The following is a 70,929-nucleotide window of genomic DNA, read 5'->3' as shown; positions in this document are numbered from 1 at the left end:
AAAAGAAAGACATCACAGCACTGTCCTACCCCTTACATGGTGCTCCCATGTGGCTAAGGGTTCAAATGTAGGTTTTCCTGCAGGATAAAATATGCATTCTATGCTGTCACTGGTCATCTCCACCAGGAACAACATAATGGACCCCTCTGCGGGCCCCTCTCAGACCTGGCCCTCAGTGTGGATCAACAATGGTAGGGAATGTTCCATTCTCCAGAGGGAGGTTGGACAGCGTACTCTGCCTATCACCTGAGGAAGATGGGTCCTGAAATTGATGCAGCCTGGAATGTTCCTAGCCATGACCACAGAATGTGAGCTCAGACCTACAGAGGTTACATGGGTCCCAGATCAGATCGCTGGGGATTACAGTTAACAGTACTTAACATACTTTCTCCATATTTGGGAGCTACTCTTTTCTGTGAGCCAGCTTTCTGGTCCTTTTTTCCAACCATGAAACCATCCCAGACAATAGCTTAGGTCACCTGAATATTAGATGTCAGGTGCAGGCAAAAACAAGTTGGGTCATGGGCCCCTTGGAATAGACCTAAAATAGACCTACAAGCTTTTTCCAAGAAGGAGACCCCAAATCTCTATCCGCAATATTCTTGCCTTTAGGTTCATGACTAGTCAACAATTTGCTCTGATTTCTTTTTTTTTTTTAATTTTTAAAAATTTATTTATTTTCCCTTTTGTTGTCCTTGTTGTCTTTTTAAAAAATATTTACTTATTTATTCCCATTTATTGTCCTTGTTGTTTTATTGTTGTAGTTATATTGTTGTTGTTATTGATGTTGTCGTTGTTGGATAGGACAGAGAGAAATGGAGAGAGGAGGGGAAGACAGAGAAGGGAGAGAAAGATAGACACCTGTAAACCTGCTTCACTGCCTGTGAAGTGACTCCCCTGCAGGTGTGGAGCTGCGGGCTCGAACCAGGATGCTTAGGCCGGTCCTTGCGCTTTGAGCCACCTGCGCTTAATCCGCTGTGCTACCGCCTGATTCCTTTGCTCTGATTTCGATCTTAACTCTTTTTCAGTCAACGAGTTCCAGATGCTACCATGATGCCAACCGGATTTCCCAGGGCAATGACCCCACCATATGGGTCCTGGAGCCCCACCTCCCCAGATCCCTATCCCACTAAGGAAAGAGAGAGACAGGCTGGGAGTATGGATCGACCTGCCAATGTTCATGTCCAGCAGAGAAGCAATTACAGAAGCCAGACCTTCCATCTTCTGCATCCCACAATGACCTTGGGTCCATACTCCCAGAAGGATAAAGAATAGGAAAGCTATCAGGGGAGGGCACGGGATACGGAGTACCAGTGGCAGGAATTGTGTGGAATTATACCCCTCTTATCCTATAGTCTTGCCAGAGTTTCCATTTTATAAATAAAAACTTAAAAAACTAAATATGCACTCTGTGAAGTGAACTATCTCCTGGCTCTTGAAAACAAAATGTTATTTGCTTTCAAGGACTTTCAGTTCTTCAAATTTCTCTATTTGGTTTTTTTTTTTTAAACAACCCGCCACCCCCACCTAGGATCAGAGGACTGGGGGACACATCAGTAGGTATGCAAAAGACCTTCCTGTCAGAGGTTCTGAGATCCCAGATTCAGTCCCTGGCACCACCTTATTCCACAGCTGCACAGTGTTTGGGAGGTGGTGCCGTGGACAGTGTTAGACTCTGAAGTGTGAGGTCCCAAATTGACCTCCGGCACTCTGAAGTGTGAGGTCCCAAATTGACCTCCGGCTGTACCTGTGACCAAGAGATGCTCTGCTTCTAATTCTGTCTTCCTCGCTTCCTTGTTTTCATAAATCAATACATAACATCTTTGAAAAATGATCAGAATATTGGAAGATCTTGTATAAATCACTCACTCCTCCCTGAAAGGTGATCTAAATAACATTCTCCTAGTTCTAATCATCGCTGTCCCTTTGGGGTGGGCTGGGGTTAGGGGTTGAAGTTGAAAGTGACATCTCCCATTAGCTCCATCCCTGGGGTAAGGGGGAGTCTGACAGCTGATCACTTCATGCCTTTGATGAGCACCTTTCTTATTCAAATCACACCTTTCAGAAAGTAACTTTTCCAGCACCTCCTGGCTTTACCCCTTGCAGCCCTGGAGCCTGTCAGACAGCTTGTGAACAATGGCACTTTGGGCTGGCTTACTGGGCAAAGGGAAACCTGTAGAGGGTCTGATCTAGGGTGCGTGTCTCAAGCATCCGAGATTATCTCCATGTCACCTGTGACCTATCTTCATGACACCTTTTAATTTTGGTAGCAATTACGGGATATCTGGATAATGCCCATTAGCATATTCATGGTCATCGCTTCATATTTATTGTCTGCACAACTCATTAATCTTCATCTACTTTGTGCGTTTGACAGCTCAATCTATTTTGCAATCTCTGGGAAGCAGCCACAGCCCCCTCCACGGCTTTGTTTTCCAGTAAATAAACTGTGTTGGGGACCCGAGGACAATGGTCCATCCGGTGGTGATTGACACCAGCCGCGGCTACTAATCAGGATGGGACTTCTTTGCCAGCTGAGTCGAGTGCATTATGGGGCCATTGTTCAAACGCTGCCAGGGCAAGAACACACACAGTTAGTCACCTTCGCAAGATGGGTTGATTGTTCTTCAAGATTAGACTGAGTCGCCTTATTATCCTTCCTGGACAACGAGGCATGGCACCCAAACAGAGGCATTTGCAGCCGTGGCTGGTACACTGGCCAGATTTGAATTGCTAATGTCTAATCTGCCTGGCACAGATGTGCAATGAATATTTGGATGTTGTTTTGCCTGTCAGTCGGGGAGGTTGAATTGATGAGGTGATGAGTATTTCTTGATGGGTCCTGGACGTTGGCCAACAGCAGAGTTTGAGCACTTGTGTTGACGGTAATCAGATTACCCTGCGAAGTGCCTCTGCTGTAATGCGGCAGCAAGATTCTGCTCCAGAGACAGCTTGCTGGAAAGTCCCCTTTCCTTTCTTAGGGCACTTTGGGTACACATTTCAAAGTTGGGGAAGTTGCCATTATTGATTTATTTATGTTTTATTTTTTATTAGTGACTTGATATTGATTTCCAAGATTATAAGGGGGATACTTGTAACAGGGGTATAATTCCATACAGCTCCTACCACCAGAGTTCTGTGCCCCATTCCCACCCATTGGAAACTTTTCTATTCTTTTGTTTTTAATTATATTTTATTTATTATTGGATAGAGGCAGAGATAAATTGAGAGGGGTGGAGGAGGTATAGAGGGGGAGAGACAGAGACACCTGCAGCCTTGCTTCACCACTTGTGAAGCTTTTCCCCTGCAGATGGGGACCAGGGGCTTGAACATGGGTCCTTGCACATTGTATTTTTATTTAATTTAAACAAGACTGTAGGATAAGAGGGGCACGATTCCACATGATTCCCACCACCAGAGCTATGCATCCCACCTCCTCCATTGGAAGCTTTCCTGTTCTTTATCCTTCTGGTGGAGGATAAAGAACAGAAGGTGGAAGGTCTGGCTTCTATAATTGCTTCTCCACTGCACATGGGCATTGGCAGTTTGATCCATACCCCTATCTTTCCGTAGTGGAGCAGGGCTCTGGAGAGGTAGGGTTCCAGGACAAATTGGTAATGTCATCTGTCCAGGGAAGTCACCTTGGTGTCATGGTAACATCTGCAATTTGGTGGCTGAAAGGCATTAAGATATAAAGCAGAACAAATTGTCTAATATTCAGGAACCTAAAGGTAAGAATATAGCAGATGAAATTCAGGGTCACCTGAATTCAGGTAGACTAAAGGCATTGTCTGAGGAGGTGGTATCAGAGTTGGAAATAGGATTAAAAGGTGCATCTGGGCAGAGAGTAACTCCCAAATGTGGGAAAAGTATATAAATACCATTAACTGTAAACCCCATCGATTTGATCTGGGGCCCATATTCAGCACAGGAGCCGGTGTAACCTCTACATCCCTGTAGGTATGAGCTGGCATTCTGTGGTCATAGCTAGGGATATTCTAGGCGACACTCATTGCCAGACCCGTCTTCCTCGAGTGGCAGAGTGTATTCACCCAGCCTCCCTTCGGAGAGTGGGCTTGACCCCACAATTGTTGATTCACATTGAGGGCAAGACCCTGTAGAGACCCATAAGAATTTTGGTCTTTTGTCGGACTTTTTGTGAAGAGGCACAAACTTCTAGGAACAAATTCCTGGCACAAACTCCTGGCTTACCCGCTCTGTTGCGCACCAGATGTGGGGGCCTAGGGGAATGTTCCGGGGCAGCAGGGGTGGAGCTGTACAGGTCTCTCTCCTATGCCCGAAGCTAGTATTGGCAGCAAGAGAAGACACGGGCACTTGTCTCATGGGCAATCCGTTTATTGAACAGCAAAGTAGGGCTTATAAGGGGTTGTAGGAGGAAGTAAGTTATCCATGCTACTTTTTCTGAAATGGCACATTTCCCATACTATATAACTATTATAGTATGGGAAATGTGTCATATATATATATATATGAACTAGGGAAAAAAGTGTCTTTTTAAGGTCTTTCTACTTATTTGCTGCACTTATCGAGTCACTGCAAACTATTTTTCACTTTTACATTAAAGTATATATTTTACCATGATTTATGGATACATGTGCACACATGCTCTGTCTCATGGACCCTGGACTACAGCTAGGTTCTGTGGTTTTGTTCGTAAGTGCACCAGTGGAGCTGAAGGGCTGACACTTAACCAAGTATGCCACTGGTTGGCCTCTCCTATTCTTTATCCCTCTGGGAATGTGGACAAAAATTCTTTTGGGGTGCAGAAGGTAGGGAGGTCTGACTTCTGTAATTGCTTCTCTGCTGAATATGGACATTGGTAGGTGGATCCACACCTCCAGCCTGTTTCTATCTTTCCCTAGTGGGGTAGGGCTCTGGAGAGGTGAGACTCCAGGACACAGCAATGAGGTCTTCTTCCCAGGGAAGTCAGGATGGAATCACAGAAGCATCTGGAACTTGGTGGTTGAGGCTGCAGTGCTTCTGCAGATGTCTCGGTTGTAGCTGGTGAGGTTTGTTAAGATCATTAGTGGTAGATATGTGTTGTTTTTTGCCGGACTAGCGTGGGGGTGCCTCTTCTCGGACACGTACTCTCTGGGTTGGAGAGAACAAGACCAGAGCCATCGTAGGCTGCTACTCACTCAGTGACACAGAGAGATGACCCAGGAACAGAGCTAGTGGTGGCACTGCAATTCAATTCTTTATTGATCAGAGAGCCAAGGCTTTTAAGAGTCGGATCTGGTAGTGGCAAGTCGGAAACAGAAATGACTTGACATGGTTTGGAAAGGGGTGGAGAAAGGTAAAAGGGGACTGGGAAAGGTAGGAAATTTCTTAGCAACTGTTGTGAGGGTTTTAACTGGTAGGATTAATAATACCCTGCAGGCAGGGAGGGTCTTGAGGGTAGAAAGAAGAGAGATCAAAGGAATGGAGTGGGTAAGGATCTTTCAGGCAAAGCAATGATTATGTAGGTAATAAGGGAGCAGGCCATAGTATCAGGAATGCAGGGTACTTTGTGAGGCAGGGAGTCTGACAAGATGAGGCAAACCTTGGGGGGTCATGTCCCTCCTCACTTGACTTCTCAGTAGAGAGACAGAGACTGACAGGATGGATGTCCCCTCAAGTCAAGCACTGCCAAGTTCAATCACATCCTCACAATTTCCTTATAGCTTTGGGAGAGAGTCTGGACTGTCTGCCCTTAATCCGTGGCCACACCTCCCGGAAGTCCAGGCGGCTGCTTTTATTGTGACCTTCTGTGTTTTCTCATTTATTAAATTATTGAATAGGTTGAAAATTCTATCAACCATAGAAAGATGTTGGGTGGATAAAGAAAACCCTAAAATAGCCCCCAGAAATGCTGACTATTACTGTATCATAGGCCATTTGTTTTCTCTCAATGTTGTGTGATGAGATAGCTTGCATACACTGGAAATAAAGTTAAACCATTTTTATTTTATTCTCTTTATTTTTATTTTTTATTATTGATTTAATTATGATTCACAGGATTGTAAGATAACAGGGGTATAATTCCACACATTTCCCACCAGTGGAGTTCTGTATCCTATCCCCTCCATTGGAAGCTTCCCTATTCTTTATCCCTCTGGGAATATGGACCAAAGATCTTTATGGAGTGCAAAAGATGGGAGGTCTGGCTTCTGTAATTGTTTCTCCGCTGGACATGGGCATTGGCAGGTGGGTCCAAACCCCCAGACTGTTTCTGCCTTTCCCTAGATTATTACCTCAGGATGTCTCATGGCCTTCCCCATGCTACTTTTCCTGAAATGGCACATTTCCCATACTATATAACCATGGAACTCTTTTAAAAAATTTTTTAAATTAACTTTATTAGATAGAGACAGCCAGAAATTGAGAGGGTAAGGGAGATAGAGAGGGAGAGGGAAAGAGAGACACCTGCATCACTTCCTCATCACTTGCAAAACTTTCCCCCTGCAGGTATGAGCCGGGGGCTTGAACCCGGGTCCTTGAGCACTGTAGCATGTGCGTTCAACCAGGTGCACCACCACCCATCCCCAACCATGGAACGCTTGCCTGAAGCGTCTTGTGCAAATTATTTCCCCCAGAACAAAGAATAGGAAAAGCTACTCTACAGGTCAGCACATTGACAAGGCATTGGAGAAAACACACCTTGTTGAGGCTGGGTGGTAGTGCAGCAGGTTAAGTGTACATGGCACAAAGCTCAAGGACTGGCATAAGGATCCCAGTTCAAGCCACCAGTTCCCCACCTGCAGGGGGGTTCACTTCACAATCAGTGAAGCAGGTCTGCAGGTGTCTTTCTCTCCTCTCTGTCTTCATCTCTTCTCTTGATTTCTCTCTGTCCTATCCAACAACAAAGACAGAAATAACAACAATGATAATAACAATAACGATAAACAACAAGGAGAAAAAAGGAAAAAATGGCAAAAAAGAGAGAGACAAAATACACCTGGTTAAGAATGTTATGTACAACCATGCTATTTACATGTGAAGGGAATAATTCTGCAAATACATATATTATTCCTGGAGAGAGGGGGAAGTCATTCAGAGGTACTTTCACCAGAAGGGAACAATAGCTCAGAAAGGTGAGAAGAATATTAAAAGGAAGGTGAAAAGAATATCTATCTTGTATCTATATGATAAGACTAATATCAGTAGTCTAATAAAGCATAAAAGGCCACTAATCTGTGGCATGAGAGACGAAAACCTTAAAGCCATGTTTCTCTACTTATTAGGCCAACAAAGATGTAATTTAATAAATTAAAATAAGCAAATATGGTCAATCAAACATTAACAAAAAGTCAGTTCTGGGCATATTGATATCAGGCAAGACAGAATGATACAGAACAACTGGTCACATCCTTTGGGAAGGATATCATATACCCTTCTGTGAGCTAGTTCAGGACCATGCCCTCACTGCGAACTAGCAAAGGTAAGGACTGCCCCCATCTCTGAAGGGAGGTGTGTCAGCCTAATCTGCCACCTGAGGAAGACTGGTTCTGAAATGAGTGCAGCCTAGAATGTTTTCAGCTGTGACTATGGACTGTGAGCTGTGGACTCAGAAGTTGTACAGGCTCCTGTGCTAAATATAAATAGACAGGGCCCTTGGCTTAGATCATTGTGGCAAATAGTTAATTGCATTCATATATTTTCTTCAAGTTTGCAAGCCATGATCTTCCCTAATCCTGCTTCTTAGTTCTCCACTCAGTTCTGATATCATCTTCCCAGACAATATTTCTAGTCCACCCCCTTGTCAGTTATCAAGCTCAAACAAAGAAGACACAGGCTCCTAGGCACATTCCTAAAGCAGATTTCCCAGCTTGCTTCCACCCTAAGGCCCCTACTTTCATCTGCTCTATTCCTACCTTCTGGTTCTTGTTTATTTTTTGTCCTCCTTTCCATTTTACTTATTTTCAGCCACCAAGTTGCAAATGCCATCATGATTCCATCCTGAATTCCCTGGGCAAATGACCTTACCCATGCTTCCTGAAACCTCACTTCTCTAGAGTCCCGCCCCACTAGGGAAAGAGAGAAACAGGCTGGGGGTATGGATCCACCTGCCAACACCCATGTCCAGGAGAGAAGCAATGACAGAAGGCAGAACTCCTACCTTCTGCAATCCAAAATGAATTTTGCTCTACACTCCCACAGGGATAAATTATAGGGGAAGTAAACCAGAGTCCGCTGTATCCCCATTCCACCAGGACCCAAGGAATTTTATTTTTATAGCATCAATGAAAGGGAAGTGAATCTGGAAAACACCAGGCATAGTTTCACTTATCCAAGAGAGAAGAGGAAAACAGGAAAGACACTTGAAAGGAATAATAGGTGTGGGAGTGAACTAAAAAGGAAGCAAAGGTAGGACCGCTGAAAAAAATGGGGGGGGTAATATATCTGTATTTATGTAGATATAGACATAGACATAGACATAGACAGATATAGAATCAGCCTGTATTGGTGACCTTGGGAGAACTACTGCAGTTTCCAGTGGCTGGGATGGGATACAGAACTGTGGTGGTAGGAACTGTATGGAACTATACTCACATTACCTTATAATTTTGTAAACATATATTACATCTCTAATAAAAATTTAAAAAAAGGAAAATAGCATTATACAGATCAGAGTATTAAACTGTTAGTACTTGTCTATCTTTGTCCCTTGTCCCCTTGCCTCAGCTGGCTTCCATAGAGGCAGCAGCAAGAATTATTGTGGAAGAGGTTATTATTGTGCAATGGCAAGAGGTTCATGACTTGGAATGGCTTGCTCAACAGAGGCCCTTGGGCATAAGTTTTGAAGGGGGTCTCCATTTTTTTTTTATTGGAAAGGACACATTTATCTGCCCCATACCTTCTTCCAGGCATTGCTTCCTCCTCCTCCTCCTCCTCCTCCTCTTCCTCCTCCTCCTCCTCCTCCTCCTCTTCCTCCTCCTCCTCCTCCTCTTCCTCCTCCTCCTCTTCCTCCTCCTCCTCCTCTTCCTCCTCCTCCTCTTCTTCCTCCTCCTCCTCCTCCTTTTTTCTTCTCTTGCTTCTGTAAGACTGAAGGTCCTTTCTTCCAGCCATGATTCCTGAAATCGTGTGGTCCAGAATGCTGGCTGAGCTGCACAGATAAGAAGAGGCCATCACAGCAGTCCAACCTGTGAAAGAGGGTCAGTTCTTTAGTGATGCAAATAGTACGAGTGAGGAAATGGCTGCTTTTGGAGGCCATGCTTCTTGTTGTGAGGAAGAAACTGTCTACAATGAGAGACAATGAAATCTGACATGATGCAAAGGTGTTCTGGTGGGATTTGAACCTTGGTTCCATTGGAACTTCAAACCCACCTCCATTACTGCTTTCATGGAGGAGTTGTGAGTTGTGCAATTTTCCCTTGAATGATAAGTTGTATCCCTGAAACTTCTGAAAAGTTTCCTTTTGTTGTTCAAACTAGAGTTGGATTTCTATCACTTGTAATAAAAAATTCCTAGATAATGAATGCACCTACCTTGTTAAAACTTTTAAATAGTGTTACATATGCCCTGACATATGATATTGTATTATTTCATTGATGTGTTCAGTTAATTTCCAGCTTTTTATAATATAAAGGGAGCATGTAATTTGACTGAAAGCAAGCTGGTTGACATGATAGTTTGGCTTGAAATTAAACTTCCTAAACCACTATTTTTTTTAATTGCTACTGTTTTTTTAGGTACACTTGCTAGGCTGCTTTGCAAGCTCAATTTTTTCTCTGATTTATTTTTTTTTGGATGATTTTGATTATTAAATTTGCTTTTTTGACAAATTTTAAAACATTACTTTTATTTCTTCCATGTGACTGAATTTCACAAGAGACAGAAAAAATCAGACATATCTGAGTACCACTTGGGGATTGAACCCAAAGCCTCAAGAATGCAACGTTGATGTCCCACTGCTACAGGCCACTACTAGGATGCTCTTTGCTTCATGATCCTGAAACATAAGATGTGTAACTGCATATAAAAAAACTATACTTTCCAAAATTCCTGGTACCAAGCAACAAGGAAATAGCACACCAAAGGAAGAATTTGAGGCAAACAGTTGAACAGCCAAGGACCAATAACCTGATGATTTTTGACTCTGGGCCATAAATACCAAGAGACAAGGGGCCAGGTGGTGGTGCACCTGGTTTAAGTACTCACACTACAGTATGCAGGGACCCAGGGTCAAGCCCCTGGTCCCCACCTGCAGGGGGAAAGCTGGGCTGGCCAGAGGAGAGACAATGGCTGTAGGTGGGGAGGAGAAGCCACCATGGGCATTGCTTTGCTGAGGGCTTTTCACTGTCTTGGGTACAAGGCAATAAAACCCCATTCTCATTTAATTAACTTATGTTTGTCAGGGTTTTTTTTTTTTTTTTTTTTTGAGGGGGCTAATGACTCCACTTTAAAAAGTAGATTCATTGACATATGCATACAATTTCATTGTGTACCAGGCCTCCAAAGTTTTCTCCCTCTCCCCCTCCCTTCCCAGAGTCCTTTGCTTTCGTGCGATCATGTCCAGTGCATGTTTCACTGTGTGCTCTCCCTCCCCATCCCCTACTTCATTAAGTCTCACTCTTAAGTGAGGCCATTGGATATTCGTCCTTCTCTTGTTGGCTTATCTCACTCAACATGGTGTTTTCACATTTCACCCAAGAAGATGCATAGGAGACCACCTCATCGTTTTTAGCCGCTGATTATTATTCTGTCGTGAATATATATAGCACAATACTTTCTAGCCATTGATTTATGTTTGTCAGTTTCACGGCAGCCCCTTCAAAGGCAGCAGCTTTGAATCAGCGGAAGAAGTATTGAATGGGCGCGGGAATAAGACAACAGCGGCAGCTGCCCCTCTCTGCGATCTCAGGCAGGCCTGGCCTCAGTTTCCCATTTTGTTGTCCATCATGTGAGGTGACACTGGGGTCCTAACTGATGATGAAAGGATTTGATCCCGGGAGCTGGAAATATCAGGGGCATCACAGGAGAGTGTCACGTGGATGGAGAAAGAGGGATCATCACTAACAAGAGATGCAGGAAGAGCAGTGAGAGGACGGGAAAGTGCTCAGGTGGCTTTTCTCTGAGAAAGGAAGAGATGCAAGAGGTGAAACAGGCTGCAGACAAGGCGGCAAGGCCTTTACTGCGGAGGCAGCCGGACCACAGTCGAGAAGCCTGGAGTCAGACCGACCTGGGGCTGGATCACAGCTTCAGGACTTCCTCGTGAGAGCCACAGTCTTTCTGCCTTTGTGCAACTGGAAGGAACGATGTCCACCGAAATAAGTCAGAAGGAGAAACACAGGATCTCGCTGGTAGGTGAGATTTAAGAGTCAAAGTAAGGGGAATCTAGAGGGTGAAGCATTAATCAACTGTGTTCTCTTTTTAGCAGAACCAAGAATTCAAACGGGGGAGTCAGGAGGGGAGTGAGAGCAGTTGGGGGCCCAGGGCCCTATGCTGGAGAGAGATGGCATGAGGTGTGGGGCTCGCATCTTGGGGAGCTGAGATTGCATCTATGACCACAGAACTTGTAAAATACCACTTCCTCAATTAAAAACAAAACCCCATATTTACCTGGAAGGCTGCTGTGAAGAGTTAAGTGAGGGGGACGGGAGGTGGTGCACTGGGTTAAGCGCACATAGTACTAAGCAGGATAAGGACACCCATGTAAGGATCTGGGTTCTGACCCCTGGCTACCCACCTTCAGGAGGGTGTTTGTATGCTTTACATTGGGTTCTAGTTCTCCCCCGCCAAGAGAATTGGATCAGTCCTGCTAATTTCGCGGGCCCGCTTGGCCCCGCCCCAAGGAACCCCGAGAGAGGGTTCCTGAGTTCCAGGGTTGAAGACTTTCAGAGTTCCAGAGTGGAAGAGTTGCAGAGTTCCAGAGTTCCTGAGTTCCAGAGTAAGAGAGAGTGCTTGCGCCGCCGCAAAGAGACAGCAGAGTTCTGTTTGGTGATTAGTTTGTCTTAGTTTGTGAATCGTTGTTCCTGAATAAAGAAATACAGCTTCTCTGCCCAGCCGTTGTCTCCGTGTCTCTGTTACATGCCCGTGAAGCTATCCCAGCCAGCAAGAGCCTCCGAAAATTTTTTTTTTTTTTACCCCCTTTGTTGCCCTTGTTGTTGTAGCCTCGTTGTGGTTATTATTATTGCCCTTGTTGACGCTATTCATTGTTGGATAGGACAGAGAGAAATGGAGAGAGGAGGGGAAGACAGAGTGGGGGAGAGAAAGAGAGACACCTGCAGACCTGCTTCACCGCCTGTGAAGCGACCCCCCTGCAGGTGGGGAGCCGGGGGCTCGAACCGGGATCCTTACGCCGTCCTTGCGCTTTGCGCCACCTGCGCTTAACCCGCTGCGCCACCGCCCGACCCCCCGCCTCCGAAAATTTTAACGACAGGAGGGGTCGCTTCACAAGTGGTGAAGCAAGTCTGCAGGTGTCTATCTATCTCTCCCTCTCAATTTCTCTCTGTCCTATCCAATAAAATGGAAAAAAGTGGCCATCAGGATTCATAGTGCAGGCACTGAGTCCCAGCGATAACCCTGGAGGCAAAAAAAAAAAAAGAAAGAGTAAATGAGGCATTAGGAAGAGCAGTCCACAAGGGCCTTCCACAGAGGGTCAGCAGTCACTGGACTATTTTCAGACAGGGCTGACTGGAACATGGCTCCCCAAAACTAACTGGGTATATATCTCTTTTCTGTCTGTATGACCAGAGACACCCCCTACCTCCATCAGCCCCATTTCCAGCCTCCATTCTGTGCACACAAATGTGTATGTGCTTGTGTGGAGAACTGCAGCCAGCAGGGTCCAGGTGGTGGCGCACCTGGTGGTTAAGCGCACACACTACAGTGTGCAAGGACCCAGGTTCAAGCCCCTGGTCTCCACCTGAAGGGGGAAAGCTTCATGAGTGGTGAATCAGGGCTGTCTCTGTCTCTCCCTAACTCCCCTTCACCTCTAAATTCCTGTCTCTACCCAATAATAAAAAAATAGTTTAAGGGGCCGAGTGGTCCCCACCTCCAGGAGGGAAGCTTTGCCAGTGGTGAAGCAGGGCTGCAGATGTCTCTTTCTCACTCTCTATCTCCCCCTACCCTCTCAATTTCTGGATGTCTCTATCCAATAAATAAATTTTAAAAAATTCAGCTAGCTGGAGGAATCTCCATTTCTGCTTGAACAGAAGGTAGTAATAACTCAACTGAAGACAACAGTGGCTCGGGAGTGAAGACTGAAACACACAGGGAAAGAAGAGACAAAAAAAAAAAAAAAAAAACTAGCAGTAACCTTCCTCAGAGTGCACAAGAGAATTTTCACCTCCGGCCCATCCATTCCAGGTGGGCACAACAGCACAACAGGATTTTCTAGCTTGGGTGCTTTCAAACGCCTGCCTGCCTTTTAAAACCTTTTGTTCAAATAGCTCAACTTCTGCCTTTTCTTTTCCTTCTTGTGGATCCAAGGCCTCACGTGTGCACGATCTTACAGCTCTGAGCTGCGCTCTTCATTCAGACAGAGGGACAGAGACAGAGGAGAGACACAGCAAGGGAGCTTCCTTTGGCCTTGCAGCAGCCTCCATGTGGTGCTGGGGCTCAGACTTGGGCAACATTCATGGTAAGGCCCACGGCCTCCCTCCCCAATGAGCTCTCTCTCTCTCTCTCTGGCCCTGAACTTTTGTTTTGTGGAATGGAACTCATGACCCCGCTAACTCCCCGAGGACTGAATGACCCAGTGTCCGCTGCAGCGAGGGCAGTGAGCGTGGCTTCCTCCCTTACTCCAGCAACTCACAGCTGTTGGTCCAGGACAATGAAGGGAGAGGGATGGGGAAGCTTCACAGGCACAGCCTATAAGACAAAGACTGGAGGGCTAAAAAACATTTGTCTTACACTGAGCCAACGTGTACTGAAGCCAGCACAAGCTTAACTCCACTGATGACACAGATGATGTCAAGAAGCAAAACCCACACGGTCCTGGTGGTGGTACAGTGGTAGAGTGCAGGACTTGCTTGTGTGAGGTTCAAGTTTAACCCCTGGCAACATCTGTGGTCAGTGTGATGCACTGGTCCTTTTATTCTCATCAGTTAACTGATGGATCTGACATAAAAGAAGTCCCAAGTGACACACATACACACCCCACATGTGAGATTAACACGTCTTCAACATCCAGTTCATTGCAGCTTCTCACGCGACTGCTCTACTCATGTGTCTAGAAAGTAGCTAACAGAGCACGAGGCGATGTTCTAGCGCTTTATTCTCTTTCCATGAAAAAGCTTTTATTGTCATGTCTCAAGTGTGCAAAAAATACAATGTCATCTCTGTAAAAAACCAAAACATAACAAAAACACTAAACACTGTTTTCATGATGGGCCCAAGCAAAGGAATGACTAACAAAAACCTCCCAACAGAACACAGTGGGTAGTTAGGTGAACCGATGCTGGGAACCATGAGATCTTGTTCTCATTATGCTTTGGAGCTAAAATCAAGCAACTTTAGTTCATAAAACCAATGGGTGGGGGGGCAGGAAACTGGCACATCTGGTTGAGCACACATTATACTGAACAAAGACACAGGTTCAAGTCCCTGGTCCCCACCTGCAGGGGGGGAAGCTTCAGAAGCAGTGAAGCAGTGTTGTGGGTCATTTCTTCTTTCTCCCTTTTTATCTCCCATTCCCACGTCAATTTCTCCGTCCTATCAGATAAAATAAACAAAACACACAAAAAAGATAATGGCACAGTGTGATTGCAATCATATATGCAGAGCATAATAATTGAGAAAATAGAATGAAGGTATTCTGAACATGGAATGTCACCCTAGACTTAACACTGGTGAGACCGACTCAGAATGATTACAGCACAAAAGACAATTTTTCTGACAAAGTCGGTGAGGAGGTATAGTGTACAGGAAGCGAGCTCAGACTGAAGATTCAATAACAGAATTTATTTTTAAGGGTCCAGGTGGTGGCGCACCTGGTTGAGTGCACATATTACAATGCGCAAGGACCCAAGTTTGAGCTCCTGGTCCCCACCTGCAGGGGGAAAGCTTTGCAAGTGCTGGAGTAAGGCTGCAGGTGTCTCTCTTTCTCTCTCCCTCTTTATCTCCCCCTACCCTCTCGATTTCTGACTGTCTCTATCCAATAAATAAAGATAATAAAAAAAAAATTATTTTAAAATCTCTTCTGCTCTAGATTCCTGGCTTCTTTAATGGTTTCAAAACCAGGCCAATTAATAGAAACGACTATTAATGAGCATGATACGAAGGTTTTAATTAGCTGGGGTGCTTATACTAGCAGTTTGGTGACATACTGGTAAAGCTGTTCGGTAAACGCTTCTGAGGAGAACTTCTCCTTCACCCTGGCCCTGCCTGCCCGGCCCATGGTAGCTTTTAGTGAAGGGTCACGGATGAACTTTTCGATCGCTTCTGAGAAGTGTGTGGGGTCGGGCTCACACAGAAACCCTGTGACGGAGTGGACGACTGACTCCAGGGGCCCGCCCGAGTTAACCGCGATCACTGGGCACTGCATATACATGGCCTCCAGAGGTACGATGCCAAAGTGCTCGTTGCTTGGGGTGTACAGCACACACGTGCACCCGTGGAGCAGGGAGATCTTCTGTCTGTCTGAGAACGACCGCAGGAAGGTCACGTACTGGCCCAGGCCAGACCGCTGGACCACTGTCTTCAGCTCCTCGTAGTGCTCCACGTTCTCCAGGACTCTCTCGTCGTAACCCCCTGCCATGATCAGGTGGACTCTGTCCCAGTCTTGGGATGTCAACCTTCCCCGTAGCTCTACCAGGGCTTCTAGTGCCAGAGCCAGATTCTTCTTCCTTTCGTATCTGTTGATGGAGAGCAACAGGAATTTTTTTCCCTCGGGGACTAAGTCATCAAGCTTGTCAGGGACAGCTGAGTCAAAGCTGGTGACGTTTAGCGATGGGTAGAGAACATCCGGGTCTATGTGAGACAGGGACTTGAAAGTCTGCTTAAAGATGGCGGCTGTGAACTGGCTATTGACCAGGATGCAGTCGGCCATGCCTGTGGTGTATTCCTCCACCCAGTCAATCGGGGCTCTGTACAGGCGTTTCAGGAAAGAGTCTCTCCTCGTGAGAAGCAGATCAGGGAAGTGGCAGTAAAACAGGATCTTCTTGCGTCGTCTGGCCAGCTTGAACACTGGGATACAGGCAGAAACCTAGCCAAGGCAGGGAACAACAGCAGGCAGTGACTGGTCAACTCAACCTCACACACATCAAAACACACACGGGCACCACCCACCTGCTGGCCTGTGGTCTTCACATGGGGAACATCTGACTTTGTTTTATGTATTTCCTCCCATGTACAGAGCCCTAGTTGACTTTTTGCTGGATTTGTACTAAATAAAACTGGAAGTCCAGTAGTTTCCTCTATAACAGCACTGCCAAAGAGAAACACAAATCTAGTAGCCGGATTAAAAAAAAAAAAAATTAAGGGTGAGATTACTATTAGTATATTTATCTAAAATGTGTCCTCAGAATACAAGGATTCTTATTCCACAGTAAATATTCAAAATCAGCTATTTTACAAACACAGTTTATCTCATCTCTTATTTCAGATGTTCAAAAGCCACCCCTGGCTAGTGGCCAGGATATGAGATACAGCGGGTCCTCTACCCATTAGCTTCAGAATTACGGAGGCACCACTGAAAATACAGATTTCTAGGCCCCATCTGGGTGCTCCAGGATGCAAACTTGAGAAGGGGGGTGTGTGTGTGGTGTATGTGTGTGTGGTGTGTGATGTGGTGTGTGTGTGATGTGTGTGTGTGATGTGATGTGGTGTGTGATGTGTGTGTGTGGTGTGGTGTGTGTGTGTGTGTGTGTGTGTATGTGTTCAAAGACTTCACAGGAAACTTCCAGAACTGCAGCCTCACCCTGGGGCCTCTCCTGCTCTCTCCAGGTCTGGCGGGGGGATGGGGTGGGGCGTCTCTGTTCTTTCTTTTTAAAAATAAACTAACGACTCTTCTTTAACGTTATTGTTTATTTATTGGCTAGAGACAGCCGGAAACTGAGAGGGGCCAGGTGGTGGCGCACCCGGCTGCGTGCACCTGTTACAATCTACAAGGACTCGGGTCCGAGTCCCCGGTCCCCACCTGCAGGGGGGCAGCTTTGCGAGTGGTGGAGCAGGGCTGCAGGTGTCTGTCCGTCACCCTTTCCCTTTCTGACCGTCTCTATGCAATCAATAAACGAAGATAATAAAAAGAGACAGCGAGACACCTGCAGCCCTGCTTCTCCACTCGCAAAGCTGTCCCCCTGCAGGTGGGGACCGGGGGCTCGAACCCGGGACCCTGCGCACTGTGACAGGGGCGCCACCAACCGGCCCGAGGGGGGGGGTGTCCGCGGGCTCGGGCGTGTGGCCGCCTCACCTGGTCACACACCACCACGTCGAACTCCTCGTCGCCGAGGAAGAGCACGTAGAGGGCGAGGAAGACCATCCGCACGTAGGCGCAGAGCGCGGCGCCGCGGCCGCCCCCGCCCAGCCCGCGCGGCAGCCAGTCCCCCGCGCAGCGCACCGGCACCCGGCGGCTCTCGGAGAAGCAGTGGCCCGGGTCGTAGTGCGCCGTCCAGATCCTCACGCTACACCCGCGCGCCTGCAGTGCCAGCGCCGCGTCCAACACCAGCCGCTCGGCGCCGCCCACGCCCAGATCCGGGTGCAGGAACAGCACCGACGGCTTGGCAGCCGAGTCCCCATTCCCATCCCCGTCCCGCTTCTCCGCCATGGCCCGAGTCCGTAGGCCCTACCGCGCATGCTCCTGCCCCACCACGCCTCCCAGCTGGGCTGGCCACGCCCCCTACGTCGGCCTCTCTTAGGCCACATCAGCGCAAATGTGTAGCTGTTTAGTCGCTGCCCGAGAGAAATGTCTCCTCTGATCACGCTTAGATCTGTGGTCTGAGTAACGCTGGGCCACGTCAATCATGAAAGGGATGCAAAAGAGAGGGAAAGAAGCTTTTATATTTTCCGCACGGCATGGGTTCAAGTCGGTTATGGCAGACTTCTGTGCAGGCATGTACAGGGACAGCCTAGGCGTCATGGGACTCAGCGAGGACCCTTGCCAGCAGGGCCGGTGGGTGGGGCCCGAGCCTGGCCGCCGCCGCCGCCGTCGGAGCTTGGCAGCTTCCGTTCGCTCCCCGCCGCGCGCTCCAGCTTCCTGACACCGTCCAGACTCCAGCATGGTGTGGCTTCCCCCGAGGGCCCCGACTCCTGCCTCCCGGGGCCTGTGATCCCCACGTCTCGCTTTCCTCTTCTTTTCGTGGTCTCCGGGCGGGTGGGGGTGTCGGCCGTCCGGGCCCGGGGGGGGGGGCCTTGTGGGCCCCGGCCGCCGGCGTTCACCGCTCCGTGTCTGTCTGTCTTTCCGCAGCCGGGTCCGACGCCCAGCGGCACCAACGTGGGGTCCTCGGGCCGCTCTCCCAGCAAAGCTGTGGCCGCGCGGGCGGCGGGGTCCACGGTGCGGCAGCGGTGAGTGTCCCCCGGTCCTCGCGGCGGTGGGTTCAGACAGACTGACAGACAGACAGGCAGACCGGCCGGCGGGCTGGTCCTGATCAGGAGACGCTGCAAAGTCGAGGTTCACCAGGGCAAGTTGAGGTCCAGGCGACGGGGCCTCTGGAGGGAAACCGGGCTGGGTGTTTAGCGCCCTCTGGCCCCGCGATGATAATAACAACAACAACAACAATAATAATAAATAATGTCAAATAAAATACAGGCGGGCGACACCGTTAGCGGGTCCGAGAAACTGAGCAAAACGCAGTTAAGGAGCGTTTCCGGACCTCGACTTGCACTCGCGTTTTATGCGATGGCCCCAGACAGGATGTGGTCTGATATTATTATCATTATTATTATTATTATTATTATCATCTTATTGGGTAGAGACAGCCAGAAATGGAGAGCAGAGGGGAGAGAGAGACGCCCGCAGCCCTGCTTCACCACTTGCAAAGCCCTCCCCGTCCCTGCAGGTGGGGACCGGGGGCTCGAACCCGGGTCCTCGCTCACTAATATGTGCGCTCACCCAGGTGCGCCGCCACCCGGCCCCTGATTTGATTTAAAAAAAAAAAATTGTAAATTGTATGTATTTATTTATTGGGCAGAGACGGAACTGGAGAGGGCAGGGGGAGATTATCGTCATCGTTATTATTATCATTATTGTCGTTATTATCTTTCCTAATTGGATAGAGACAGCCAGACATGGAGAGGGCAGGGCAGATCCGGGAGAGAGAGCCCTGCAGGCCTGTTGCTCCGCTCGCAGAGCTTGTCCCCCGCAGGCGGGCACCGGGGGCTCGAACCCGGGCCCTTGCTCTCTGCAGCACACACACTCCACTGGCCCCCCGGCTGGTTTAATGGGGGCTGTGCACGCAGAACCGAGTCTCCCCCGGCCCGCCCGCATGTGCATCGCCGCGGACCCCAAGGAAGCATCGCTCGGCCTCCCTCTCCTGTCTGCGCGACCGGAGTTACACGTCCCGGCCCTCTCATCAGCGCTCTCTCTCTCTCTCTCTCTCTCTCTCTCTCTGATGTCTTTTCTCTTGATCGCTTCCACTCCCCAGTTTCCGTCATTTCATCCTCCGGTCTGTGATCTCTGCCCCACTTCTGTTTATTTTCTCCGCAAGTTTGGTGCCGTCCTAGAGTTCAAGTCCCTTTGCCGCCCCTCCGTCCTCCTGCCGTCCTCCAGCCCCTCGAGCTGCTCGCTGCTGTTTGCTCGGCTCACGCCACCCCCGCCCCGATGGCGCTTGTTCCCCGAGACTGAGCGCAGGCGGCCTTTCTCTGCTTTCTCGGACTTCAAATCAAAGGCTTCCGCCGCTACTAGTCTTCCCATTTGTTCCCCAAACATTTTTTTTTTTCTATACTAATGTAACAGCAGGCGAGTTTCCATATTTATGTCAGTCTATAGACTGTGATAGAAAATGTCCATTCTCTCTCTCTTTTCTTTCTTTCTCTCTCTTTTTTTTTTTTAACCAGAGCACTGCTCAGCTCTGGCGTACAGTGGTGTGGGGGATTGAACCCGAGACTTCAGACCCTCCAGCATGGGAGACTCTGCGTAGCCATCATCCTGTCTGTCCCTGCCTGTCCAAGTTCTCTCTGTGCCACGTGCAGCCTGGCAGAATAAAGGGTGAAGGAAGGATCAGACATCAAGTAACCCCGTTGTCTTGGGATTAATGAAGGATCTCTGCATGGCAACAATGGGCACATCTAAAATTGATGCTTTTAATTTAATGAGTCAGATTTATAACCCGCCTTCCCATAGAGACAGCCATGTAACACGCTGCCTGGCTGCCACGTAGCCCGTAAGTGATGTGTGGGAATCCGGTCTTGAGGGACAGGGGGTCTGAGCCTTGGTCTGACACTCATTTCAACGGAAGATGGTGGCAGGGCTGAGGGCTGAGTTCTCCCGTTCCTTCATGCAGCGGGGTAGCTTCCTGGGCTCAGAAGCAGCGCTTCGCTTCCTCCCTTCAGAGCGTAGGCCGAGCAAGGCCCAGGGCAGGCAGGGTGGGGGCGGATGGCCAGAGTGCACGGTGGTGACTGGGTTTTCACTTGGGCTTCCTCCTGCTGCTGCTTCTCTCCCTCCCCTCCCCCTATTTCAGAATCAGTCGTTTATTTGATTCGAGATTACAGGGCTTTCTGCCTAGGATTTCTGAGTTGCTGGTAAGTGGACTAAAGATTCCGCTTGATTTTTCCTCTCACACTTAAAATCACATTATTTTGCTTACACATGCTTAGTGCAGAGAATGAGAGAGAGGGAGGCACATCACTGCTCCACTCTTTGTGGACCTTGCCCTGGTGCCATGCCTGGTGCTCCTTTTGGCGCAGAGGGCTTGAACCCAGGTCCCAGGCACAGCAAAGCATACTCGTTCTACCAGGCGAGCTGCCTCCCGTCCCCTTCCCCTCCCGCTTCTCCCTCGCAGGTTGTGACAACACCGGGCAGGCGAGAAGTTGGGCTTGGAGGACTGATGCCTGGAGAGCTGTGTAGGCTTAGGTGCCCGACTGTCTCTGAGAGAAGAGGGGCCGGACCTTGGGGCTTTCCTGCCCATAGCCTGGGCGCACTGGGACTGCTGCCGGGTGCCGGGGCCACTTGTCTGCTACAGTCCATCTGGAAGCCTTGGATACCCTGAAGGGACAAGCTCTGGTTGCTCATTGCGGATTATTTTTTTCCCCCACATGGTACCTTTCTGTTCAAGATCTATAGTTAGAATGTCAAACTAGTGAAAGCGTTACAAAATAACTTTTTCGTAAAATTATCTATATATACATATATAGATATTCCACTTGGGGAGCTGGGTATACTACATTTAATTTTTTGTCAGTTGCCGCAAATACAGTACTGTTAAAGCTTTATAAGTAGTGGCTTTAAGGTCAGATTGTATGGGGGCAGGGCATTTGAAAACAGCCTTGTTGCTTGATTTCACAAAAACGTATGTGAAGAAAGCCTCAGGTGCTTTGTCTGGAGGAGGCTTCCTGAACCCTAGGTGCATGTGAGCCGGGCTCTGGAGTCAGGTGGATCCAGATTCCAAGTCGGCCCCATGGGCACTTTGCCTTCGCCTTTCCCGGGCCCCATTCCCACGTTTGTAAAACGGAAACAGGAGCTGCCTTCCAGGCTGTTCTGACATTAGCCTGTGGCAGCTACTCATTTTAGAGTGGTCGCCGTCAGTAAAGTAAGACTCTGATGGGAACTGGCACAGTAAAGAAAAAGATAATCTGGCGCCGGGCGGTGCACGGGTTAAGTGCACATAGTGCGCAGTGCAGGGACCGGCTCAAGGATCCCGGTTCGGGCCCCCGGCTCCCCACCTGCAAGGGGAGTCACTTTACAAGTTGTGTAGCAGGTCTGCAGGTGTCTTTCTTTCTCTCCCCCCTCTCTGTCTTCCCCATCTCTCTCCATTTCTCTCTGTCCTATCCACAAAAAAGACTTTGTTTTTATTGCTTCTTTAATGACTTAAGGCTTTCTAAGAACACTCATTGTGCCCTCTCCTCTGCCAGGAAAAATGCCAGCTGCGGGACCCGGAGCGCAGGTCGCACGACCTCAGCAGGCACTGGGGGCATGTGGCGATTTTACACGGAGGATTCACCTGGGCTGAAAGTGTAAGTGGCGAGATGGGGCCTTGGGTTTCTGTACTGTCTCCCAGAATCCTCTGCTGTGCTGTTGCTCTCTGCTGCCAGCGAGGCTTGCTTTGACGCTCTTTGTGCCACACTGCAGCCTCACTGACGCAGTGGCCGAGGTCTGGCCTGCCTATTGTAGACTGCTTTGTGTGGGGCATGGAACGAACGACCTCTCCTTGTGAACTGAGTGAGAGCCAGGGGACACCTCCTCGCTGTGGCCGTGTAGATGGTGGGGACAGCTGCCGGCAAACCATGGGACTAGAAGGATTTGCTCTCCGTTTGGTGTTCCCTGAGAAAGAGAGATGGCCATCTGAGTAGGAATTGGGTGCTTTTTCAGAGATCTCCTGCAGGCCCGGCTGGTACTATGACAGACTAGAGTTGCTCCGTCTATGGGAAGTGTATGGACTTACGCCCCTGCTGTCTTACAGTCTCATTAGTCATTGTTAAACCACCAATTAAAAATTGAAGAAGCTGCTCCACTTGGCTGTGGTGCCAGTTGTTTGGCCTCTTGGCCTGGTCGGTGGTGAGTACATCCCAAGAGGACCAGCACCCCACTTTCTCAGTTCTTAGACCAGCAGCTGATGGCTAGTGGACATTAACCTGACCTGTCACTACGCCGTGGTCATCTCACGTCTTTGACGTTTCTGCTCTTAAGAGGCAGAATTAATCCCATGAATCCCTCATCAGATAGGCTCCAAGACACTCTCCTCAAACCCAGTGGACAGTGAATTGGAACAATGGCCACAGTGCTTCTCTGCCGATCACCTCAGGAGTTTGGATTCAGAGGGCAGAGGGAAAAGATAGTGCGAGACTCAAGGAGCAAGAGCCGAACTGTGTGTGTGTGTGTGTGTGTGTTCTGCCTTGGTTTTGGCTGTCTAGACTTTGCACCTGCACTGTTCCACCGCTCCTGGTATGGACACCCTGGCACCAGTCAGCCACTCCTGAAGCTTTCCCTTTGCACGGTGCTCTTATGTGGCGTCTGGGGCTTGGACCTGGGACCCCATGCAATGTCACAGTGTGTGTGCTTTTTTTTTTTTTAATCTTTATTTATTGGATAGAGACAGAAATCGAGAGGGTAGGGGAGATAAAGAGGGAGAGAGAAAGAGAGATACCTGCAGCCCTGCTTCACCACTTGCAAAGCTTTCCTTATGCAGGTGGGGACTGGGACCTCAAACCTGGGTCCTTGTGCCCTGTAGCATGTGCGCTCAACCAGGTGCACCACCACCCAGTCCCCACAGTGTGTATTCTACGAAGCAAACTTTCTCTTGGCACCAGAATCAGATATATATTTAAATTTCTTTATTGGGGGATTAATGTTTTACATCTGACAGTAAATACAATAGTTTGTACATGCAGAACATTTCTCAGTTTTCCACATAACAATACAACCCCCACTAGGTCCTCTGTCATCCTTCTTGGACCTGTATCCCTGAGTCTTTTACTTCGGTGCAATACACCAACTCCAGTTCAGATTCTGCTTGTGTTTTCTCTTCTGAGAATCAGATATTCTGGCCATAAGATCTCTTGTACTCTATACACTGCATGTCTGGTAGGGAAAAAAAAAAAAAGACTTAAGTTTGACTTGTTTAAGTTGGCTTAATTAGCCTGACTGGCAACTTGACTTTCGGACTTAGTTTATGAAAATTTTCCTTTATTTAATTTATCTTGAAATATATTTTCTTATATTTAAATGAGAGATCCAGATAGGTGGAGAGATAGTCCAGCTTTGGCTTGTGGTGGTGTAGTGAATTGAACCTGGGACTTTGAAGCCTCAGGCATGAAAGTCTTTTTTACATAACTACTATGCCCTCTCCTCCACCCATGAAAGCTTTCATTTAGTTGTCGACATCTGGTTTCATGTTGTTTTTTTTTTAATTTATTTTTTAATTTTACCCTGTTATACTAGAATCTTTGGGAAGGTGAGACTACTTGAAGGAGCAGTTTTTGAACTTAAGGACATGCGAGTTGGCAACATGTCGACAACTTTTTGGTCTTGGTTAGAGGCCATTTTTCTGAGTATTTTATAGATAATGTTTTAAAGCTCTTTCCTCGTTAGAGTCCGGGGCCTTATTATAAACCCCATCAGGGAGGGTGAATCTGGCCCCCGCTTGCTCTGGGCCCTGCTGCTGTGTGTCCACCAGCACTCCCGATCTTGCTGTGAGCGCCTGAGTCCTCCCGGGAGCCTTCAGAAGCCGAACCTTGAAGTCTCACCAGGCCAGAGGGAACCTTTCGATGGAAGGGCACCGATGGGAATTCTCAGCTGCAAATCCCACCCGTTGGGGCTTACTGTCTGCTGGTCTTTCTGGAAGTTGATTTCTTCCTCCCCTCCCCTCCCCTCCTCTTTCTTTCTTTCTTTCTTTCTCTCTTTCTCTCTTTCTCTCTTTCTCTCTTTTTTTTTTTCCAGGTTGTTGACATAAAGTTTCCCGAGAGTCCCTATAGCCCTGTGCTCTGTGTGCTGACTTAAGAGCTCCGCAGCCCTCTGAGAACGGTGCTTTGCCTGTGCTCACTGGGCACACGAGGGAACAGGCGTGGAGAGGGTGATGGATGAGGTCCTGGCCACAGCCTCCAAGTGCCATTGTCTCCAGAGTAAAGCACTTGGGTCTGAGGGCTGCACGTGGCAGCTCTGTGTTCTGTGGCTGCTGCTTCTCAGCTGCAAGCAGGAACCATGAGGAGAGAGGAGAGTGTCTCCCATATTCCTGACTGGAAAAACTTGATTTCCGAAGGGCTGATGAGCACAACCTCTTTCCTTCCTACTATAAATCCGCAAATATAAAGCAAACCTATACATCTAGAAAGTTTGCTCTTTGATGCCTGGAACAGTGGAGCAGTAAAGTGAGTGCCACATATGGTCTCTTTGCACGCCAGCTGTGTGCTCTGAGGCAGGAAGTAACCTGTGGCATATCCGTTTTCCTTAAGAAAGGAAAGAGGGGATTAACTGCTTTACTTGTGTCATGAGTTTGTTAATAAGCTATTTGAAAACTTTTTTTTTTTTTTTTTTTTTTGCCTCCAGGGTTATCGCTGGGGCTTGGTGCCAGCACTACAAATCCACTGCTCCCGGTGGCCACTTTTTTTTCCTCTTATTTTTATTAGGACGGATAGAAATTGAGAGAGGAGGGGGAGAAAGACACCTGCAGACCTGCTTCACTGTAGGTGGGGAGCAGGGGCTCGAACCCAGGTCTGTATGCATAGTAGTGTGTGTGCTAAACAGGTACATCACCAGCCAGCTCCCTATTTAAAGACACTTTGCAACCTCTACTGTGATTATATTATGCTGGGCTGTGTATGCCTGGGATATTATAACTAGACTGGTTGTCTTTATTATTTTTTTTTAATTTTACTTATTTATCTTCCCTTTTGTTGCCCTTGTTGTCTTTTTAATGTTGTTGTAGTTATTATCGTTGTTATTGATGTCATTGTTGTTAGGACAGAGAGAAATGGAGAGAGGAGGGGAAGACAGAGAAGGGGAGAGAAAGACAGACACCTGCAGACCTGCTTCACCGCCTGTGAAGCGACTCCCCTGCAGGTGGGGAGCTGGGGGCTCGAACCGGGATCCTTAGGCCGGTCCTTGCGCTTTGCGCCACATGCGCTTAACCCACTGTGCTACTGCTTACTCCTGACTGGTTGTCTTTAAATCTCAGTTTAACATAATAGTTTGGTAGTTTACATTGCAGAGTTAGGCAGATTTCCCTTTTTATTTTTATTTATTTATTTATTTATTTTTTAATATTTATTTTATTTATTCCCTTTTGTTACCCTTGTTGTTTTATTGTTGTAGTTATTATTGTTGTTGTCGTTGGATAGGACAGAGAGAAATGGAGAGAGGAGGGGAAAACAGAGAGGAGGAGAGATAGACACCTGCAGACCTGCTTCACCGCCTGTGAAGCGACTCCCCTGCAGGTGGGGAGCCGGGGTTCGAACCGGGATCCTTATGCCGGTCCTTGTGCTTTGCGCCACCTGCGCTTAACCCGCTGTGCTACAGCCCGACTCCCCAGATTTCCCTTTTTATTAAATAAAATATCCAGTAGATGTTGAGTGATGCACTGTCTGCTAGATAACAGATGATCTTATCTATGTGAATGTTAATGTGGTTTGCTAAGAAATTAGGACTCCTCCTCTGTAAACAACCACAGGGCCGGCACACCCTCCAGATCTTTGTTTCGGGAAATGTTTCTGGAGGGAGTGGTCATTTCTTTCTCACTCTGGGCTTGCTTTTTCAGTTTGAGTGAGATGGAGAGGCAGAGAAACCACAGCGCCTTTGCTGTCTGGTGGGGGGAGGAATATTCCTTTAAATGATGTGACTAACCCTCCCTGCGGATTGTCTGTCCTTCCTCATCCTCCAGCCCCACCCTCCCCAGGCAGTCTTTTGTGCTGCAAATGTAATGATATATTATTGCTGAAAGTAAGCCTGCCTTCTCTTCTTTCCAGTGGCCCCGTTCCAGTATTGGTTATGAGTCTTCTGTTCATCGCTTCTGTATTTATGTTGCACATTTGGGGCAAGTACACTCGTTCATAGATTCAGCGACATCCATCTGTCTGTCATCTGAAGAAGAAGAGGAAAAAAAGCCCCAACATATCTTGGACCAAAAGCATAGTGATTATCTGTTCATGAGAAAGAAATTTTCTATAAGCTTTACTATTTTACACGGAACTCAATAAGAATTGATGAATTGATTTTGAGAAATCAGTTTTTTTTTTTTCTATGACTAATAAACTATTAAAATTCATCTATACCTCGTGTGTTGCTGCTCTCTGACTGCTCGGGCTCTTGTTCCCCTTGCCTTGAGAGTTGTAAGTCAATATGAAGAAACTGTTTTGTAGAGGTTGTTTCTTTGTTGGATTGGCATTTTTTTCTATGACCATGGAGTCATTGAAATTCGAGATCCGGTAATTGGCCTTGACTGGTTTTCTTCTAGGTATTTCTGTGCTGGTGATTGTCATTTTGGGTGTTCTTTGATTTTCAGGGAGCATTGCTTTTGACTCCATCAGGCAGATCTGTGTTCAGAGGCAGCTGGTCCCCCTGCGAATAGTCGGAGAAATCAAATGAGGAATCTTGGATGAAATGTTTGCTCATTCTGTTCTTTGTCTCTGAAGCTGGTGATAATATTGTTCCTCTTCTCTCAATCCTGTGACTATAGACTTCGGCTTTCTACGATCTGTCAGTTCTTATACCTGAAGATAATTTTAATATAACCCACTTACTAAGCTGATTTATCAAGTGAAATTTTGTTTTCATTTTGAAAATCAAAGTTCTTTCTAAATCAGAGCGAGACACCAGCATTGCTAAACTGTGTTGGTATAATTCCAACCAGAAAAAAAAATTTTTTTCCCCAAAGTTTCACTGAGCTTATGTTTGTCCTTCAGAGTAGATTCCGTTCCTGTTAGGTCCTAGGAAATACTCAAGAGTAGCTGGAAAGTGAAAGCTCCAGGAATCCTTGGCTGGTGGGAGGGGGGAGCGTGGATTTCTCAGGAGTAAAAAGCACCATGAGAAATGCCCTAGTTGTCCAGCAGAATTTGAAAATGATGACATGTATTAGATAAAAAAAAATTAAAGGCATCTTTCTCATAAAGTAGACTTATTTAAAAGAAAATTTCCCAGAACAGTTGAGCATTTTTATAAGTATTTTCTTAAATCCTGGTTGTCTAAGTCATTTTAGGCCCAAAGTGCCAAATTTAAATGTTGAATATGGCAGCTGGTGCAATAGCTGAAGTGGTTGAAAGTTTGCATCTTTATTATTACTATTTTTTATAAGAAAAGATGTATTTTTATGAGTGAGAGAGATATCAGAGTTCCTTACAGCTCTGGCATATGGTGGTACTAGGGATGGAACCTGAACTCTCAGGAGTCTTAGGTGCTATGCCCTAATGCTGGTCCCATTGACCAGTCAACGCCCATGTTCAGCGGGGAAGCAATTACAGAAGCCAGACTTCCCACCTTCTGCATCCCACAAGGATCCTGGGTCCATACTCCCAGAGGGTTAAAGAATAGGAACGCTATCAGGGGAGGGGATGGGATACGCAGTTCTGGTGGTGGGAATTGTGTGGAGTTGTATCCCTCTTATCCTATGGTTTTGTCAGTTTTTCCTTTTTATAAATAAAAATTTTAAAAAAATTAAATTGTACAATGAGTCAATGTAATTAGAAGACTCACAGAGAGAGAACAGTTAACTAATCAGAAACTGTCCATAGTCAGAAAACCTACCTAATAAAATGAGTAGAAAAAAATACATATCTATCTATCTATATATATCTATATACATCTATCTATCTATCTATCTATCTATCTATATATATATATCTTGAGGCAATACTAGTGAATGTGCTCCTATATGGTCTAAATTCTTGGGAAGATGATGGGAGACCAGTGCCCTTGGATCCTGGGAATTGTTCACTACATTAAAAGGTATTTTCAGGTTGGTGCGCGCGGTTGAGTGCACAGGTCACCGTGCACAAGGACCCAGGTTTAAGCCCTCGGTCCCCACCCGCAGGGGAAGTGTCAGGAGCAATGAAGCAGTGCTGCCTGTCTCTCCTTTTTCCCTCTTGATCTCCCACCCCCCTCTCAATTGTTCTCTGTCCTGTCAAATGTAAGATTAATCAGATTTTAATTTTAAACAGTAAAAGGAATTTCATTTTGAAATTTAGGGCAAATATCTCCATTCCATTTGGAAGGAGGAAGATTAATACTAAGGTTGTCAAGTCACTGAATTTTCTGAGCTTTTTTTTAAATTTTTTAATACTCAAATCACTTTACTGGGGGAAAACAATGATTTCAAAATCCTTGTCACAGGAGGAACTGTTTCCATGACAGATGTCTGCACACCACTGTCACCACTGCTGTCTTCCTCTCCCATAGTGCACTGGGCCCCAAGCTCCCCACCTTGGAGTCCTTGACTCTGCTGCAGTAGACCACTCAGCCTGTTTCATCCTCTGATTTCCCTTTCTTTTGAGCTGATGATTTTTAGGAAGAGGCTGTGTGACAGTGGCAGAGTATAGCTTTCTGAAGGGAAGAAGGGGGTTGTACACAGAGACATATAACATCTATGAGGTGGCTGCTGTTGGCTTTGATGACAACAGTGCTCATGTAGCTGAGAGCCTTCCTATTCAAATTTGAAAATCATGGTATAATACCACATCACAGAATGCACCATTTTGCCTATCTTTAACTGTTCAGGTTATTTAGTATTCAATCCATTCACGTTGTGCCACCATCACTACCATCCCCGGACATTTTTTCATCTTGCAAAACTGAAACTCTGAGCCCACTGCACAGTAACTCTGGCTCTCCTCCCTCCTCCCACTCCCAGCTCCTCGCAACGACCTCACGCTTTCAATGAATTTGACTAAGTCCCTCATACTGGAGGAATCATCCGGTACATTGGCTTTTTGTGGCATACCACCCTCAAGGTTCTTCTGGGCTGAGAGATGTAGCATGCATTAGAATAACCACTTTGATCCAATTCATGTTCTGTTATTGGGACAGGGATGGGGGTGCTAGATAGCATAATGGTTCTGCAAAGAGACCTTCATGCCTGAGGCTCCAAAGTCTCAGGCTCAATCTACCGCACCACCGTAAACCAGAGTTGAGTAGTGCTTTGGTAAAACAAAATAAACAACCCCCAAACCCGTATTCTGTTATATGTACACATCACATTTTGTGTACCTTTTTAAAAATCAGAATCCATGGGCTATATGGTGTATCATTTGTCATTTATAATGCTTTTTTCTTTAAAAATTTCTTTTATTAGTGATTTAATAATGATCGACAAGATTGTGGGATAAGAGAGGGGTACATATCCATACAATTCCTACACCTAAGTTCTGTAGCTACATCCCATCCCCTCCCCTGACAGCTTTCCTGTTCTTTATCCCTCTGGAAGCCTGGACCCAGGATCTTTATGGGGTGCAGAAGGTGGGAGTTCTGGCTTCTGTAATTGCTTCTATGCCAGACGCGGGTGCTGGCAGGTTGTTGGGCAGCCCCCCTGCTCTGCTCCATGATGTGAGGTGGCACCAGACAGTGAGACCCCTCTGGAACTCTTCTTGCATTCTGGGCGTGTGGTGGAAGGGCAGCTGGTGATCTCCATGCCCTCTGAATCATTCTTTTATTGTCTTGGACAATAGAACTAGTTTTACTAACAATAAAAGAAAACGTAGATATCTAGTCTTCAGCTCCTGGCAGGTCAGAATTCACTTCCCTTCTGAATGGATACAGACATAATGCTGAGGAACTCAGTGTGACTAAAACTGGGAACACCAGTCCCATTTATAACTGCACTTTGGGCCGACTTTAAAGTCTTCAGGGGGAAAAGCCATGTTAGGGAAAGGGCCCCAGAATCCCCGAGACTTGTGTGGGGATGGAAAGACTAGGATCTCTGGGCCCCGCGTTGGCCTGAACATGTTCCAGAGCAGCGGTAAGATGAGAGATCTGTTCCTGGGAGAGACTAAATACACCACAGCTTCTGTCTTCACACCTGTTCTAGTCTAGACTCCAGTTTTTCCTCCAGGTGCCAGTGTCCTTATAGGAAGAATTGGAAAGGACATTCTGAAATCATGCAAATGTTGGCACTGAGTTAAAAATGGATGTCTACAAAACTGGTTCCATCCAACAGGAAAATACTAGCCAGGAGACAGTTCCTTAGGGCCTGCTCTGGAGTCCTTCAAGTCTTGGGAGCCGTGGAGTTTCCCTGCCCCTCAGGTGATGCAGGAGGGATGTCCAGGCTGGGAGCGAGTGTGACAGTCTGGGGACAGGATTTCCTGGCTGACAGGACTTCCAGTCTCGCTTTGTTTATTTCCCTGTTGTGCTTGCCTGACCTGCTGCAGCTGCTGACTCTAAAGTTTGCCAGTTTATAACTGGTGCATGTTTCAGTTTTAGAGACCAAATTTTCTTATTCAACGATCTAATGAAGAATTGGGTATTTGCCCCCTTTTATAGAAAAGAAGACAAGTTTTAGCCATTCCGCACATAGCAGAAGAACTGAGAGATTCAATACAAATTTCTTACTTGCCCACCAGCATCCTTTAGGTGGGATTAAGGATGTCAGGTAAAGGTTAGGGAAGGGAGGTAGAACAAGAAAGATTCCACAACAGAGTTTATAAAAATCACACAATTTGGGGCCAGGTGGTGGCGCACCTGGTCAAGCACTCACATTACAGTGCTCAAGGACGCAGGTTCAAACCCCTGGACCCCACCTGCAGGGAGGAAGCTTCTTGAATGGTGAAGCAGGGCTTCAGGTGTTCCTCTGTCTCTCCCCCTCTCTGTCTCCCTCTCCCTTCTCAATTTCTCTAGCTGGAAAAAAATTAGCCTGGAGCAATGAAGCCCGGCTGGAAACAACAAAGCAATAACAATAACAAACCAGTGTGCTCATGGTCTAGCCAGTGGTGCTGGGGATTGCAAAACTGACGCTGCTGGTGGGAAACGCACACTGTGTCCACCTGTACAATCAGGGAAACTAGACGGCCCTGGGACCCCCCCACTGGAGGGACTGAGTGTGTCTCGTGTCCTTTCTATCACAACAGAAACAGATGGACCCAGAGAGAAAGGCTGTGCCTGAGATCAAGCCAGACCCGAACCAGGCTTCAGGCTTCCTGCTTCCAGCCTGAGGCTCTCAGGACTATGTTGTGTGCCTGTCTTGAGCTGGGCTATAAAGCCGGCAGACAGAACCCTTCCTAGAAGCTTGGTCTGAACTGTATAAACTGACCGGTGGGCTTGGATTGGTGGGCAGTGGCAGTCACAGAGGGAGGGATAAAGGCATAAGGGTCACTAGTATGGTTGCATCGTTGTCGTAGATTGAGGAGAAAGTGCTTTCAGGAGACGTTACGAAGAGATAAAATAAGAAAGTCAGGAGCACTGCAGTGTTCTGCATTCTTTGCAACCACGGATGTTTCTGGCTGAGCCGTGAACACAGATTGACCAAGCAAGGATGAAGGTTTGAGCAAAGACTCAACAGCTTAACTATTATTCCTGGTGACTCTGGCCACTAGGTCTCTCTCCCTTGCTGAAGACATTGGAATAAGGCATAACGTGCGCATAAAATAGGAATTAAAGGTGCCGTGTAGTCTAGGTGGCTTCACCTGGAAGGAATCTTCATTTATTAACTCTGAATGTCAAAACTTCCCCTTCCCTCTCTCCCCCTCCTCCTACCCCTTCCATTCCCTTCCCTTCTTCTGCTCCCTCCATCCGTTCCTCCTCCTTGTGGGGTAGAAAGGAGTCTTCACGTGTGCTGTTCTGCCACTCCAGGCTGACTTCCCCTTGTTTTAGATACAGACGGGGAGGGACACAGGAATGGGACAGTCTCACAGCACAGCCCCAACATGCACGGCCATTTCCTCAGTATGTTGGTTCTCCGTGTGGTTCCAAAGTACCCAGGGCAACGACCCTCCCTGGGGAATGCCCACGCTCTGCCAGGTGAGACATCCTTCGGACAAGGAATGTGCTGTCTGTTCCCCAGGAGATCTGGTCAACACCAGAACAGGAGTCCAAGTTCTGGAAAGCAGCAACCTCAGTGAGGTGGGGCCAGTGTCACGGGATCTGGAATGTCGCCTGTGACGTTTGTCCCCCTTCCTGCCTTTGAAGATTTAGTCACAGTGCTTGGTGCCTGTGGTCTCTTGTGCTCTGTCTTGCTGCCTCCTGTGATCTTGCTCCGTATGGCCAGCTAGCTGGGGAGGAGGTGGATGCTTGGAAGGACTTAAGAAGCACAGAGCCCCACTTCTGTTCTCCATTATTTTATTCTGACTCACAGCAGCACATAGGATGCACTGCCTGAACAGATAGCATGTCAGGCAATTTCTTTTATTTATTTATTTATTTATTGTATTATCTTTATTTACTGGATAGAAACAGCCAGAAATCGAGAGGGATGGAAGAGATAGAGAGGGAGAGAGACAGAGAGACACCTACAGCCCCGCTTCACCACTTGTGAAGCTTTCCCCCTGCAGGTGGGAACCAGGGGCTTGAACCTGGGTTCTTGCGCACTTTAATGTGAGCGCTAAACCAGGTGTGCCGCCACCCGGTCCCCGCAATTTCTTTTTTTGTTGGAGGCTTCCTGCACTGCTTACTCAGCTCCAGGAGGCAGTAGGGAGTGAAAGGCGCAGAGAGGCTGTGCTCATGCCAGGTAAGCATTTCCTTTCTGGGAGGACCATTCAGTGCTGGCATGACGCCCTCCTGGGGCCATCCTGATGGTCTGAGAGGCAGGGAACCCTGGTCCTGGGCTCCTGGCCTGGGCAGACTCCTCGATGCAGAAGAGTCTGCTGAGTCTAGCAGACTTGGGTAGATCTCTGTGGGCACAAGGAAGAGTGTCAGGGGGTTTGGAGACATCTGGACAGTGTACATCCTTGGCAAAGCTTGGTGGGTTTAGTTCTAAACCAAGATTAAACGGAGGTTGACTGGTGAGTTGGGATTCTCACCACCTTTTGGACCTGGTACATACTTGGTATGACCAAAGTCACTGCTCCTTCTCCTCCTTCTCATTTTTTTTTTTTGCCCCCCAGGGCTATTGCTGGGGCTGGTACGTATCAGCACTGGGGATCCATTGCTCCTAGCAACCATTTTTTTGGATAGGACAGAGAAAAATTGAGAGGGGAGGGAGAGGAAGACACCTGCAGACCTGCTTCACTACTTGTGAAGTGATTCCCCTGCAGGTGGGGCTCTGGGGCTCGAACCTGGGTCCTTGCACAGCTCCTTACACTTTGCACTATGTGCGCTTCACTGGCGCGCCACTGCCTGACCCTCACTGCTCTCTCTTTTCCTTCTTTCTCCTCCCCTTCTTCATTTTTCCCCTTTCCTTCTTCCCTTCTTCTCTCTCCCCTTCAACACTCCTCTTAATTCTTCTTGTCCTCTTTTATTAACTCTAAAACTCCCCACCTGCAGGGGGGAAGCTTCACAAGTGGTGAGGAAGGGCTGCAGGTGTCTCTCTGCCTCTCTCCCTCTCGATCTCTCCCACTCCTCTCAACTTCTCTCTGTCTCTACCCAGTAATAAGTAAATAAAAATATTTAAAAACTCAAACATTATTGGATTATTGTGCGCACAGATCATATTCTCAGTAAAAGCTATTTTCAAACGCTGATTGTTATTTTATGTCGTCTTCCCCAGTTGTTTTGGACTCGTCATGCCCCTCAGGTGTCTCTCTCCCTCTCTGTTCCCCTTCCTCTCAATATCTGGCTGTCTCTATCCAACAAATAAATAAATATAATAAAAATTAAAAATAAATAAACAGACAAATAAATAAATAGACAGGGTATATTGAGAAGGAGAAGGAAGAGGAGAAGGAGAAGGAGAGGAAGAAGTAGGAGGAGGAGAAGAAGAAGAAGAAGAAGGGGAAGAAGAAGGAGAAGAAGGAGAAGAAGAAGGAGAAGGAGAAGGAGAAGGAGTAGGAGAAGAAGAAGGGGAAGATGATAATGATGATCTTGACTGGTGTACATTCCTGGCAGGAAATTTCACAGAATGATCAATTTTCATATCACCTCAGATCTTACTGGGCTTAGTGAAGGCCGGACAAAGCCAGCTGGGGCTGGACAGTGTACACAGTAGCCCGAGGGGCAGGAGGGGGTCTAGATCCAAGTGACCCCTCATGTGTGTCATCCTTGTTTCTCAAGGCAGAAGTGTCCACTGTTGTCCTTAGTGGCAGTCAGTCACGAAGCAAAGGCCCTGTGCACTCTTTCTTAGTCTCCATGGAGCCCAGCTCACCACGTTTTTCAGCATTACTGGTTTTAATTTTCTTTACGATTTCCTGTGCAAAAAAAAAACCCCAAAACAAACAAACAAAAAAACTTCTTTCCTGATTTAATTACAATTTCTCTTAATTCAATTCCATCCTCTTGATTGTCGTTAAACTCCCGAAGTGGTTTTTCCACAAAGAATTGTGTGGCTGGGCCCTGTGTCTCGAGATTAATTGTCATCATTTTGCTTTCAGACACAGAGATGCTGTTACTTCTTCTCTTCAGTTATCTCTGGGAGAAAGGGAGAGACGATTCTTCTTCCCAGGGCCTCTCTTCTTCTAGCGTTTGCCCTTCTTCCGTAGCCAGTCAACAGCGTCAGGTTGAAAGCTGTACGGAGCTGCTTGTTGCTGGCTTTGAAAGTGACTGGGATCCATGTGGATTCAGTCGGCTAGGAAGGATCGTCAGTTTCCCCAGTGAATGGGGACTCACGGGATGCACCACGAGAAGGTCGATCCAATGCATCCCAGGGCCTCTCTGAGAACAAACACCACTGTTACAGGGTTGTCTTTAAAGAGAGAGAGGGAAAAAAAGAGACAAGTTTTTCAATTTTTTCTCCCCTTCTCTCCTGAGGCGGACTTAGGCCGTGAGCAAACTGGCGGCCTATCGGGGTGGCAGCCCATGTCAGGAGAGTTCTGGGACCAGGAGTTGGAGATGACAGGGGTGAACTCAAGCATCCTGCTAGTCAGGGTCTCTTGGAGGAACTAAAACTTAAAGTGGCTTAAAGGAACAGAGACACTTTGGGCTACAATGTCCCTTCCCTGGAATGTCCCTCTAACCAGAACCAATGTTTCAGGGTCTGCCCTCTGACCTTCTTTCTCAACACAGTGGCGTTCTCAGTCCAGTGCCCCTTTGACCTGTGTGCCCTCCACCTCCTGCTCCCCCAGCTGTGTTATCCCGCCTCTCTCAGTCTCCACAGACAAACAGCATAAGGGTTCTGCAAAAGACATCCATGCGTGAGATTTCAAGGTCCCAGGTTCAGTCACCAGCACCCCCTATGCCAGAGACAAGCAGTGCTCTGGTTAAAACAAACAAACAAACAAACAAACAAACGACGACAACAGAAGAGTTGCTGGAGTGGCTAGTGAGGTGACCTGCTCAGTGGTTGAGCACAGGAATTGCATGTGTGAGGACCTGAGTTCATTCCCCAACACTGCCTGTGCAGGGCAGATGCTCAAGCTTTCTGTGTTACGGTGTTTATTTGTTTATTTATTTATTCACCATTGTCAGAGAGTCTCTCTCTCTCTCTCCCTCTCTCTTTTTTCTGGTGCTTTGTACCTACATGATTCCACCAGTCCTGGCACATTTTTCTTTTTTCCTTTATGGTACCAGTGACTCTTACTGGTTGCAAGAGAATGTGAGAATTGGGGTAGTGGGGCGGGATACGGGCAGCTCCAGCTGCTGATGGGGTCCTGAAGACAAAGCAATGACCAAAGAAAGAAAGAGAGAAAGAGAAATTGAGAAAGAAAGAAATAAAGAAAGGGGAAAAGGAAGGTATAAAGAAAGAGAAAGCAAGCAAGCTGGCAGACTATCTTTTTTATTAATTTTTATTTATTTATTTTCCCTTTTGTTGCTCTTGTTTTATTGTTGTAGTTATTGTTGTCATTGTTGGATAGGACAGAGAGAAATGGAGAGAGGAGGGGAAGACAGAGACGGGGAGAGAAAGACAGACACCTGCAGACCTGCTTCACCGCCTGTGAAGCCACTCCCCTGCAGGTGGGGAGCTGGGGGCTCGAAATGGGATCCTTACGCCGGTCCTTTGCACCACCTGCACTTAACCCTCTGTACTACCGCCCAACTCCCCACTATTTCTTTTAAAAAAATATTTCATGTATTTATTTTGGATAAAGAAAGAAGTTGAGAGGGAAGGGGGGAATAGAGATGGAGAGAGAGAGAGAGAGAGAGGTGGAGAGAGAGAGAGAGAGGGAGAGAGACGGAGAGAGAGAGAGAGAGAACTGCAGCACTGCTTCATGGCTTATGAAGCTTGGTAACAGGTGCACTCAACCAAGTGTGCCACCACCCAGCCCCAGGTTTTTTTTCTTTTTTAATAGGATAGAGAAACTGAAAGAAAAGGGGTCAGAGAAAGAGAGGGGGCCTGTAGCCCTGCTTCACCGCTCAGCTGCTCATGAAGTTTCCCCTTGCAGATGGGGACCGGGGCTCAAGCCTGCGTCCTTGTGCTCTGTAGTGCGTGTGCTCACTGGTGCATTACTACCTGACCCTTATCCATACTTTTTAGAAAAGATTTGTTGATTTAGGGCTACTACAGAGACTCATCTGAGTGATAGAGTGCACACTTACCATGCAAGCGGACCTGGGTTCAAGCCCCCAGCCACCACATGGAGGAGTACCACACAAAGGGGAAGCTTCAAGAGCAGAGGAGTAGGGCTGTGAGCCTCCCCTTCTCTGTCTCTCTCTAGATCTTTCCTCCTCTCAGCCTCTCACTCGCTATATCAGAAAAGAAAAAGATAAAGGTGGTGGTGCACCTGGCTGAGGGCTACAGTGCACAGGGACCCAGGTTCAAGCCCCTGCTTCCCATCTGCGGGAGGAATGCTTTGTGAGTGGTGAAGCAGGGCTGCAGCTATCTCTCTCCCTTTCTCTCTCTCTCTCTTAAATATTTATTTATTGATAGAGATAGCCAGGAATTGAGAGGAAGGGGGAGATAGGCAGAGAGACAGAGAGACACTTGCAGGACTGTCACCACTTGTGAAGCTTTGCCCCTACAGGTGGGGACCAGGGGCTCAAATCCAGGTCTTTGCACATTGTAACATAGCATTTGGGTTTATCTATCATAGAATAAATACCCAAATATCTATAGATAGAGAAGGAGAACACACACACACACACACACACACACACACACACACGGACAGACAGCAGCAGAGTGTTCCTTGGTGTTGTGGTTATGCCTGTGGTTTCAGGGTTCAAACCCAGGTTGTGCTACCATCCAGGCACAAGTACAACCAGGTAAACTGTCTTCTGGCTGCTCCCCAGTTTGGGGAATTGAAAAAGAAATTAAAAGGGGCCAGGCGGTAGCACATCTAGTAAAGGTCACACACTACAGGGCACAAGGACCCAGGTTGGAGCCCCTGGTCCCCACCTGCAGAGGGAAAGCTTGATGAATGGTGAAGCAAGGCTGCAGGTATCTCTCTGTCTCTCTCCCCTTCTCTCTCCCCCACCCGTCTCAATTTCTCCCTGTCTCTATCTAATAGTAAATAAATAGTAATATTAAAAAAAAAGAAAAAAGAAAGGAAGTTAAAAGACTCCCTTTTTCTCTCCGCCTCCAGTTTGATTATGAAGTCCACTGCTCAGTCTCTGACTGGATGACTGCCCCTGGTGGTGGTGGCGGGAACCCTGCCCCTGGGACATTACAGATACCTGGCCTCCAGGAATGACACTATTGCCTGCTCCCACAATGACATTTCTCTCTCTCTCTCTCTCTCTCTCTCTCCCTTCCTCTCTCTCTCTCTCTCTTTTTTATTCGTTCTTTTTTGACCAGAGCACTGCTCAGCTCTAGCTCATGGTGGTGGGGGAAATTGAACCTGTGACTTTGGAACCTGAGGCCTGAAAGTCTCTTTGCATAACCATTAGCTATCTGCCCCCACCCTCACAATGCCGTTTCTTAAGACAGCAGTCTGGATGTGATGAGACAAGCTGTTGATATCAGCAGAGCCGCTCATTGCTCTCCGGGTCAACATTCAAGTCACTGCCTACTGTCCGGATACACATGACGGTATATTTCTAGCTCCTCACACCAAGCTGCGTGGGTCTGTGGACATGAGCAGAACTGCTTTATCTCTTGGAAAGAGGTTCCTTTAAATAAAAAGTCAAATAGGCACAAGGGGGATTTAAGAACACAGCGTAGTGTCCAGCAGCCCAGGAATGTGTGACGCGAAGCTGGCAGAGCCGTGGGAAGATTTTATTAGACAGATCAGGTCGTTCCTGAGGTGCCCCAGGGCCTCGTTTTCATATATGCAGCCGAGCCCCCTGTGAGCTCTCAGCTCTTTACTCTGGCATTTAATGAGTGTGACTAACCACAGGGAGGGACGTGGCATTTAAGAACCCTCGTGAACCTGGGAAAAGACTGAACCCAGAGGCTCCTGTGGGGACTTTCTTGGGGTCTTGTCTATAAAACATGCCTGGATTAGCTGGGCTACTTCTCGTCCTTGGGGTCTTGCTTATTCACTTATTTACTTTTTAAAAAAGATTTATGAGAGAGAGAGAGAAAGAAGAATGGAATTAGGCAAAGGAGAGTGAGTATATCACTCATTTGACAAATTATCCTCCCAACAATCTCCGGGCCCTGTTTTCTGACAGCCTGCATAGTTGTTGTTGAATGTGGAAGAACTTCCTTTTCTAAATTAAAAAAATATGCATATTTATTTACTATTGGACAGAGAGAAATTGAAAGGAGAAGGGGAGATAGGGAGAGAGACACATACGGCCCTGCTTCACCACTTGTCAAGCTTCTGCCCACCAGGTGGGAACCAGGGTCTTGAACCTAGGTCCTTGCGTGTTTACGGCTTAATGTGCACTTAACCAGGTGTGCCACCGCCTGGCCCCTAGGGAAGGACTTCCTGTTCGCTGCAATTGGAAAGCAGCTTGAATGTATCCCGCCTGTAAACAGAGCTCAAGCCTGGCGTCTTCTTGTCATGTAGCAGATATTTATATAAAAAACCCTTGGTCCTGAGTTCCCTGGGCTAGGTGGGTGTCTTTACGTCTGTACACCCCCCACTCCTACTTTCTATTCCTATTTTGCTAAAAGTGGTTTTGTTCTCAAAGTCCAGTAACGCCTAATTTTGTTACTTTTTTTCTGCATCTATTGATATGACTGTATACTTTTCTCCCTTTAATTTTTTTTTTTTAGGAAATGCCAGAGACTGAAGTCAGGATTTCTGGCATGTACTCTCCTGGTGCACCTACCTCCCAGTCCATTTTGTAAAATATTCATCTATTTTATTTTTTAAAATTTATTATCTTTATTTATTTACTGGATAGAGACAGCCAGAAATGGAGAGGGAAGAGGGAGATGGAGAGGAAGAGAGACGAGAGACACCTGCAGACCTGCTTCACCACTTGTGAAGCTTCCCCCTTGCAGGTGGGGATCAGGGGCTTGAACCCGGGACTTTGTGTGTCGTAATGTGTGCACTCAACCAGGTGCGCCACCGCCTGGCCCCCTTCATTTGTTTTTTATTTATGAATGAGAAAGAGAGGTAGAGAGAGAACCAGAGTATCATTCTGACATATGTGTTGCTAGGGATCAAATTCTGCACAATTCACTGTGACAACTCCTCTGTCTCCCCCTTTTTACATTATTATTGTTATTATTATTATTCTCATTATTACTGACACTGAGGTTATTACTGGGGCTCAGTGCTGGCACTATGAATCCACCACACCTAGTGGCCATTTTTTTCCTTCCTAATTTTTTCTTTAATTGGATAAGATAAAGAGAAATTGCGAGAAGAGGAGAGATAGAGGAAGAGAAAGATAGACAGCTACAGACCTGCTTCACTGCTCGTGAAGTGGACCTCCTGTAGGTGGGGATCTGGGGCTCGAACCTGAGACCTTGTGCTTGGTAATACGTGTGCTTACCAAGCACCATCACCTGGCCCCTTAACCCTTTGTAAAAAACTTTTTTTTTTTTTAATGAGTGAGCTATGGAGACAGAGAATGAGAGAGAGCTAGAGACACCAACGTCCCATCTCATCATCTGGGGAGATCTAGTCTGTTGCTCTCGGATGGGATTGGGTAGGGTTCTCTACCCGATGATAAAGAAATAGAAATATATTTCTTTAAAAGAAGCTTCTACTGTCATCTTATAGCCATGTAAATCATTACTAAATCACTAATAAAAATAATAACAAGGGATAATTCCACACTTCAGCCACCACCAGAATTCAGTCACCTCCCCACAGGATCACCACCAGAGTAGAAGCTATTTATTTATTTATTTATTTATTTATTTATAAAAAGGAAACATTGACAAAACCATAGGATAAGAGGGGTACAACTCCACACAATTCCCACTACTAGATCTCTGTATCTCATCCCCTTCCCTAATAGCTTTCCTATTCTTTATCCCTCTGGGAGCATGGACCCAGGGTCATTATGGTTTGCAGAAGGTGGAAGGTCTGGCTTCTTTAATTGCTTCCCCGCTGAACATGGGCATTGACAGGTTGATCCATACTCCCAATGTATTTCTCTTCATACATTGCCAAATTAAGTTTGCTAACAAAGTATTCATCAACATTTATTTCTCTGCCTTTGTGTCCATGTTTTTTTCTGGGATTATACTGCTTTCCCTCATCATATCCTTTTTTATGGCCATTTCCCCCCCTTTTCTAATTTTTATTAGATAGGTCAAAAAGAAATTGAGTGAGGACGGGGAGATAGAGAGAGGGAGAGGCAGAGAGACACCTGCAGACCTGCTTCACTGTTTGTGAAGTGTTCCCCCAGCAGGTGGGGAGCTGGGTCTTCAAACCCAGGTCCTTGAACTTGGTAATATGTGTGCTTAACAGAGCGTGCCCCCAGTCACTCCCCTCCCAATCATATCCTTGTCTAGTTTTGTAATAGAGATTATACCAGCTTCATCAACTAAGCTGAAGAGTTTCATCTCTACTTACTGTCTGGAAGCGTTTATATATAGTTGGAATTTTCTGTTCTCTGAAAGTTTAGAGGATCCACCTGGAAAACCATCTGGAGCCTCTAATTTCTTTGTGGGAAATTAAAAAAAAAACCCACTATTATTTCAAATCCTTATTTCTTTTTTAAATTAATCAGGCTTTTCATTTCTTCTCAAATTAGTTATGGCAAATGTGAAAGCTGAGATAGAGGCTCGCCAACCACAGCCTGTCAGCCAAAGGCAGCCTCTGCCTGTCTCTGTAAGTCAAGTCTCGCTGGGACACAGTCAGGCTCATTCATCTCTCTGTTGTCAATGGCCGCTTTGCTGTCAGAGACCATATGGTCTCCAGCGCTTAAAATAACGACTATCTGGCCCTTTGTAGGAAAAGTTTGTCAATCCTAAACTAGACCAACGTCCCCAAATATTACCTGCCCCCTCTGGAGGACGTTATACCTATGCTCAGTGCTGAATTTAGGATTGGTCAGGTGACTTGCTGTAGCTAAGTACTGAGGAAATGAAAATTATATAATCATATGGTGGTGCTGGAGATTGAAAAAAATAGAGAGCGATTATATAATACAATCCCCAGCACTGCATAAACTGGAGTGATGCTCTGGTTCCCTCTCTTTCTCCCCCCCACCTCAATAAATAACTAACTAAAATCTTTTAAACACATTTTATTTATTAATGAGAAATATAGGAGGAGAGAGAGAAAGAACCACATATACCAGATATCACTCTGGCACATGTGCTGCCAGGGACTGAACTCAGGACCTCATGCTTGAGAGTCCAGTGCTTTATCCACTGCGCCACCTCCCAAACCATAATAGATAAACCTTTATAAAATATCTAGTGTTTCAGTCACTGTTTTTGTTCTATTTCTTATTGGTAGTCCCGCTTTTCAGCTGTCTAGTGTGTGTCTCACCACCAGCAACACCGCCGCCACCACCACCACTACCCTGCCCTGAAAACTTGTGCCACTCTAGTCATGTATATGGGGAAATTCCAACGGAGAGCTCTAGGCTGCGTCTGTCCTTGGGGTCCATAGTGTGGGTGGGAAACGTGCTGATATGGGGCCTCTATTCAGTAGTCCCAGGACTGGTGTCTCTCTTGTTTTCATTCTCATTATCTTCTTCTTCCCTCTCAATTTCATTCTGTCTCTATCCAATAAATAAATAAATAACATTAAAAAGGAAAAAAAAAACTGCTAAGAGAAGTGAATTGATTCATTGTGTGGACATAGAGTTCCAACCATAACCCTGGTGGGAAAAAAAAAAAAACCAACCCAGATTCAATGTGACATCCTGAAATAGAACAAGGACATTAATGGAAGAAACTGGAATAAAAATGGACAGTTTCCTTAGTGGCAGTTGTGTAAGATGTTAGCCTGCGGGGAAAGCTGGGTAAAGGGTATGTTAGAAACCTCGACTCTCGGGGGCTGGTGATGGTGCACCTGGTTGAGTACACACATTACAATGCACAAGGACCCAGGTTCGAGCCCCCAGTCCCCACCTGCAGGGAGAAAGCTTCATGAGTGGGGAAGCAAGGTTGTAGGTGTCTCTCTGTCTCTCTCCCTCTCTATCATTCCTTTCCCTCTCGATATCTGGCTGTCTCTATCCAATAAGTAAATAAAGATAATTAAAAAAATTTAAAAAATTAAAAAAAAAAGAAACCTCAACTCTCACTGTGCCTTCCCTGCAAAATCTGATGTTATTCCCCAAATGAGAGTTTTTGCTGATATTTTTTCTGAAAATAGATTGTACAATCGTGGTAGGTGTATTCATTGGTGTATTTTAATTAAAGCAATGAAACATGAAAATTTTTATTTCTTTCAAGATCCTTTAAATTAGAGGTACATTAGAAGAATAAACTGGCCCTTAGTTGTGACACTCTGGTCTCTTCCTTCCAGACTTTGACAGTCCAGAATGCTACAGGAGTGTTCGCTCAGGGGATCTTGTTTGATCTTTACCTGAACTGATCTGCATCTCGTTAATACTGTTTCTTTCTTTTTCTTTTTTTTTTTATTATCTTTATTTATTTATTGGATAGAGACAGTCAGAAATTGAGAGAGAAGGGAGGGATAGAGAAGGTGAGAGACAGAGAGACACCTGCAGCACTGCTTCACCATTTATGAAGCCTTCCCCCTGCAGGTGGGGACTGGGGGCTCGAACCTGGGTCCTTGCACATTGTAACATGTGCGCTCAACCAGGTGCGCCACCACCCGGCCCTATTTTTCTTTCTTTATTATTGGAAAGCGACAGAGAAATTGAGAGGGGAAGGGGAGATAGACAGACGCCTGCAGCCCTGTGTCACCACTAGTGAAACTTTCCTCCTGCAGGTGGGGTCCAGGGGCTCGAACCTGGATTCTTGTGTACTGTAATGTGGGTGTGCTTAACCAGGTGTGCACCATGTGTTTGGTTATTTATCTTTTTTATATATATATATATATTTTAAATATTTATTTATTTTCCTTTTTGTTGCCCTTGTTTTTTTATTGTTGTTATAGTTATTATTATTGTTGTTGATGTCGTCATTGTTGGATAGGACAGAGAGAAATGGAGAGAGGAGGGGAAGACAGAGAGAAGGAGAGAAAGACAGACCTCTGCAGACCTGCTTCACCGCCTGTGAAGCGACTCCCCTGCAGGTGGGGAGCCGGGGTCTCGAACCGGGATCCTTGCACCGGTCCTTGCGCTTTGCGGCACGTGCGCTTAACCCGCTGCGCTACCGCCGGACTCCCTATTTATCTTTTTTTTTACTTTACTACTATTAACATTTTTTTTTTTTTGCTTATCACTAGGGCTTCATTGTTCCAGACTGACTTATGCAGAGATCTCTCTCTCACACCCTCTCTCCTTCTCCCATACCTCTATCTCTGTCTAGAGGTGGGTGAGAACATCAGTGCAGAAGCTTCCTCCAGTGCGGTGGGGCTGGGCGTATACCTGGGTCTTGTGCTTGGCAAAGCCGTTCACCATACAAGAAGCCATGTTACTGGCCCTCTTGTTTTCACAAGGTCTTCATCCTCCCTCTTTCCTCCGTTGTATAGATTCTCTTGCCATCAATCTTTTTTTCCTGCACTGGCAAACTTGCTGTTAATCCAGCTGATGCCTTAGTATTTACCAAGTGTAGCCTTTACCTGTGTATTTCCCACATCTGCTTAGCTGTTTGAATATTTATGAGACACAGTTATAATAATACCAAATGCCATCCTCTGCTAATTCTAACATCTCTGTTAGTTCTGATTTGCTTTTGATTGACTGGTCTCATCATGGGCGGTGTTTTCTTTCTTTTTTTTAAAGACATCTATCCATCATTATAAAGGAAAAAATGACCGTGAGGAAGTGGATAGAAACTGTGTGGGCACAGAATTCAACCATAAGCCTGGTGGCAAAAAAAGAAAAGAAACTGCCAGGTTCAATGTGATATTTGTATGATCTATCTATCTATCTATCTATCTACCTATCTATCTAATTTTATAAGACTGAGAAAAAGGAAGGGGGGAGAAAGCAAGACTTGCAACCCTGCTCCACCGCTCTTGAAGCTTCCCCTCTGTTGCAGGTGGGGGCCGGGGGCTTGAACCTGGATCCTTGTGCATGGTAACGTGCACTCAACCAGGTGGGCCACCCCTTGGCCTCATGGGTTGTGTTTTCCAGGTTGCTTGCAAGCCTGAGAATCTTTGATTGGATATCAGACACTATAAATTTTGCCTGGTTGGTGCTGGATACTTTGTATTCTGATGAATTTTGGGTCTTGTGCTGGCATCCAACGGCTTCTTCAGGCCTCATTTTCCTGAACTGATCCTTTGTTGTTTGTTTTTATTTTTGTCATTTTGATCTTGAAGGTAAATAGGTCTATATCTCCATCTCGATTGAAAACAAAAAACAAAGGGGAGTCGGGCTGTAGCGCAGCGGGTTAAGCGCATGTGGCGCAAAGCACAAGGACCAGCTTAAGGATCCCGGTTTGAGCCCCCAGCTCCCCAACTACAGGGGAGTCGCTTCCCAGGCGGTGAAGCAGGTCTGCAGGTGTCTATCTTTCCTTCCCCCTCTGTCTTCCCCTCCTCTTTCCATTTCTCTCTGTCCTATCCAACAACGATGACATAAACAACAACAACAACAACAATAATAATAAAATTAACAAAGGCAACAAAAGGGAAAATAACTAACTAGATAAATAAAAGAAAAAAAAAAACAAAGTTCTCAGCCTGTTAGGGCAATTTTTGTGGTGAGGGTGTAGACGACCAGCATAGCCTTCCCAGTTCCAAAGTTCTTGGGTTCCCTCTGATGTCACCAGGAAGAGTTCAAAATGTGGCCCTGTGTAACTCTGTGTCTGCTTCTCAGAGCTCAGCTTCCTTCCCCGCCCCCACCATTAGTGTTTCCTGAATTTTTTTTTTTTTGTATTATCGTTATTTATTTATTGAATAGAGACAGCCAGAAGTTGAGAAGGACGGAGGTGATGGAGAAGGAGGGAGACAGACAGAGAGACACCTGCAGCCCTGCTTCACCACTTGCAAAGCTTTCCCCCTGCAGGTGGGGACTGGGGGCTCAGGTCCACGCACATTGTAATGTGTGCGCTCAACCAGGTGCGCCACCACCCGGCCCTTTGTGTTTCCTGCATCTTTAAAGGCCCCACTGTCCATGTTGGACACTGTACACGTTTTTAAAAACAGTGTAAGATATCAATTGGCTTTCTTCATTCCGTTCTTTTTATTTATCTTTTTTTTTTTTGGCAGACCTGGGAACTCACACATACCCTAGTTTACCACTCTGACCTGCTTTTTTTCTTTCAAATAGAGAAACAGAGATGAAGAGACAGAGAAAGGGAGAGGGGAGAGACACTCTAGCATCAGAGATCCCCAGTGACATAACATCTCCCATGTCGTGCCATGCCTTGGATTTACGCTGCTTGTATGGCAAAGCCAGCATGGTGATGGTTAAGGCCGGCTCCTTACACTTAAGAGGCTATTTTTAAAAGGGAAGCCCACCCATAACACGGGAGGACCAAGGAGGATGTCAGAGGTGGGGGTGGAGGCTGAGACTGCCCAGGTGAAGACATCCAAGCTGAGACCCGAGATAAGACTACCCATGAGCAGAGATGAAGGCAAGGCCCACTCGTACATACACTGTGTCTGGGGTGGGGGCGGGCACAGAATGTTAAGTCTGACAGAACAGAGGAGACAGCTGTAGGCACGGAAGGCCCGCACATGTCTGTGGGATGCTGAAAGATAGGGAAGAGCTTGGCACCTGAAAGGCAGATGTGAGAGAGATAGCTGGCTGCCCACTGAAGACTGCTGCTTCCTTGCAGGGCTCCTGAGGACAGAGGCTGGCATGGTATTGACAGCCTTAGTCCCCAGCCCCTTGGTAGGTTGGCACGTGACTCAGAGCCAGGCCACAGAATGCGGGTGGCAGTGTGTGCACGCTCGTGTGGGCTGATCTGAACGCTAATCTCCTTTCACCTGGCAGGAAGGAAAATGACTCTTAGTCCCGGAAACTAGCTGGACGCGATGGCAGAGGCTGTTATCTGGAGACAGCCCACCTAGCTAGCCAGGACAGGGGCCATCTCGCTGTCATGGCAGAGAAACTCGTGACCCAGCCAGGACATTCTTAGTGCTCCTCAGGAGGTGACACTAAGTGCTGGAGTCTTATTGGGTACACAGCACTGAAGTTGGGTCCTTGGCATCTCGTGTGCCGGAGTGATGCTCTGGTTTTCTCTGTCAGTCTCTGTGTTTCTCTTAGATAAATAAATCTTAAAAAAAAAAAAAAAAACAACAAGAATGTTCTTAGTAATTCAGTGCAATGATCATCTGGCCAACTGACTTTTGACAATTAGGTTTTTGGTAGATTCTTCCTTGAGGATTTATATTTATGTGTTTACCGATACTTATATCCACATCTACATATCTGTGTATGTATCTGCACCTATCTGTATCTCTCTCCTTCCTCCCCTCTCTATATCTATATCTTTTAATTAATTAATTTATTATTGGATAGAGACAGAGAGAAATTGAGAGTAGGGGAGGTAGAGAGGGAGAGGAAGACAGAGAGACACTTGCAATCCTGCTTCACCACTTGTGAAGCTTTCCCTCTACAGGCAGGGACCAGGGGCTTGAACCTGGGACCTTGGACACTGTAATGTGTGAGCTTAACCAGGTGTGCCACTGCCTGGCCCCTATATCTTTTATACATTCTATCTGAGTATAGTTTTATAAGCCAGCAGTCTTTATTTTTTTACTCACTATTATTTATTTGCTTATTTATTTATTTATCTATTTATTTTACTGAATACTGCTCAGCCCTGGCTAATGGTGGTGTGGGGGATTAAACCTGAGACTTTGGACCCCCGGGCAAGAGCGTCTTTTTGCAAAACCATTATGCCATCTACCCCCAAAATACATCCATTTTAGCTAAAGACACAACCAATTTCTCTCATAACATACTTGGCAGCTTGTCCCCCTACCCTGTGGTTAGGTAGAGAAGGACTTATCTTGCTCTTCTGTTCCTCTATAGAATGCTAAATCCTCCTATGACCCTCTCTTCTCTCAAGATGAAGGAATCATGGGGATTAGAGCAAGGGAGAGAGAGAAGGGAGGTGAAGTAGATAGCTAAGTTTGCCAAAGTTAGATTGAACATAGACAAAAACAAACAAACAGACCCTAGAGGGAATGTGTGTTCTCATATTGGATTCTTGTCCTTTTTTTATATCTGGGCTGATACTGGAGTTGCAGGTACCAGTGATGGAAGGCAGGACCTGTGACAGGCAAGTCCCGTGTGTTACCAGTGTGCTCTCTCGCCGGCCCCTCTTCATCTCACAGACAGGCACGCTGAGACCCCTACAAAGACAGGGCTTGCCAAAGACCAGCCGTCCACACGTTGCAGAGCAGAGCTGGGGTTTCCCAGAATCCTTGGCTCAGAGGCTTTGCAAGGCCCCCCTCCCACTCCCACTCACAGACTCACCGGAGGCTCTGAGCCGGCCTCCCTGTGAGCGGGCAGCAACCACAGAAGTCTACAGAGAGGCAGGTCTCCTTCATGGCTGCGTTGTCCCCCAGACAGACAGCAGAGAGGACAAGAAAGAGGAGTTTCTAGAGCGGGTCCCCACCCACGTGTCTGCTCCAGGCTTCACATGGGGGGAGTCCCTTCCTCTCTCGTCTTCAGCAGGTGTCTCAGTCAGGCAAGTGGCTTGAGTCACTCTTGCCACCCACCGCACTGGGAGGGTGACCTCGAGGGTGATCAGGAGCCTGGGGGAACTGGTACTGTCTGGAAAGCAGTTTCCCCTTTGAAGTCTTGTCTGGAGGCAGGGTTGCTCTTTCCACATCTCCCCGGTTTGACTGTTCCCAATCAGGCTGCGACGACCACAGTGTTTGCTGGGGCTCACAGAGAGGCCCTGGGGGACTTCCCTGGCTCACCCAGCTAGTGGCTCTTGGGGTGCCTTTGCTTTTACCAGAGAACATTGGCTACTTTAGTGCCTCTGTGTGTTTGCACAAGCTGTTTCTTTTGTCTGGAGACCTCCTTCCCCCCACTGGAGTTTGTTTGGAGCAGGTCCACCAGGTCTTCTTAGCTACTTTTTTTTTTTTTTGCCCTCAGGGTGATCACTGGGGTTCTGTGACTGCTTAAGGAATTCACTGCTCCTGGCAGTCTTCTCCCCACCCCCTTTCTTTTATTTGCTAGGACAGAGAGAAACTGAGAGGGGAGGGGAAGATCTAGATAGAGACAGAGACAGAGACAGAGACAGAGATAGAAATAGAGATGAGATAAAGAGAGACACCTGCAGACCTGCCTCACCACTTACAAAGCTTCCCACCATTCAGGGGCTTGAACCTGGCTCCTTGAGTATGACAATGTGTGTGCTCAACCAAGTATGCCATTGTCTGGCTTCTCTTATTTACTTTTTAATTTTTACATAAATAGTGTGCTAAAAATATACATAGCATAAAATATCACGTTGTAACCATGTCTGCCATGGTACAGTTCCCTAGCATTTTAAGTGCAAGTATGTTGTCCTGCAGCCACCCCCAACACCCCGCTCCAGAACTCTCTGCTTTGCAAATCTGAGACTGTGCCAGGTATAATACCTTGATTCTCCAATCCCCTCACTCCTGGCCGCCACCACCCTCCTTTCTGTCTCTATGAGTTTGACTTCTGTAGGTATCTCACATCCGTGAAATCATGTAGTCTTTGTCCTATGGTGACTGACATTTCTCTCTTTTAAAATTTTATACATGTTTATTTTTACTATTTAAAAATATATTTGTTTACTTATTATTAGACAGAGACAGAGAGAAATTGAAAGGGGAGAGGGAGGTAGAAAGGGAGAGAGACAAAGAGATACCTGCAGCCCTGCTTCACTACTTGTGAATCTTTCTCCCTGCAGGTGGACTGGGGACTTACACCCAGATCCTTATGCACTGTGATGTGTGTACTTAACCAGAGACACCACCGCCTGGCCCTGTGACTGACATTTCTCCAAGATAATGTGTTCAGGAGTTACCTAAGATGTGGCACACATAACACCTTTCCTAACAATGTTCAGCAGCATCTGCCACAAGTTTTCTATCCGTTAGTCTATTGGCTTTGAGGCCTCACCTGTGGTCTATCCTGAAGAATTTTCCATGAGCCCTTGAGAAGTCTGTGGAGCTGTAGTTGGATGGTGTTCTGTACTGCATCTGTCAAATCAGGTGGTTGTTCATGTTCTCTTGTATCTTTTTTTTTTTAATTTAGATGTTTTTCTTTATTGGGGGATTAATGGTTTACAGTAAAATACAGTAGTCAGTACATGTGTAACATTTCTCAGTTTTCCACATAGCAGTCTAAACCCACCCACCCCCAGGTCCTCCTCTGCCGTCATGTTCCAGGACCTGAACCCTCCCCTCTACAGGCAGAAATTTGAGACACCTCATTGCTTTCGGTTACAGCTTCCAAGGGGTTGGAGCAGATGGAGACTTGTCTCAAGTGGTCTCCCCCAGGGCTCTGTTCTGGCTCCTACGCTATTTAATATTTACATCAATGACCTCCCAGAAACTTCTTCAAGGAAGTTCATCTACGCCGATGACATCTGCTGTGCAACTCAGGCATCCAAGTTCGACATCCTCGAGGAAACACTCACGAAAGACATGTCTCTGATATCTGATTACTGTAAAAAATGGCGACTAATCCCTAGCACTGCAAAAACGGTATCATCTGTTTTCCATCTACACCATGCCTCGGGCTCGCGTGAGCTTAATGTGCAGCTTGGCGACACGAGAATCCGGCATGTAGCCCAGTCAGTCTATCTTGGCGTTACTCTTGATTGCACCCTGTCATTTCACGAACATCTCATAAAAACTGCAGCAAAGGTGGGCGCGAGGAATCACATCATTGAAAGACTGGCCAGCTCCTCATGGGGCGCGAGCGCTTCCACACTACGATCATCCTCTCTGGCATTATGCTATTCCACTGCAGAATACTGTGCCCCAGGATGGTTCCGTAGCCCCCATGTCCACTTGGTCGATTCCAAATTATATTCCTCCATGAGGATCATTTCTGGAACCATCCATTCCACCCCGGTTCCATGGCTGCCAGTTCTTAGCAACATCGCCCCGCCAGATATTTGTTGGGATGCGGCATCATCTAAGTTCATTTCCCACGTCTACGCTCGATCGGACCTGCCAATATACGCGGATATCTTTGCCCACCCTGTCCAACGCTTGACGTCTCGTCACCCAATCTGGTTCCCCTACGCCTACACTGAACTTCTCTGTTCCAGTCTCTTGGAAACAGAGTTGGCAGTCAGCTGAGGTAAAGAACAAACACCTCATCACAGACCCCTGCAAGCGTCAACCCGGCTTTGACGTAGCACGTTATGATCGGGCCCTCCTCAATCGCTATCGAACAGACCATGGCCGGTGCGCCGCTATGTTCCATCGCTGGGGAGCCAGAGACGACCCGAACTGCCCCTGCGGCTCCAGACAGACTATGACCCACATAGTCAACGACTGCCACCTCTCCAGATTCAAAGGAGGTCTCGAAACTTTACATCAGGCTCAACCTGATGCTGTTGACTGGCTACGAAAGAAGGGCAAACGCTAGAAGAAGAAGGGGTTGGATTTTCTTTCTTATTGGATTCTACTTCAACTCTATGAAGCTGGGACTTGGTGAAAGTGCTTTGTGTACAACCTGGGAGGTGGCACAGTGGTTAAAGTGTCGGACTCTCAACCATGAGGTCCCAAGTTCTATTCCTGGCATCTCAGAGTGGTGCTCTGGTTTCTTTCTCTCTCTCTCTCTCTCTCGTTAAATATATATAATACACACAGGGGCCAGGTGGTGGCACGCCTGGTTGAGCACACACATTACAGGGCACAAAGACCCAGGTTTGAGCTCCCAGTCCCTACCTGCGGTGGGGAAAGCTTCGTGAGTGGTGAAGCAGGACTGCAGGTGTTTCTTTGTCTCTCTCCCTCTCTATCTCCTCTTTTCCTCTTGGCTTATGACTGTCTCTATTTAGTAATAAATATATAAAGATAATAATAATAGAGAAAGCTTTGTGAGCGGTGAAGAAGTATTGCTTGTGTCTGTCTCCCTCCCTTTCTATCACCCCCTTCCCTCGTGATTTCTGGCTCTCTATCCAATAAATAAATAAATAAAGATAAGAATTAAAAATAACAACACACATGCTCTCTCTCTCATTCTTTGTGTGATGCTGAAAAGGGCTTTAGCTTTAACTCTTCACCCTGTGAAAACACCTAAAGATATTGGTCTCAGGGTACTTCTGGGGTGCAGGTAAAGTCTGTCTCTTCTATGCCCTGAAGGCGCCGCCGTGTTGGGGAACAGAACCAGGTCCCAGGCCTAGCTCTGCCGTGCTGTGTGACCCACAGTGAGCTCCCTCCCTGCTCTGGGCTTCTATTTTTCTCTTGTGCCAGGAAGGGCTTGGGTCAGAAGATCTTTGTGTAGGGAATCAGGGTGATCTGGGCCTTGGGCAGGGTGTGACGTCCTACTTGTGCCTCTTCAGGGAAGGGCAGCTCCGTCCATCTGCCCAGTTGGTCTTCTGATTTTTCTAGACAGGACCCCTGGTCCTGAATGCTCTGGACATCCGGGGCTTCCGAGCCCAAGCTCCCTCTGTACCCTTTGTTTGAGGGTGTGAGCTGGGGCTGGTGTCTCTCCACTACATGCCCTGAAGACACCCCGGAGCCGGGGCAGGGGTGCTGCCTGCACTACATTTAGGATTCTTTCCCTGCCGACGCTGGATGGATGGCCTGACGCATGTCCTCAAGTCACAGGGAGAACTCAGCATGCCCTACTGTGACCCAGGGAGCAAGGGCAGTGAGCCCAAGCCCTCCAGGCGGGTGGGCAGGTGATCGTCCGGGAGCTCGCCAGGCCTGACTCAGAGCCTTGGTCTGCCAACCCCCAAGCCAGCTGTTCCTGAGCTGCGACACAGAAATCGGGCTGTGGGCTGCAGGGAAGCATGTTCCTGGCTCTGGGGCCGAAGAGCGGAATGCAGTATCAGTCTGCCACCAACTGACTGACAGGACAGCTGACTGACTCTGTGGGGAAAGCTGAGATGCAGTCCCAAGTTCAAGGCTGGCCGGGAGCCTCAGGACAGGGATTACTGATGGTCTGATCCGCTGCCAAGGAGAAAGCTGGCTTGGATCCTGGGAGGCCAAGCCCCTAATCTTACCCTCTGCCTGACTGTGTGTCACCTTCACTGGCCTCCTGTTCCTGCTTCAGGCCTTGGCTTCCCTGTTGGAGATGAAAGTATGAGGAAAATGACTTTTTAGAATGCTGTCACTTAAAATTCTGGGGGACCTTATTTCTCTATTTAAAATCTGACTCTCTGACGGGACTGTCACTGCTAGGTGGCTGAAATATTGACTAAAAACCTTCGGGGACACCCCCACTCTTCCCTTCCTCCTCCTCCTCTCCCTTTCTTTTTTAAATTTAATTTTTATTAGATATTTACAAAATTACAAAATAACAGGGGTACAATCCCACACCTTTCCCACCAGCAGAGTTCTGTGTCCTTTTTTCACTCCATTGGAAACTGCAGTGGTTCTCCCAAGGTCAGAGATGTGGGTTGACAATCTTATATATATATATAATTTTTCCTATGGTCCTGCCTTCTCTTTTATTATTTTTTTTAAGTCACAGCTATACCTATTACTACTTTTGTATGTTTTTCCTTTTTTCCTTTCTCTTTCCAGGTCCTGATGGAACTGGGTTTCAGAGCCTTCTAGTCATCTTCCCCTAATATTTCTCCCCCTCTGGGAGTAGGGACCAGAATTCTTTTGGGGGTGCAGAAAGTGGAAGGTCTGGCTTCTGTCTCTATCTTTCCCTAGTGGAGCAGGGCTCTGGAGAGGTGAGGTTCCAGGACATATTGGTGGGGTCATCTGCCCAGGGAAGTCTGGATAGAATCCTAGTAGCATCTGCAGCTTGTTATCTCAAAGGCAGTATGTTACAACGCAGGACAAAATGTTTAATAAACAGAAACCAAAAAGTAGGAATTGAGCATCATTCTCCCCTTTCTTCTTGTCCTTTGTCTCTTGTTCCATTTTCCAGGAAGGAAATTACCTCCATCCCAGATGGCAGAGAAGGACAACACGAATATTTTATAACTGAAGTGGATGGTGGAAAGAGGTTTGGGCAAAGCGGTCTCATTTTGAGTAATTCTCTTTCCCTTCTGGGCCTGTCTCCCTCTTTGTAATGTGAAACATTTGGGTTAGGCAATTGCAAATCTCTTTTTCCAGTTTCTTCAAGATCTTTCATTTCCCCATGGACATTTCTTGCTCCCCCCCACTGCCATTTTGTCTCTCCAATGGTTTGTGGCTGAATGACTGAGAAGCCAAACAACTTGGGGATGCAGTTGAGAAGGATGACCAAACTGCTGAACTGTGGAGACCAGCCAGAAAAACACTGCCCTCGGGAGTTGGGCGGTAGCACAGCGGGCTAAGCACAGGTGGTGCAAAACGCAACAACTGGCTAAAGGATCCCGGTTCGGGCCCCTGGCTCCCCACCTGCAGGGGAGTCACTTCACATGCGGTGAAGCAAGTCTGCAGGTGTCTGTCTCTCCCCCTCTGTCTTTCCCTTCTCTCTATCCTATCCAACATTAAGACCTACAACAATAAAACAACAAGAGCAACAAAAGGGAATATATATATATAAAAGAAAAATACTGCCCTCTTGGTACTGGAACATGATGGTGGAGGAAGACCTAGTGAGGGTTGAACTGTTTAGTGGAAAACTGAGAAATGTTACACTTGTACAAACTTGTATTTTACTGTGGACTATAATAAAAACAAAATACGGCCCTCTATTTGTTTGTTAAAACAGAAACAAACACACACACAAACAAAACAGCCTGCTGAATACTTCTGTCTTGCTGGTAGTGGAGACTTTTGTGAATGGCCATAACCCCCCTCTCCCATCTCTCCCCCCTTCCCCTTCAGGGGAGAGGACAGAGGCTTTTTGAAAGCCTCCCCCCTCCAAAGATAGTCAGGCAGAAAAGTGCCATTGGTCCCTGGCCTGACTGGGATTATCTTTGTGGGAGAGCCAAAATCTATTTTTCCACAGACCTCGGGATTGTACCAGGGGATTCCAGAAGCCTCATGTGAGCAGCGGCCACCCAGTCTCCTAGGGTTGCCTTCCAGGGAGGCAATCTCTCTACTGCCACCTGCTTAGCTGGCCTTGGTCTGGCTGCCTGGTGACATCCCCTCACCCCCGGGCTTCCCAGTCATGGGAGAGACTTGTCCGGAAGCCAGTGCTCACCTCTCTTGCCTGAGAACCTCTGCCACACAGAGAGCGGTCAGCATGCCCAGTCAGATGGCTCTTCTGCCTGTGCCAGGGGAGGGCCACACTCCAGGCAGCCCTGCTGACCGCCCTGTCCTCCTGCTCTGGGGCTGACCGAAACGCCGCTGCCCGTCATGGTGCTGTCCGTAGCCTGCCGCCTGTCTGTGTATCCAAGCAGCTGATCTTCTGGTTGTCACCATAGGGAGCCCTGTGACTTTTTTTTTTTTTTTCTCTGTCTACGAACTGGGCTTTCTGCTAGCTTAGCCCTGCTCTCCTCCCGTGAACAGTAGAGAAGGGGAAAGAACTTTCTGGACCCAAAACTGTGTGCGAAGAGTCAGAGCCAGTGAGGAGTCATGAAGAAGGTTCACTGTATGCAACAAATGGAAAAAGTAAAACCAATAGAATGAAGTCACAAAAGTAATGAAGCTTGAGGGTTTTTCTTTAAAGAGGTAGCCTTGCTACTTTTAAATGTCAAAACTTTGGTTCTTAATTAAAAACTGGTGATAGTTGGGCTTTTAAAAATGTACCCATTTCATAAGCCCATATCAGTTCTTTTCCATTATAAAAACGCTTTTTCAGGGCTTCAACACAGCTCACGTGGATAGTGTGTCTGCTTTACCATGAGTGCAACCAAGGCTCAAGCCTACCCCCCAGCTATTTATCTATCTGTCTGTCTGTCTGTCTATCTATCGTCTACCTATCTGTCTATCTGAAAAAGTCACCCTGGAGCAGTGAAGCCTTAATGATGATAGACAAAAAAAAAAAAAAAAAGGAAGGAGGAGACGTAGGAAAAGAAATGATATTTTTACTGATTAAATTCCAAAATCCTCCCTAAGTAATGATGGATAGAGGAGGATGGGGCAAAGGCCAGAGGTGGTTGGCATGGCCAGAGGAGGATGATCTTGGTCTTTAAGTGGCAAGGATCTGTGTCTCTTTTGCTCACCATGGTACAATCATCACAGACAGTATGATTAGTAAAAGCCTTCTATAAATGGCCCTGTGGGATTTGAGGGTTTTGGGGACTCTGTTGTGACAACTACTTGATTCTCTCTGAGCATGAAAGTCACCCTAGACACTATATAAATGAATGTGTTCTAATAAAACTTTATTTATTATATATGTTTTTTATTTGATCATAAATGGATGGACATTTGGGCTGTTTTCTCTTTGGTGTTTGGTAGTGCTAGCTCGGGTCTTGCACATGCATGATTTCACCACTGTGGTCCATTTCCCCTCCCATTTATAGAGAGAAAGAGACAAAGAGGGGAGAGACACTGCAACACTCTAGCACACTCCATGTGGGAGTGGCCCAAACCTGGGTCACATACATAGCAAGGCGGCAAGCTGCCTGGTAAGCTGCCTGTCTGTGGACAGTTTCCCCTTTCTTGATACTATGAGCCCTGGTGTACAGGATTTAAAAAAAAAAATTTAAATCATTTTAATTTATTTATTGGAAAGAGATAGCCAGAAATCGAGAAGAAAGAGTGGAGGCAGGGGAGAGAGGCAGAGAGACACCTGCAGCCCTGTTTCACTATTCACAAAGCTTTCCCCCTACAGGTGAGGACTGGGGGCTCAAACCTGGGTCCTTATGCATTGTAACATGTGTGCTTAACCAGGTGTACTACCACTCTATGTAATATTTTTTATTTACTTTTATATTAAACACACACACACACACACACACACACACACATGCACACACACAAACCAGGGCGCAGCTCAGCTCTGGCTCATGATGGTATTGGGGACTGAACCTGGCACCCTAGAGCCTCAGGCAGGTCTTTTGCATAACCATTATGTGTCTGTGTTTGGTGTACCTGCTTCCCTGCTCTTGGGCACATACCTAAGATGATGGGTGATTATGATGCTGGCTTTTATCTTATCCTGTTGGGCTATCGACACACACACGAGAGAGAGATGACCCAGAAACCAAGCTTGTGCGGTGAGGCAGTTCAAATCTTTATTCAGCTGAGTGGCCCAGAGTTGGGCGGTAGCACACCTGGTTAAGCCACATGGCACAAACCGCAATGGCCGGCGTCAGCCTCCTGGTCCACACAAGTGCTTCTCTAGACCGGAACATGGAAGAGCCAAATAGGAAATGGAAGTGGCTTGACAATACCAATACATAGTTAGGAAAGGGGCGGAGAAAGGTGAAAGGAGCTGGGAAAAGTAGGGACTTCCTTAGCAACTGTTGCTAGGGGTTTAACTGGTAGGATTAATAATACCCTACAGTCTTGAGGGTAGGAAAAGAGTCTATTAAATGAGCAGAATGGATGGGGGAATAGACAAAGCAGAAGATTCATATGTAGATAATAAAAGGGGGGGGGTCACAGTATCAAGGAATGCAGGGTGGAGCAGGGGGACCTGGCTTAATGTTTTAAGGAATGCCAGGCTCCTGGAGGCAGAAAAATGCAGGGTTTCTGGAGACAGGGAGGGACTGACAGGGAGGCAAAAAACTGAGTCCATGCCTCTTCCAAGCTCTACCTCACAAGAGGGAGTCTTATAGGAAGACTCGTTTCCTCAGTTCCCCATTTTTCTACCTATTCCTCACAGTATACCCAGCATTATACCCCTCATGATTCTTCACCTCCCTGATCACACTGGGGTGTTGTCCTCACCCACCATGCTTCCTGCCACCCTCCCCACCCTACATTTTGCCTACTCCCCCCCAAAAAAGGCTCTTCCTTCCCATTATTTTGGGTTCGTATATATTACCAAAGACCTAGCTCAAATGTCACTTCCTCCAAAAAACCATCTCCACTGTGCCTCTTGTGGGTGTCATATATTCCCACCTGTCTGTCTGAGAACAGTGTGCTTTCAAAACTTGGGGTTAAGTTATTCTGCACCCAACTCTTACTATCCTCCTAGAATATCCTCCTCTGGGTTTCATCTAGACTGCTTTCTGGCTTTCCTTTATTTATTTATTATTGGATAGAGGCAGAGAGACACTGAGAAGATAGGGTGAGATAGAGAGGGAAAGAAGCAGAGAGACACCTGCAGCCCTGCTTCACCACTCATGAAGCTTTCTCCCCAGGGGCTTGAACCCAGAACCTTGTGAACTGTAATGTGTGAGCTTAACCAGGTGCAACACCACTTGTCCCCTTGTGATTTTTTTTTTTTTTTAAATTCCAAGTGCTTTGCACATAGCAGACCCTGAATAGCTATTTCTCCAGTGGGTGTTTGCTGTATTCTGTTACTTAATGATTTTTGATATGATACCTCTATGCCCCATGTGGTCATCAGGATTGTGAAAACTCTTCCTCATCCTGAGAAGGGAGACACACTCTCCAGACAGCACTCAGGGAAGGAGACTGAGCTGCCTTCCCTACCGGCTTCCTTGTCTCTCTCTAGTCTAACGTGAGAATACCAGCCCCAGGTTCTCAGCTAAAATCTAATGAATTACTCAGAAGAAGCAAGGCTCTATATTTTGGATCCTGGATTCTTCGAGCATTGCTCATAACTTTGAAATGTATAAACACAGACAGATGTCTTCCCAGATGACCTACCAAATCATATTCCCTTAGAAAGCAGAACACAATTAGCTGATTAAGTCATCAGCTAGTGAAATGAACTAGAAGACTTTCTGCCCAAGGTAAGGATGTGCATGGCCCTGATGAGGGGTCATTGGAACACACAGTGAACACATTCATCAAGCTGACACCATCCTTTCAAGATCCCGGGAAGGGTGAGGAATTTCCTCTTTCTATGGAGCTAACACCTGCCACCCTGCCATTTTCAGCCACCTTTACTCCTTCTGTTCCAGCGCAGACCTTTAAGCTGCAAACAGAATGGTGGCTTCTGTGTTTGTTCTGATTTAGCTACAACAGCCCGATTGCTTCAGCAAGTTCTTAACACTCAAGGGACTCTTATTATTATTATTTTATTTTTAATTTATTTGATCTTATTTATTTATTATTGGATATTCTTCCACGGTGCCAGGGAAGGCAGAGTTGGGAGGCAGGAGGCACAGGGGCCAGTGCCCATATTCCTCCGTTATGTGCCTCTCCCTGCGGCCTCTGCCTGGCTTGGATCGTGCCAGATTTCATTCATACAGTAGAGCAGTTAAACTGGAGGGTCTGTAAAGTTGCTACTGACTTGTGATTTGAATATTCCACTCTTAACTTGTCTCTGATTCTTTGAATCTATTGCCTGGAGCCTCTTTCTCTCTCTCTCTCTTTCTTTCTTCTTCTTTTTTTAAAAGTAGTTCTTTTAAAATATTTATCTATTTATTCATTCCCTTTTGTTGCCCTTATTGTCTTATTGTTAGAGTTATTGTGGTTGTTGTTATTGATGTTGTTGTTGTTGGATAGGACAGAGAGAAATGGAGAGAGGAGGGGAAGACAGAGAGGGGGAGAGAAAGACAGACACCTGCAGACCTGCTTCACCAATTGTGAAGTGACTCCCCTGCAAGTGGGGGGTTGGGGCTTGAATCAGGATCCTTATGCCGGTTCTTGTGCTTTGCAACACCTGCACTTAACCCGCTGCGCTACTGTCCGACTCCCTCTTTCTTTCTCTCTCTTTCTTTCTTTCTTTCTTTCTTTCTTTCTTCCCTTCCTTCCCCTTCTTTCCTTCCTTCCTTTTCCTTCCTTCCTTCTTCCTCCTCCTCCTCCTCCTTATTTTATTCATTTATTAACAGGAGGGATAGCAAGAGAGAGAGAACCAGACATCACTCTGGTACATGTGCTGCCTGCCAGGGACTGAACTCAGGACCTCATGCTTGAGAGTTCAACACCTTATCCACTACACCATGCTGCACCATGCTGCACCATACTCCTGCACCATGCTGTTTCTCCTTTTCCTCTTCCTCCCCTCTCTTCCTCCCCTCCCACCTTCTCCTCCCCATCTCTCCTCCTTTTCTCCTCTCCCCCTCCTCTTCTCCTCCCCCCTTTTTCTTTCCCTGGACCAAGCTTCTTCTCCTTCTATTCCTCCTCCTCCTCCTTCTTTCCCCCTTCTCCTCTGCTCCCCTTTCCCCTACCATCTCCCTCTTCTCCCTCCTCCTCTTCCTCCCCCTCTCTCCCTCCTCCACCTCTCCCTCTTTTCCTCCCCCTCCCCACCCTCATTTTCTGCTTCCTGACACATAACTACTCAACTCTGGAGACCAGGCCTGTATGCTCTGACTTACAGCTTTCTCAGGTCTGCCTCACTCCTTTTTAAAAAACAATTTATTTATTTATTAATGAGAAAGATAGGAGGAGACAGAGAAAGAACCAGACATCTTTCTGGTACATGTGCTGCCGGAGATCAAACTCAGGACCTCATGCCCGAGAGTCCAATGCTTTATCCACTGCGCCACCTCCCGGACCACTGCCTCACTCCTCCCTATCCCCTAAACTCTTTTAAAGTCTCAGCTCTAGAACCCAAGATTCTTTTACCTTATATGGACCTCGAACTACTGAACGATTCAAAGGTAGACACCTGTGCTCATCATGGTGACCTGAGCAAGGCTGGTTTTTCTTGAACGATTCCAAGGCAGTCCGAGTGGATCTGGTGCCACTTCTCCAGCACATCCGCTAGATGGCGCTGCAGCCTGCGGGAACACCCACCCCCTGGGCTGGCAGAGCTGGAGGTGGCTTGTGAGGGTGTAACCTCAGGTCACTCTGGGCGGCAACATGGCCTGGCCTGAAGCTCAGGAAAAACCTAAGCTTCTCTTCTCTCCTCTGTTCAGTTAGGAATGCTGCTCAGGCTGAGCCCTTCGTCTCACTCCTTGAGTTCTAGGAAGGCAGAGGCTTCTCCCTTCTGCCCTTCCTCTGCTGCCATCACAACAGGAGAATTAATTAATTATTATTACTTTAAATTTGAATAGAGACAGCCAGAAATCAAGAGGAAAGGCGGGGATAGAGAGTGAGAGCGACAGAGAGACACCTGCAGACCTACTTTGCCACTTGAAATGCTTTCCCCCTGCAGGTGGGGACTGGAGGCTTGAACCCGGGTCCTTGCACACTGTAACATGTGTGCTCAACCAGGTGCGCCACCACCTGGCCCCCAGAAGAATTTAGACCATTATTTTCCTTGGTCTTTGGACAGTTCCAGGTATATTGTCCAATGTAGGTGTGATCTGATGATGATGATGATGATGATGATGATGAATTTTGCCTTCAGGTTCGATAGGGCTTGGTGCTGGCACTACGAATCTATTGCTCCTGAAATAGCAAATGGCAGCCATTTCTTTCCATTTTATTGGATAAGAGAGATAAATTGAGAGAGGAGGGGGAGATAGAGAGAGGGAGAGATAGACACCTGTAGACCTGCTTCACGGCCGATGAAACATCTCTGCTACAGGTGGGTAGCGGGGTTCAGACTCGAGCCTGAGTGCATTTGGCACTATGTGTGTTTAACCACACACTGGCTCTCTGATCTGATTTTTTGTTTTTTTCTTGGCTACATATCCTCACCCACTCCTCTGAAAAAAGAAAAGACAAAGGTTAGCAGATCCTGGTAATACTTTTTTTCCTTTTTCTGTTTGTTCATACCCACTTTGTTGTAATTGTAGTGTATTCTCTTTCCACTTTTTTCATTGTCTCTGCACACCTGCACTTCAGCCCTGGAGCTGTGTGTGGTGATCAGGGGAGCTGGATAGGGGCTGCTTGACTTTGAATCTTGCCCCCTTGCCTCTGGCAAGTTCTTTGACCTCTTGGTAGCTAGGTCTCCATATATGTAAAATGGGAAAGACAATAGTATCTACCCAGAAAGATCATTCTGAAGGTTAAATGAACTCTTAGTGCTTTACTTAAAAAGGGGTCAGCATACATTAATTCTTTCCTACTAGAACATTTACCTCTGAATTTCCTCAGTTTTCTCTGTTTTCTGTCCAGTCCTTATGCCCCAGCAAAGTTGTTGGCATTTGAGACAGGCTTTGTAAATATCTTCGGAAGACCCAAGGTCTGCTCACCAATGTGTCTTGGAACCTCACCTCTCCAGAGCCCTCTCCCACTAGGGAGAGATGGAAGCAAGCTGAGGGATGGATCCACCTGCCAACATCCAGGATCAGCGGAGAAGCAGTTACAGAAGAAAGAGCTCCCACCTTCTGCACCTCTAAAAGAATTTATGTCCATAGTCCCAGGGGGCAGAAATGTTAGGAGGATGACCAGAGTCAGGAGGAGAGAGGGAGGGACATCCGGATGCAGTAATAGTTGTATGTGTGATTTGGAAAGGAAGAGAATATAGGACCTTAAAAAAGTGTGGGACCAGGTAATGGTGGTGGTGCACCTGGTTGAACGTTACAATGCGTAAGGACATGGGTTTGAGCCCAGGTCCCCACCTGCAGGGGGAAAGCTTTGCAAGTGATGAAGCAGTGCAGGTGTCTCTCTGTCTCTCTCCTTCTCTACCACTCATTTCCCTCTCGGTTTCTGACTGTCTTTATCCAATAAATAAATAAAGATAATACAAAAAATTTTAAAGGCAAATACATTCAAATATAGACAGATAGTTGTAGAAATAATAGTTAACCCATATCTGCAACCTTAAGAGAACTGCTGTAGCTTCCAATGGAGAGACTGGGGATTCAGAGCTCTGGTGGTGAGAACGGTGCGAAACTGTGCCCCTGTTATCTTAAAGTTTTGTAAATCAAGACTAAATCACTAATAAAAATAAAAAGAACAAACAAGGTATGTGCTTGTTTCTCCTTTGTGATAAAATAGACTAAACTTATTTTATTAATATTTATTTATTTACTTATTCCTTTTTTGTTGCCTTTGTTTTATTTTATTGTTATTGTAGTTATTATTGTTGTTGTCACTGATGTCATCATTGTTACATAGGACAGAGAGAAGTGGAGAGAGGAGGGGAAGACAGAGAGGGGGAGAGAAAGATAGACACCTGCAGACCTGCTTCACCGCTTATGAAGCGACTCCCCTGCAGATGGGGAGCTGGGGGCTCGAAACGGGATCCTTACGCCGGTCTTTGTGCTTTGTGCCACATGTGCTTAATCTGTTGCACTACCGCCCGTCTCCCATGAACTCAACTTTGTATAACGTGAGTGTTCATTTGCTTCCACTGGTGAGCAGTTAGATCCCTAACCCCTATCTCTGCCTGCGGGGAGTAGGTTCTTATCTTTCCTTTTTTGCTGGTGGGGCATAAACAGGGAGAAACTTTTCTGGAGATAATTTGACAACATGTAGAAAGGCTGGAAAAGCAAAGGTGTTGAGTCAGGTTCTGGGCGATGATGGCTCAGTGGGCAAAGTGCACGTGTCACCATGAGTGGGGCCCTGAGCTGATGCCTTGCAGCTTACGAGAGCATCAGGGGAGATGCACTAAGGGGACTCCACGGATGGTGGGACCCTGCCTTGGTGCCTCCCCCCCGTTTTCTGCACACTCTCGAGATATATAGGCTCAAAAGTGAAACCGTGACATTTCACAGCAGCGTCATGTTTGCACGAGACTGGGGGCACTCCCAGCAGCCCATTAAAGGAACAAGTGGATTCATTAATTTCACTATCATGAAAAACAAAACAAACAACTTTGCGGGTTGGTTGGTGGTACACTTGGTTGAGCCCACATATTATAATGCTCAAGGATCTGGGTTTGAACCTTCAGTCCCTACATGTGGAGTGAAAACTTGCGAGTGGTGAAGCAGGGCTGCAGGTGTCTCTCTCTCTCTCTATCTCCCTTCCCCTATCCAATAAATAAATAAATAAATAAGCAATACAAAAAATTAAAATAAAGACTGAGTCCTTAAAAATGGATACAACCTTTAAATTCAAATATATATATTTTAAAAAAATTTAAATTATCTTTATTTATTTATTGGATAGAGACAGCCAGAAATTGAGAGGGAAGGGTGAGATAGAGAGGAAAAGAGACAGAGAGACACCTACTGCACTGCTTCCCCACTCATGACGCTTTCCCCCTGCAGGTAGGGACCAGGGACTTGAACCTGAGTCCTTGTGCATTATAACATGTGCACTCAACCAGGTGTACCACAACCCAGCCCCACAAGTATATTCTTTTTTCTTTTTTTATAATTTCTTTATTGAAGGATTAATATTTTACATTCAACAGTAAATTCAATAGTTTATACATAACATTTCTCAGTTTTCCACATAACAATACAACCCCCACTAGGTCCTCTGCCATCCTTTTTGGACCTGTACTCTACCCTCCACCCACCCCAGAGTCTTTTACTTTGGTTCAATACAGCAACTCCAGTTCAGGTTCTACTTGTGTTTTCTCTTCTGATCTTGTTTTTCAACTTCTGCCTGAGAGTGAGATCATCCCATACTCATCCTTCTGTTTCTGACTTATTTCTCTTAACATGATTTCGTCAAGCTCCATCCAAGATGGGCTGAAAACGATGAAATCACCGTTTTTAACAGCTGAGTAGTATTCCATTGTGTATATCTATTCTTAATAGTAGTAACTGTTCTTTGAAAGATCACCAACACTTGAAAAGGAACACCGAGACGGCTCAGTTCCTACATGCTGGAATCCCATGCAGCTATTCAGTGATACCTTCTTGAGAAATAACCGCCAGATGGTGTCATTCCTATGTGGCATACAAGTAACTGAAGCAGACAGGTTCTCAAAAAAGACGATCCTAACCTGGCTGACTGTTGAACTCTTTGAAAACTATGCTGGCTAGGAGAGGGAGAGGGAGAGGGAAGAAGACAGGTGAGATGGAGGGTTGGTTTCACTTGATGTTATAGCATAGGGACTTCAGATGTGGATGATGCACACACACACACACACACACACACACACACACACACACACACACACACAGCTGTACTCCTAAAACCTTATTGTAAACCAATGTTTGATCAATAAAGAAGAAGAAAAAAACTTTAGGGGGCCGAGCAGTGGCACACTGGCTTTAGCTCATGCGTTACCATACACAAGGGCCCGAGTTTGAGCCCCCAGCTCCCCACCTGCAGGGAAGATGCTTCATGAGTGGTGAAGCAGGTCTTCAGGCATCTGTCTTTCTTTCTCACTCCTTCTCAATCTCTCCTTCCCCTTTCAATTTTTCTCTGTCCTGTCACATAATAAATAGAAAGAGAAACATAGTGAAAATGGCCGCCGAGAACAGTGTGTTCCTTGTACAGGAATAAGCCTGGAAGCAAAAAAAGGAAAGAAAAATAAAAGAACATTTTATGGGCTGAGTAGTGGTGCACATGGTTGGTGTTATCATGCACAAGGATCCAGCCTCAAGTCCCCGGTCCCTAGTCCCCAGTCCCCGCCAGCAGGGAGGAAACTCCACAAGTGGTGAAGCAGTGCTGCAGGTGTCTCACTTCCTCTATCTCCTCTTGCCCTTCAATTTCTGTTTGTCCTATAAAATTAAAACTAATAAAAATAATTAAAAAGGACAAAAATTGCTATCTTCTGTGGAATAGATACTTAATGGTGTGAGATAAGAGGGGTCACTTCACAAGCAGTGAAGCAGGTCTGCAGGTGTCTCTCTCTTTCTCTCTCTCTCTCTCCTCTCAATTTCTCTTTGTCTTGTCCAATAAAGAAAAAGGGGGGTAGTGGCGCACTTGGCTGAACGCACATGTTACATGTGTAAGGTTTGAGACCCCAGTTCTGAGACCCCAGGTCCCCACCTGCAGGGGGAAAGCTTCACAAGTGGTGAAGCAGTGCTGCAGGTGTCTCTCTGTCTCTCACACTCTTTATCCCTCCCTTTCCTCTTCATTCCTGACTGTCTCTATCCAATAAATAAAGATAAAAAAGTTAAAAAAAGAAAAAAAAAGCCTCCAAGAGCAGTGGATTCATAATGCAGACACTGAGCCCCAGCAATAACACTGGAGGTAAGAAAGAAAGGAAGAAAGAAAGAAAGAAAGAAAGAAAGGAAGGAAGGAAGGATGGAAGAAAGAAAAAGTCATCTACAAAACTCTACAGCACCTTGATGAGGTGAAAGACTAGCCTAAGCTAATTAAAAGAGAGTTCTTTGCCTTTTTCTGGGACAGAAGTCCTTAAATCCAACCACAAGTGTATTCCAGATGCCCATCCACAGCGTGTGCCTGGGGGAGACTCCACTCTGAGCAGCTATACCACCACACGTAATGGACCTGCCATGTTGCCCTCCTCTTACCAAGCCAGAAGATCCCAGGAGTGCGGTTTGACGTCTGTGAAGAGCTTTTCAAATCTCAGCAAACTAGTATAGCCACAGGCCCTTTGGAATATAACTAAAATATGCCTACTAGTTATCTACAAAATGGAAGATCCCCCAACTCTTCATCTGCACTATTCCAGCTTTTAGGTTCATGATTAGTCAACAACTTGTTCAGCTTTATATGTTAACTCTCTTTTCAGCCACCAGGTTTGAGATGCTAGCATGATGCCAACTAGACTTCCCTGGACAGACAACCCCACCAATGTGTCCTGGAGCTCTGCTTCCCCAGAGCCCTGCCCCACTAGGGAAAGAGAGAAACAGGCTGGGAGTGTGGATCGACCTGTGAAAGCCCATGTTTACTGGGGAAGCAATTACAGAAGCCAGACCTTCCACCTTCTACATCCCACAATGATCTTGGGTCCATGATGCCAACCAGACTTCCCTGGACAGACAACCCCATCAATATGTCCTGGAGCTCCGCTTCCCCAGAGCCCCGCCCCACTAGGGAAAGAGGCAGGCTGGGAGTATGGATTGACCTGTCAACACCCATGTTCAGTGGGGAAGCAATTACAGAAGCCAGACCTTCCACCTTCTGCTCCCCACAATGGCCTTGGGTCCATACTCCCAGAGGGATAAAGAATAGGAGAGCTATCAGGGGAGGGGATGGGATACTGAGTTCTGGAGGTGGGAAATGTGTGGAGTTGTACCCCTCTTATCCTATGGTTTAGTCAATGTTTCTTTTTTATAAGTAAATTAAAATTAAAAAAAGAGACAATGCATGGCTTTTCCTACGTAAAAAGTGCTATATGTATAAGCATGTCCCTATCATTGCAATCTGCATAAATCCACAGTCTGCTATTTCATCTTTGAAGCTTACTATTGGGCTTTTCAACCAGAACTTTTTTTTTCCAAGCCAATACACATTTTTACCTATTTTAAAAAAGATGTTTAATAGAGTATTAATGCCAGATCTTTACATTTGCTTAACAAACCCAACCTAACAGGCTGTTTGAGCCAGGTTCTTTGACAGCCGCTTGGGTTAAGTGCCAGAGGATTGACTGTGAACCTCTCTCTCCCTTTGAGCCAGGAGCCCAGAATAACTAACCCAATTCTGTTTGCGTCATTTTCTTTTTAAGACGCTCCCAAATATTCTCCCTCTGTGGTCGTCTTTTTTTTTTTTTTTTTTTTTTTGATAACATGTTCCTTTTATGACTCAGTAGTTTTCTCTTTTGATATTTCTCCCTCAAACTTTCCTTTTCCACCACAAATTCCATGACTATCTTCAGTGCTTTCTTCTGATTTTTATCCCACACTACACTCTCCTTTTGCTTCCAAAACAAATAACAATTCATCTCTCCTTTGTAAACTCATTCAAGATTGTTGATAGGAATCATTTCTACCTCTTTTGAGTTCAAATACAAATAAATGAGTAAGTTGAGGTTACAGACCAAAGAGGAAAAGATGACTAATTTGATGAAAGATATGAGGAAATTTGACCAACTCTTGGAGTTGGGGGGAAAGCAAGATTTCTATGGCATACCACACAACAATAAATTCCACTTGCATTGAGGAGTCACAGCTAGAAAATCCGAACAGAATATTGGCAAATATTTCCTCCCAGAGCTAGGAAAACTTTCTAAAGACGTCTTACAAAGGCTTATGTGTCTAAACAAACAGGACAGACATTTCTTCTAAATTAACAAAGTTCAAGATGAAAAGGAAAATCACTAAAATGTTTAGAAGATTTATTATTTTTTAAATATTTATTTATTCCCTTTTGTTGCCCTTGTTGTTTTACTGTTGTAGTTATTGTTGTTGATGTCTTTGTCAGATAGGACAGAGAGAAATGGAGACAGGAGGGAAGGACAGAGAGGGGGAGAGAAAGACACCCACAGACCTGCTTCACCGCTTGTGAAGCAACCCCCTTGCAGGTGGGTCGCCAGGGGATCCTTAAGCCGGTGCTTGCGCTTTGCACTACATGCGCTTAACCTGCTGCGCTACAGCCTGACTCCCGTTTAGAAGATTTGTGACAGAGAGAGAATCCAGAAGCTTGTAGAAGTCTGTACAAATCAATGGGAAAATCCAAATGAGTGAGTAGGAGAATGGGCTGGACAAACAACATTCAAAGGTAAAAGACAGAGAAAAACTCAGTAGCATGTAATTCAGATAAAGTGTCAATAAAGGTTTGATTTTGTAAATGACTTCTCAGATTCAACACACACAGTAAAAAAAGCCAGCAAAGATTGTGAATAAGTGAGTTACGAAGAAGTAAGAATCATCAACAAAGATGCTAAAACTCACTCATCTTACCGATAACCATGGAAAAGCAAATCTGCTTTTTATTTTAGTTATTTTTAAAAAATATCTTTAAAAATGATTTTTATTTATTATTGGATAGAGATAGAGAGGAATTAAGAAGGGGAGATAGGGAGAGAGCCTGAGAGACAGCTGCAGCCCTACCTACCTCACCACTCAAAGCTCTCTCTCCCTGCAGGTGGGTAGCAGGAGCTTGGACCTGGGTCCTCGCACACTGTAAAGTGAGCGCTTAACTAGCTGTGCCACTGTCTGGCCCCTGCAAATGGTTTTTTTTTTTTTTTTTTTTGTAAGTCCCATTTCCATGTAGCAAATAACCAAAGTTGTAGCAGATATGAGGGAAACAGATATGTTCTAACACTCACCCTAGTGAGATGAGATACCTCTAGAAAGTCTTTAGAATGGTGAATTGCCAGTAAGTTAAAAAAAAAAAGTCATTTGTTGCACCCAGAAATTCCGCTCAGTGGATATGTCCTCAGAAAAATTATAACAAATTTTGCAAAAGATCTATGCAAAAGTGCGCTAACTGCTCATCATAAACAAGTATTGTCATCTAAAGAATTCTGTTAGAAGTGGACAAATAGAAACATAAGAACTGTTAATGTAGTTTTGGAAAAACTTGTCAAATATTCCAGATGTCCCAAAAGAGCATATTATGTAAATAAACAGTGTGCAGTCCACTTAATGGATATAGTTTATATTATAAAATGAATATAGAAAACAATAAAATGAATATGGTAGATCTGTATGTGGACAGAAAGGTGTTCATAATCATCAAAAAGGAAAAAAATGTCCATAGTCATTTCTTAAGAGGAGTTTGCACTTTTCCCCCTTTGAGTGAAGTTGGATGCTATTTCTTTCTTTTTTTTTTAATATTTATTTTATTTATTCCCTTTTGTTGCCCTTGTTGTTTTATTGTTGTAGTTATTATTGTTGTTGTCGTTGTTGGACAGGACAGAGAGAAATAGAGAGAGGAGGGGAAGACAGAGAGGGGAGAGAAAGACAGACACCTGCAGACCTGCTTCACCGCCTGTGAAGCGACTCCCCTGCAGGTGGGGAGCCGGGGTTCGAACCGGGATCCTTATGCCGGTCCTTGTGCTTTGCGCCGCCTGCGCTTAACCCGCTGTGCTACAGCCCGACTCCCTGGATGCTATTTCTATAAGCAAAGCTTTATGCAGGTGCATCTATGGCATCTGTCGTGAAGCCACAAGCACTTCTTGGGTAGGAGTGTTCTGCTTACAGAGGCTGAGCCACAGCTACTGGCAAAGCTTAGCAGGGCACCAGCTGCCAGCTTCTTCCTCTTCTTCTCCTTCTCCATCTCCTTCTCCTTCCTCTTCCTCTCCTTCTTCTCCTCCTTCTTCTCCTCTTCCTTCTCCTTCTCCTCCTCCTCCTTCCTCTTCCTCTCCTTCTTCTTCTTCCTCTTCCTCTTCTCCCTCTCTTATTGTTATTAATTTATTTATAAAATAATAATATTGACAGGACCAAAGGATAAGAGCTTTACAATTCCACACAATTCCCACCACCAGAGTCCCACATCCCATCCCTATCCATTGGAAGCTTTCCTGTTCTTTATCCCTCTGGGAGCATGAGCCCAGGATCATTATGGGATGCAGAAGGTGGGAGGTCTGGCTTTTGTAACTGCTTCACTGCTGAACATGGACGTTGGCAGGTTGATCCATACTCCCAGTCTCCTCTCTCTTTCCCCAGTGGGGCAGTGCTCAGGGAGCCTTCCAGGACACAGTAGCATCCTCTTCTCTGACAAATCACTGCTAGGGGAGGGCACTTGTCTAAGAAATTCTTCTCTATGTCACTTGAGAGGTTCAAATAGAGACCATAGTGCCATTGTTAGACTAACTCACTCTGCGGCCCTGTGAGACTGGACAATCTTACTAAGTAGCCTGTGGTTTCTGAGATACTTCTTAGTTTTTTTTGAATCTATAACAATGTGAAAGACTTGTTTTCATGATTCATTTGTTCCTAAGACCCTTTTTTGCATAAGAATCTCAGCAAATGTGGATAGAGAAGAATCTTTTAAAGAAATGGGGTGTGGAGAACTGAGCCTCAGTAACTGGCAGGGAAGAGTGATCTCTTTAATGTCTTAGTGATTCTTGACCTGGAAAGGGGACCAATTCCGAAGATAACACCTATAGTAGGACCTTTCCCGCTTCTGAGTTGAAATGAAGGTAACTGTGAGTCTCCAGAAATTGCCAGCAGACAAAAATCTTTGTCAGGATTTTTTTTTTCCTCTAGGGTTATGCTGGGGTTCGATGCCTGCACCACGAATCCTCTGCTCCTGGAGGCCATTTTTCCCATTTTCTTGTCCTTGTTGTTGTTGTTATTGTTATAGCTGTTGTTGTTGTTGGATAGGACAGAGAGAAATCGAGAAAGGACGAGGAGACAGAGGCAGAGAGACAGACAGACACCTGCAGACCTT

General features: G+C 46.3%; 2 protein-coding genes and 1 long non-coding RNA gene across 3 annotated transcripts; 1 reads left to right on the top strand and 2 right to left on the bottom strand.

The window, feature by feature from the left end:
* Positions 1-14,886: 14,886 nt before the first annotated feature.
* Positions 14,887-17,744, bottom strand: ALG2 (ALG2 alpha-1,3/1,6-mannosyltransferase). The gene is made up of 2 exons (XM_007525529.3): positions 17,357-17,744; positions 14,887-16,150 (listed from the first exon to the last, which is right to left on the bottom strand). Exons 1-2 carry the CDS (start codon positions 17,708-17,710, stop codon positions 15,248-15,250), a joined length of 1,257 nt encoding a protein of 418 aa, XP_007525591.1. The 5' UTR covers positions 17,711-17,744; the 3' UTR covers positions 14,887-15,247.
* Positions 17,745-18,006: 262 nt separating this feature from the next.
* SEC61B (SEC61 translocon subunit beta) lies at positions 18,007-26,801 on the top strand. The gene is made up of 4 exons (XM_016189323.2): positions 18,007-18,164; positions 18,350-18,447; positions 21,952-22,053; positions 26,497-26,801. The coding sequence occupies exons 1-4, from the start codon at positions 18,162-18,164 to the stop codon at positions 26,582-26,584; spliced, it is 291 nt and encodes a 96-aa protein (XP_016044809.1). The 5' UTR covers positions 18,007-18,161; the 3' UTR covers positions 26,585-26,801.
* A 6,175-nt stretch (positions 26,802-32,976) lies between these two features.
* LOC132540707 (uncharacterized) lies at positions 32,977-55,365 on the bottom strand. Its single transcript, XR_009551871.1, has 3 exons — positions 55,121-55,365; positions 49,973-50,052; positions 32,977-33,339 (listed from the first exon to the last, which is right to left on the bottom strand). It is a non-coding gene; the product is annotated as an uncharacterized LOC132540707 (long non-coding RNA).
* Positions 55,366-70,929: the final 15,564 nt, after the last annotated feature.

The sequence above is a fragment of the Erinaceus europaeus genome, chromosome 10 (assembly GCF_950295315.1).
Source record: "Erinaceus europaeus chromosome 10, mEriEur2.1, whole genome shotgun sequence".
Lineage (NCBI taxonomy): Eukaryota > Metazoa > Chordata > Mammalia > Eulipotyphla > Erinaceidae > Erinaceus > Erinaceus europaeus.
This window is presented reverse-complemented; position numbering and strand designations above follow the sequence as displayed.

What these genes read in the sequence shown, in the direction of transcription:
- ALG2 (XM_007525529.3), bottom strand. Translation starts at nt 17,710, where the DNA reads ATGGCGGAGAAGCGGGACGGGGATGGGAATGGGGACTCGGCTGCCAAG. An exon ending in ACGTGGTGGTGTGTGACCAG is followed by an intron (nt 16,151 to 17,356) that starts GTGAGGCGGCCA and finishes TGCCTTGGCTAG; the next exon opens with GTTTCTGCCTGTATCCCAGT.
- SEC61B (XM_016189323.2), top strand. An exon ending in GGGTCCACGGTGCGGCAGCG is followed by an intron (nt 18,448 to 21,951) that starts GTGAGTGTCCCC and finishes CTCCTCTGCCAG; the next exon opens with GAAAAATGCCAGCTGCGGGA. An exon ending in GATTCACCTGGGCTGAAAGT is followed by an intron (nt 22,054 to 26,496) that starts GTAAGTGGCGAG and finishes TCTTCTTTCCAG; the next exon opens with TGGCCCCGTTCCAGTATTGG.